General features: G+C 36.0%; 6 protein-coding genes and 2 long non-coding RNA genes across 12 annotated transcripts; 5 read left to right on the forward strand and 3 right to left on the reverse strand.

Moving 5' to 3' along the window:
* Positions 1-5,448: 5,448 nt before the first annotated feature.
* On the reverse strand, positions 5,449-6,532 carry LOC125468433. Its single transcript, XR_007250809.1, has 2 exons — positions 6,379-6,532; positions 5,449-5,791 (listed from the first exon to the last, which is right to left on the reverse strand). It is a non-coding gene; the product is annotated as an uncharacterized LOC125468433 (long non-coding RNA).
* LOC125468432 lies at positions 5,785-6,321 on the forward strand. The gene is made up of 2 exons (XR_007250808.1): positions 5,785-5,877; positions 5,977-6,321. It is a non-coding gene; the product is annotated as an uncharacterized LOC125468432 (long non-coding RNA).
* Positions 6,533-8,060: 1,528 nt separating the features above from the next.
* Positions 8,061-12,338, reverse strand: LOC103931020. Its single transcript, XM_009340427.3, has 9 exons — positions 11,939-12,338; positions 11,028-11,084; positions 10,733-10,785; positions 10,430-10,481; positions 9,644-9,709; positions 9,503-9,562; positions 9,127-9,169; positions 8,835-8,879; positions 8,061-8,596 (listed from the first exon to the last, which is right to left on the reverse strand). Exons 1-9 carry the CDS (start codon positions 12,048-12,050, stop codon positions 8,533-8,535), a joined length of 552 nt encoding a protein of 183 aa, XP_009338702.2. The 5' UTR covers positions 12,051-12,338; the 3' UTR covers positions 8,061-8,532.
* A 1,969-nt stretch (positions 12,339-14,307) lies between these two features.
* On the forward strand, positions 14,308-15,910 carry LOC103931021 (ATP synthase gamma chain 1, chloroplastic). Its single transcript, XM_009340428.2, has one exon. The coding sequence runs from the start codon at positions 14,658-14,660 to the stop codon at positions 15,768-15,770; it is 1,113 nt and encodes a 370-aa protein (XP_009338703.2). The 5' UTR covers positions 14,308-14,657; the 3' UTR covers positions 15,771-15,910.
* Positions 15,911-19,985: 4,075 nt separating this feature from the next.
* LOC103931022 lies at positions 19,986-21,537 on the forward strand. Of its 2 annotated transcripts, none has more exons than XM_009340430.3 (3): positions 19,986-20,316; positions 20,440-20,506; positions 20,737-21,537. In XM_009340430.3, the coding sequence occupies exon 3, from the start codon at positions 20,754-20,756 to the stop codon at positions 21,378-21,380; it is 627 nt and encodes a 208-aa protein (XP_009338705.2). In that variant the 5' UTR covers positions 19,986-20,316; positions 20,440-20,506; positions 20,737-20,753; the 3' UTR covers positions 21,381-21,537. The 2 variants fall into 2 exon arrangements, with proteins under 2 accessions (XP_009338705.2, XP_009338704.2); XM_009340429.3 differs by having other exon boundaries at positions 19,997-20,316; positions 20,733-21,537.
* Positions 21,538-31,085: 9,548 nt separating this feature from the next.
* LOC103931023 (probable beta-1,3-galactosyltransferase 2) lies at positions 31,086-35,738 on the forward strand. Of its 4 annotated transcripts, none has more exons than XM_048564026.1 (11): positions 31,086-31,501; positions 32,260-32,356; positions 32,440-32,501; positions 32,578-32,789; positions 32,880-32,943; positions 33,332-33,404; positions 33,549-33,669; positions 33,893-33,980; positions 34,062-34,187; positions 34,285-34,394; positions 35,238-35,738. In XM_048564026.1, exons 1-11 carry the CDS (start codon positions 31,368-31,370, stop codon positions 35,384-35,386), a joined length of 1,236 nt encoding a protein of 411 aa, XP_048419983.1. In that variant the 5' UTR covers positions 31,086-31,367; the 3' UTR covers positions 35,387-35,738. The 4 variants fall into 4 exon arrangements, with proteins under 4 accessions (XP_048419983.1, XP_048419982.1, XP_009338707.2 ...); XM_048564025.1 differs by having other exon boundaries at positions 31,087-31,501; positions 32,437-32,501; XM_009340432.3 differs by having other exon boundaries at positions 31,089-31,501; positions 32,263-32,356.
* Positions 35,739-44,521: 8,783 nt separating this feature from the next.
* LOC103931025 (autophagy-related protein 8C-like) lies at positions 44,522-47,744 on the forward strand. The gene is made up of 5 exons (XM_009340433.3): positions 44,522-44,788; positions 45,483-45,538; positions 45,998-46,050; positions 47,286-47,404; positions 47,498-47,744. The coding sequence occupies exons 1-5, from the start codon at positions 44,752-44,754 to the stop codon at positions 47,584-47,586; spliced, it is 354 nt and encodes a 117-aa protein (XP_009338708.2). The 5' UTR covers positions 44,522-44,751; the 3' UTR covers positions 47,587-47,744.
* A 1,115-nt stretch (positions 47,745-48,859) lies between these two features.
* LOC103931043 (transcription factor MYB120-like) lies at positions 48,860-52,572 on the reverse strand. The gene is made up of 3 exons (XM_018643449.2): positions 52,091-52,572; positions 50,784-51,795; positions 48,860-50,482 (listed from the first exon to the last, which is right to left on the reverse strand). The coding sequence occupies exons 1-3, from the start codon at positions 52,463-52,465 to the stop codon at positions 50,223-50,225; spliced, it is 1,647 nt and encodes a 548-aa protein (XP_018498965.2). The 5' UTR covers positions 52,466-52,572; the 3' UTR covers positions 48,860-50,222.
* Positions 52,573-71,355: the final 18,783 nt, after the last annotated feature.

The raw sequence follows: 71,355 nt of genomic DNA on the forward strand, positions 1-71,355 counted from the left end.
CAACATTTCTAGTTTAAGTGTGATTATATAAATCCTGAATTATATTTTATTCTAGTTATCATTTCCTATTGTATCTTATATTCCTTGGGGATGAAGGAATATCTTCTCTTCTTTACTACTTTAAATAAAGGCACAATGTAGGAGGGATAACAACACACACATTCTCCTACAATTCTACAAACACGTCTCTCTCTCTCTTTCTTCTCCTTGCCGCCGGGCCTCTCTCTCCTTGTCAGATAAAATAGATCACAACACGTTATTAGCACGCTTTTATCGCTACGCTTAGGAATATGACGTTAGAGAATTTTTCTGCATCAAACTAGTTCATCCATATCATCATGCAATTAGGTTCTTTCAAAACAATGGTTTTTATCTCCATATTTTTGCAGTCTTGATAGCATGAACATTCACCATGATGCATGACCCAACTTTACATTTTACGAATTTTAGATTCTATATAAATTGTGTATGCATTATAATCATAATTGTTGAATTATGTGAATTTGATATTGGTTATGAATTGCACCAAATATCTGTACATGCATGAAAGTTGAATTGCATATCCATCAAATTGAATTACATATGAATTGAATTGAATTGAAAAAAAAAAAAAAAAGAGCAAATTTTTTTTGAAATCGGGAAACAAACCTGGTGCCGCTAAGGTTTTTTTTTAACCTGCGACCTCGCCCAGGCCTGTAGCCTATGGGCTCCTCAGCTAACCCTAAGCCCCAAAGTTTTGGGCTACCTCATCTTGGCCGGCAAGAAAAAAAAATCCAATTTTTTGGGCTTGCCTGAAACGGCCCTAGTAAAAGAAATTTTTGTTTTTGGTTTTGTTTTCTGGGCTTGCCTAAAGCAATCCGTGTTGAAACAAAAAATTTAGCTTCTTGGTATGTTGTAGCAGACCAACCTCCCTGCCCAATCCTCCCCGTGGGCCTGCAGTCCTTCCCAAGACCCACAGCCCATTTTTTTCACCCACACTTTAATTTGGCCCGAAGTCCAAATAATTATAATTCAATTATAATTGTAAACCTAAAGTTCTATTTTGCTTATTCTTGTTGCATATTTGTTTGCATATATATTTGTGTTTGCCTACAAGAATATATGAACCTGAAGTTCATAATTATTTTGAAACCTGAAGTTTCTTATAAACATGTCTTGTTTTGAAAGCCTAAAGTTTTTCATTTAAACACATCACCCATGAAAACCCGAAGTTTTTTCATGCAAAATTAAACCAAATCATGTCTATTAAAACCTCTATGCTCTACTCCTAAATGAATGAATTGATTTTTCTCCATTACACTAAGCACATCTTGTCCATCTATTTTGTGATAGGAACATGTCAAATTTGAACAAACTCAACTTTACCGCTTTGGAGATCTCTGGAAGGAACTACCTCAAGTGGGTCCAAGATATGAAGTTCCACCTCACTGCAAAGAACTTGCGTCCTGCTATTGAAGAAGCAACGGACAAGCTTGGTGGTGAAGCTGGAAAAGCCACTGCTATGATCTTCATCTGAAGACATATTCATGACACTCTACAAACTGAATATCTTGCTGAGGAGGATCCACGTGCACTATGGGTCGCTTCAGCTGATCGTTTTGATCACCAAAATAACATATTCTTGCCTGAAGCAAGACACGACTGGTAGCACTTGCGCTTCCAAGGCAAATGGGGCTGAATTCCACCTAGTGGCCGAACCCCCCTTGTTTTTTGGTTGATTTTTGAACAATTTTCCTTTATGTTTTGGATTATTTGTTGGTGATTTGTTTTTTGGATATTATGTTTTAATTAATTACCATCCTTGAATAAATGAAATTATTTTGAATTGATATTTGTTTTCAAAAATTTTATGCATGTGACCAATTTAAACTAATTTTTCATTCTAGGTATGACTAGTGGGAAAGTTAGTTGTTTGGCCAATAGTGCAACCACGCACAGCGTTTTGAGTGAACGCATCTATTTCACTAACTTCATACCTAAGAATGCACCTCTGACAACCCTCTCAGGTCCATCCAACTTGATAGAAGGATACGGTAAGGCACGTATAATGTTGTCCAATGGTAAAATCTTGACCATTTCTAAGGCACTCTATTCTCCATGTTTCGGAAGAACGTTGTTGAGTTTCAAGGATATTAGAGATAACAATTACCACGCTGAAATCCACGTAGAAAACGGAGTTGAATTTTTATGCATAACTTCCTACGAATATGGCCATAAGCGTATTCTAGAGAAGATAGAGCGTACCCCGAGTGGTCTATCTACTGCGACCATACGCCCCATAGAATGCCACTATGTGGACGGCCCTACTACTGGGACCGCACACGAAATTACACTTTGGCATGATCGTTTGGGACATCCTGGACGAATAGCAATGCACTGTATCCTTAAATCTTCACATGGGCATCCACTAACCCGAAGTTTAGGTTCGATCCAAGGAATCATATGTCAAACATGTTCGATGGGAATGCTTATTACTAAAACTTCTTATGACAAGATTCATTCGAATCCTCCCATTTTTCTACAACGGATTCAGGGGGACATTTGTGGACCGATTCACCCTCCCTGCGGACCATTCAGATATTTTATGGTTTTGGTTGATGCTTCCACACGTGTGTCCACAAGGAACGCTGCATTCTGCAAACTGTTGGCTCAGGTCATCAAGCTCAGGGCTCACTATCCTGATTATCCGATCAAATCTATTCGATTAAATACTACTAGAAAATTCACATCTAAAACTTTTGATAACTATTGCATGTTGGTTGGGGTTGCAGTTGTACATCCTGTACCCTATGTTCACACCCAGAATAGCCTGGCAGAGGCTTTCATTAAGCGTTTACAAATGATTGCTCGATCGTTGATCATACATACCAAGCTTCTGATCGCTGCTTGAGGCCATGCAATATTACACGTAGCAAAGTCGGTCCACCTGAGGCCTGTTGCGACATAACCATTTAGTGCCCTTCAGTTAGTTACCGGATACGAACCCAACATATCGCATCTGCACATGTTTGGTTATGCGGTATATGTGCCGATCTCACCGCCCTTACATACAAAAATTGGGCCTCAGCGAAAGATGGGAATCTATGTCAAATATGATTCTCCTTTGATTATTCATTATTTAAAACCTTTGACAGGCAATCTGTTTACCGCTCGTTTTGTGGATTGTCACTTCTATTAGACAGTCTTCCCGTTGTTAGGGGGAGATAAGAATTCATCGTTCCTGAAGAACAACACGAATTATCGTGGACGACTCCCACTTTGTCTCATTTAGATCCCCGCACTGCTCAGTCTGAAACTGAAGTGCATCGCATATTAGATTTTCATAGCATGCCAGATGCTTTCACATATTCCAGCTGCGAATACGCCTGCAAAGATGGATGTACCAAAAGTACAGCAGACTGCTCTCGTGGAAGCCCAGGACGCCAATCTTGGTGATCCACGTACATTAGTGGCTAGCCAATCATCTGCCCCTACACAAAAGCGTAGCAAACCCTTTAGTTCAAATGATTCACACCCCCGGAAGAGGAAAACCATGGCACAAGGTCTTGAAGAGCCCACCGTGAATTCAACTATCGCTTACTCATTCTACCCAACTCATGAGGAAATTCTAAATTATAGAAGCGTCATTGAAGAAGCAAATCCTCATCCCGATAATTGTGAGATTTCGGTCCATCATGCTAACTTAAATGATGTGTGGTGTAGAAACGAGATGATTATCGACGATGCATTAGCATTTGCAGTAGTTACTGAGATCATGTTGAGCGATGACATTGAACCACGTTCCGTTGATGAATGTCAACGTAGAACTGATTGGTCAAACTGGAAACAAACAATCCAAGTCAAACTCGATTCGCTTACGAAACGTAAGGTGTTTGGACCTGTAGCTCCTACTCATCCATATGTGAGGCCCGTTGGCTACAAGTGGGTTTTCGTTCGGAAATGTATTGAGAATAACGAAATTGTGCATTACAAATCTCGTCTTGTTGCACAAGGCTTCTCACAATGCCCCGGGATTGACTATAACAAAACTTATTCACCCGTTATGGATGTGATTACTTTTTGCTACCTTATCAGTTTAGTAGTTTCCGAAAAACTGGATATGCAGCTGATAGATGTAGTAACCGTGTATCTCTATATGGGTCTTGATACAGAAATTTACATGAAAGTTCCCGAAGGACTTACATTGACTAGTTCAAATATTTCCAAACCCCAGAACACGCTCTCAATTCGACTGAGGCGTTCATTCTACGGTTTGAAACAATCCGGAAGAATGTGGTGTAACCGTCTGAGTGCGTATTTGACTAGTCAGGGGTATGTGAACAATGAATTATGACTTTGTGTGTTCATTAAGAAGTCACATTTTGGATTTGCGACTGTTGCAGTATATATCAATGACATGAATCTTACCGAAACTCCTAAAGAGCTCGCGAGAACTGTCACGCACTTGAAGTCAAAATTTGAGATGAAAGATCTAGGTAAGACTCAATACTGTCTTCATCTTAAGATAGAGCATTGTTCGGATGGAATCCTAGTACATCAATCGAACTACACCCAGAAGATGTCGCGCCGCTTTATTAAGGATAAAGTGAAGCCTTCGAGTACTCCTATGATCGTTCGTTCACTAGATGCAAAACGAGATCCCTTCCGTCCGAAGGAGGATGATGAAGAGATTTTGGAGCCTGAAGTTCCTTATCTAAGTGCGATAAATGCTTTATTGTACTTAGCTCAATGCACCAGACCCGACATCTCATTCGTTGTTAATCTTTTGGCAAGATATAGTAATGCACCTACACGCAGACACTGGACTGGCGTGAAAGACATCTTTCGTTACCTTAAGGGTACTACAGATTTGGGTTTGTTCTATCTCTACGAATCCTCGAACGGTGCCGCACCCTATGCTCCTCGAGTTGATTCTCGCCCTATTGATTATGCCAGCGCAGGATACTTATCTGATTCGCACAAGGCGCACTCTCAAACAGGTTATGTCTTTACCATTTGAGGCACCGCAATCTCTTGTAGGGGTGGGCGCAGTTCGGTTTGGTGTGGTTTTGAGTGAAACCAAAACCAAAACCGCAAGTTTTTGTGGTTTGGTTCAGTGCAATTTTGAGGCTAAAACCGAAATGAAACCAAACCATTTGGTTCAGTTCAGTTTGGTTTCAAATGGTTTTGGTTTGGTTTCATTGTTTGAAAAAACTATTATGGTTACCTAGTTGTAGTTGATGACAACAAAATTCACATCCACAAGGACCACAACAAAATAATTCAACTTGAGGCAACTAAGAGCACATCAAATCTGATGCCAGTACCGCAAACCCAAACATAAAAAAGATCCTAATAACTCTGGTTTTGGTAGAACCTGCCAATCAAACTATGTGAAATTTTTTTTAATAACAAAAGGTGGTAGATGTGTTTTAGTAAAGTTGCAAACACACAGAAAGTGTAACATAAAGAAAGTCCCAGTAACTGCAATTCTGGGTTATCATAACCAATGGAAAGCCGCTTTGCTGTTATCACTAATTTCAAATTCTTCACAAATCCAAAATTTAAAATACAAGTGTAGTTTGAAGAGAACTTTTTGGCTTACTAAGCCAAACCCTTCCCACAAAATGTCAGACTGTAATTGTAGATGAGATTGTCCAGGACTTGCCCAATAGGCGGTCTGTTTAATGACTTCCTTGCCTTGTTGCATCACAAATTCACGATTGGCATAAGCTTAGGGTCTGATACCATCACAAATTCACGTTACCTAGTTGATGACAATAGAATTCATACCACAACAAATTCACGTTACCTAGTTGATCACAAATTCACGTCGTCAAACCATATACCCCAACAACTTTGGATTCAGATGTTGGATACTTTGAATTAGTCATAAAGGTTTGTTTTCTTTTTAAAATTTCTTATGAATCACTTATCCTGCTTGGCCTATGTTGTATGGTTTGATAACTTTTTAATTTTTTTTTATCGTATGGATAGATGTATCCACAAGGAAGGATGTCTCACCACTTCCAATGATGTGCGAAGGTGATTATCTAGCTGTGAAAGGACCTAAGGTAATCTTTTCCTATCAATTAAGAGTCCATATCAACTAAAAAGGAACAAAGAAGACAAAGTTATAGAGAAAAAAAAAAGCATTAAAACCCATTCGTTGAGCAGCATTTTCAGTCTTCCATGTCACCCCGGGATAATCAAGACGCAAATATCATGTATGCTTTCAATTGACATTCTAATGTTCATGAACGAAGAAAAATCAAAGACTAACCAATGAAAAACCAAATCCCCTTTTGATTCCAAACCCAACCCTAAACCTAACCCTAAAATTAATCTCAAATCTATAAGTAAATTTAACTAAAACAAGTTATAAATCATAGTTCTTACCATATTAGCACTCTGAAATTTAGAAGCTAGGGGCTGGAAAGCCTGGAATGAAGAGGAAAGGAGGCCGGAAGGGAAACTGAGAGAGAGAATGCGTCTGGAAGAGTGCAGGAGACCGAGAGACTAGAGAGAGATGAATAAATTTGAGAAAGAGAACACAAAGTCCACGGACTAGAAGAAAGAAAATAAAAGATTATGTTATGTGTCCATGTTATGATGTGGTTGAGTCCATACTAAATGTATGGACTCAATGAAAATAACCAATTAGAATTTAACATTTAATAAAGGTATGCGATTTCAATTTCGGTTCGGTTTCAGAGGGCTAGAACCGAAATCAAACCGTTTTTCCCCTATTCGATTCGGTTTCAAACAGAAATCGTTTTGAAACCGCAAAACCAAACCGTTTGGTGCAGTTCGACTTGGTTCGTGTTTCGGTTGCAATTTTCGATTTCAAGTGCCCACCCATAATCTCTTAGAGCTCAACTAAACAAACATTAATTGTCACTTCGTCTAACCATGCTGAAATTCTCGCCTTACATGAAGCAACTCGGGAATGCTTTTGGTTGAGAGCAGTAATGGGTCATATTCGAAGCTCCTACGATCTTTATCCCGCCATTAATGTCCCGATGACAATCTTTGAAGACAACGCAACTTGCATCGAACAACTTAAGAAGGGTTACATCAAAGGAGATAACATCAAGCACATTGCGTCGAAGTTTTTCTTTTCACATCAACAACAAGAGCATCAGAAGATTGAAGTCATGCAAATCCATTCACAAGACAATCTGGCCGACCTCTTCACCAAATCACTGCCGAAGACGACGTTTCAGAAACTTGTTCATGGAATTGGTATGCGTAAACTTTCTTACTTGTAACTTTGCTCTTTGGAAGTATGTCAAATTCAGGGGGAGTATCCTATAGATACTTGCTTGATCTTAATGTACTCTTTTTCCCTACGATTAGGGGCCATTTTCCCACTGGGGTTTTGCTACCAAACTAGGTTTTAACAAGGCACCCACATTGGGCTGGTCATATCCCTAATGACGTCATCTAGACGTTTCTTTTGACTTTGCATCTCTCACGCATTTTTTCTTAGACTATGAATTATGTCCCTACTCGGGTTTTTGCCAAAGCCTTAGGGTTTTTTAGTAAGACTTACTACTTATGCAAGTTCCTACCTTATTGAGAATAAGCGTTGCTCCTTAGAATTAGTATCGATGAGTCAACTTCCTCAACTTCTGCATGATGCTAAATCTACCTTGAGTACTTACACACTCAAGAGGGAGTGTTGTAAATGTTCCTAGCTTAAGTGTGATTGTGTAAATCCTAGATTAGATTTGATTCTAGTTATCCTTTCCTATTGTATCTTGTATTCCTTGGGGATGAAGGAATATCTTCTCTCCTTTACTACTATAAATAAAGGCACAATGTAGGAGGGATAACAACACACACATTCCCCTACAATTCTACAAACATATCTCTCTCTCTCTCTCTCTCTCTCTCTCTCTCTTCTTCTTCTTCTTGCCGCTGGCCCTCTCTTTCCTTGTCAGATAAAATAGACCACAACAAAAATTAGATTTTCAAATTTCATATATTTTTCGTTTCCAATCACAAAAAATGGGAATGCATGAAAGTAAGGAAGGTATGAGAAGAGAAAACCCAAAAAAAGGAAAAGAAGGAGAAAATTAATAATAAATGTCTTAAGCTGATTATTTCTCTTGAAATTGTTGAGAGCGTTCTGCATTACATACAACCCATGACTGCAGGCATTTGGAATGATATGACACATAGCCTTAAATTTATCTCCTCTTAAGACCTTCATCACACAACAAAATTCGTACGCAAGTCATGGCGACTTCGACATATGTGAATGTAACAAAAATTTGGCTCTGTATTCCCCTGTCAGAAAACTAAAAATGAAGGATGTATTGTGCTTGTTTTTCTTTTCTTTGGATCTGACAGGGCAAACAAAAATCAAATGCACTGCATTGTGCCGAAGCGCCCTACAAGGCTACAACCATAAGAGATTCACTAACATTCTAACAACTCAGCTACACTCTTTGGCACCGGAAGAACAAATCAGTGCATTATGCTTGGACTCAAGGGTTAGCGTAGTTGGACCCTTAAATTATGCATTATGGCATTACCAATTCGACTTCATGTTGGTGGCTGCCATGTCCCTGGCCTGAATGTTTGGCCAGATCCTGTTGGTTCGGTCGACCTGGAAGAAAAGTTCAACATGTAGAATCATCAATCCAGCAGGCAATTTGGGGGAAAACTAGGGAAAATGAAATTTATCCTAATATACGTCACTATTTAAAATATCTTCTGAGTCTCTTTGTTTATAAATTTCAGAGGAAGGAAATTCACAGATTCCCATCATTATCACATTGTTCATGATTTCAATATGTAAGTAGTGATGCTCGAGCAAACATGCAGATGAGGAATATGGAACATACTCCGGAGCTTCTTTTGCTTTCTTTGCCTCTTTCTCTTTGGAGTTCCTGTGCCATGTTAACAACACAACAATGTAAACATAAAGACATGACATGGCCATAAAGAAATATGAAATATGTGTGACAAAAGAAACTGGAGCAGGGTATAAGTCATGGAGTTATGTTTCTTTGTTTTATTTTCCTTCGGTAATCGTATCAAGATGAAATTTCAAGGAAACATAAATGCTATAATCTCATTAGTAGTGCTTGTTATTTAACTTCATCATTCATAATCCTTGTGTGTTAGCAGACCTACCTCACTCCTTCCGTGGCAACAGATTCTTCCGGATTTAGGCCACCTTTGTGAAGAAACAAGGAAGACAAACATCAGAAAGCAAATTAATTTGGCACATTCTACCTCCAAAAAACAAAATTAAGGCAACAAATTTTGATGCTCCGCAGGACCAACAAGGAATGAAGATTCTGCAATCTTTAAATAAAACTCCTTATTCTACAAAACCTTTCTGTAAAAAAATTCATATAATCTGGCATAATCTGCCTTGACAGAATATGACAAGTGGTTTTGCAGGATAAAAACTGAATGATTTTGCATTCTAAAAGAAAGCCTTACGATAAAAATCCTCATCCTAAACATGTATGTGAGGGTGGGTAGGGTACAAATGACAAGTTACCTTCAGAAGACCCAGGAAATTGCTGAATGAAACTTTTCAAGTCTGGACCTCCAACTTTATCTATAAACATAGCTCATAATTGTGAATAATTGTATGAGCATAGGGGTACAGATATCATAGAGGTTCCAGTAAGAAGCTGACCGGTGTTGATGACTTTGCGCGTACTGCCTTCTCTTGCTTTCCTTTCCTCTTCTTCTTTCTTTAGAACTTTGAGAAATAAAAAACAAATAAATAATATATGTTTCTTAAAGTCTCTGTATCAAATAGAAAACTGAAAGTAAAGCCAATTCAATTTCCCACTGAAGCTTTAAAGATGTCATGATAAGAAGAAAAACTTGTTTGTCCTCAAAGAAAATACATCAACAATGGGATTCATTGAATAAAATATAGAACGCACTTAAAGCTGATTTAAATCGACGTATCAAAATTTTATGCCAGATCCCAATATGGATCTGCATAAATATTTCAAAGATACAGAGAACAGTCCATTAAGAGTAATCTTTTGACTAAGATGATACCAGCTATCTGGGTTAAATTTGACACATAAGAAATGAAAGTAAGATAACTTTTTTCTCGCCACTATTGGCAGCATTCAAGTATTTACCACTACAAGGTCTATTTTAAGGCTGGTGAGGGCTAATCTTATACTAGTAGCCACTATCTTTGGCTGTGTAGATGTCTCTCTTTCATTCTCTATATCTCTTCTCTTATCTCAGAAATTTATGACAAAGACATACTACGTTAATATGCAACTATTGCATGCCTTGATTCACTTGTCCTACATTTTGATTGAAATTCCTACAGAAGTCACAAGTTCAGTAATGAAATTGTAATAAAAACTTCTTAGCAAACCTACAACTCAATGGTTCAAAGAGAGCCAGAAAGTAGTAGAAGCAACCAGAAACTAATGATAGAGATGGCACATACGAGCAACATTCTGCCGGACACGTTCACGTCTAGCTTCCAATTCTGCCAGTTCCTGAGGAATAGAAAAGATTGTCAAGCAGCAGAAATGAAACGACAATAACAAACTATCTCTTAGACAAGAATTAGATATCAGTATGAGAAAAAGGTGTGCATTATAGCATGAGCGTCTAGAAAGACGAGTCAATGGTGACTCAAAATAAATGGTAACATAAAAATATTCCATCTTTTTTACCAACCAAATCTAAACAAACTTCTCCTCTTTATTACACCAAGGAATTAAAGACAAACAGATGTCAAGATTACCTCCGGTGTTGGAGCCCTTTTCCTCTGCCCGTTGAGCCAACATATCCACTCAACTAAAATGATCAAAGAGTGAACATAAAGAAGGTAGAGGAAAGGCCATAAATAAATGCATTCCAATTTCCAAATGACAGTATATACCAAAAGTGTATATATGGATAGGTAGTTATACCATATTTCAACATCCCAAAATGGAGTACCCGTTTCATTAATCTGATAACTCAAGGGAAAATACTTCGAAACAAGTGACCAAGATTTTGAAACTGAACAAAAGCTGTACTAGGTCCAAACAAATTACCTGGAATTGAGGTCGGATCGTCCTCACCCTTGAATGCCACCCATCTTTTCTCTTTCACTGGTGCATCAGAGAGAGTGGGACAAAAAGGGCATTAATCATGCTAGTACTTGAGTGAGTTGACCACAGAATAATACTCCCGCACAAATTACAAATATAGCTTCATATTCTTTAAGCTATACCACATTGTAATCGATTATCTCGCTCTTGACAAACAACTCAATGCAAACTTTGGTATTTCATTTTCATATAATAAATACTCAGCTCAACTAATCAGAACACATGCTTTTGGAAACTATAAATGGTTAACATGAGATATTAGCTATAATGGCTTCCATTTTATAAATTATACAGAATTACAAATATTATACACTACGTTATATACTTGCAGTATCAATCTAAGAAGGAAAAGGCCTCTGCCAGCAACCAAAGTAATAGAAAGAGATTAACACACAACTGTTTCAATGAAAAACGACAACACTCCAGGTGCAAATGGTAACGCTGATCTTTTCTTCACTCTAACTTTGGCATACGGCGGGAAAGAGGTAATGGCTGCTATTAAATCTTTCATTGGTCCTGGCAACTCAATAGGGGAAGTAATTCCACTTCTCTAACTTTAGTTCCTAAATTGAACAATCTTTTTTTCTAATGTGTTTACCTGAATCCAAAACAAAATATAGGAACAACGCTTACGAAGTTAGGAAATGCAATCATAAATCTTCAAAGAGTTCAATTCACACCTCAAGAAATCAATGCAATTCCTTTAAATCCCATGTAGCAAATTTTGAAGCACAATAATGACAACCCAATTGGCAAATTCAAGGGATTCAATCACAAAACGCAAACTGAACAAAACCCACGAGTCAAAATTGCAGCAGAAACGAAAGCAACAAACAATAGAGAGAGAGACTTACTGATGCCATCGACCTCCTCCTTTCTGGCGAAGTAACGGTTGCCAGCTTTGTCCATTCCCACCACAGTCCGATTGGTGAAGAACCCAGCAACCTTCTGAAAAAGCTTCGACATTTCTCTCCCCCAATTCAATTAAATTTCAAAAGGGATTCAATGAAACATTACCACCATCGTCTTCGATGCCCAAGAATTGCAATCCAAAGTTTGCTTTGTTTCTACGGAGGTTCTGGATTTGAGTTTGGTATGTGTTCTGCTAAAGCATCTTCCTGGAGAGGAGTCACTAATTAAAAAGCCACAACTCGTCGACGGTCAAAATAACACCGCTTAAAGCCTCCTTGTCGCGATGGTTGATTGCTGGTGTTTGGGGTGGAGCTGGTACGGTTCAACCCGATTTTGAAATGCATGACCGGGTTAGGCGTCAGGACACAAATTGGGCTTTGGGCCAAACCCTCAAACAACTTTTTTAGCCTCGATATTTCGTGAACGTTGGATTGTTCGTAGAAGTGTAGGTTAGCCTTACCTTCGGCCAACCATTATACTATGGTTCAAATTCGTATTTAAAGATAATTAAGTTTAAAATATTTAATTTATAAATGAAAATAAATATCACTAGACTCTAATATTAAATGACAAAGTCTTTGCTTCTGATTAAACTTCTTGGTTTTGACCCTTATTCCTTTCTATGTGAATTAAAATGGTTGTATGTTGCTTGTAATAAAAAGTACAATTCATTTAAAAAAATAAATGTTTCGTTAATGTCAAATATTTTTTGTTATGTTATGGTAATTTAACTTTACAAACACTTTAACTATTTTTGTTTATTATCGTAATCTACTTTTACAAATATTTTAGTTTTTAATTAAAAATAATTCAAATATTGTTTGTTCAAAAAAAAAAAAAATATATATATATATATATATACACACTTTTAATACAACATTATATTTACACCAAATGGTGAGAAAGTGTGAGAACATTGTTGGAAGGCTATTCCATAGGTAAACGCAACTTTGAGTCTAAATATGTAGAAACTCTAGATTTTTTTTTTCCTTCATTTTCTCTCCAATTTATAGGTTAAAAGAAAAAAAAATTTATAACCAAAATCCAACTGTAAAAATAAAAAGTTAAAACAAAATTGAACTAAATAGTAATTTCAATTTTAACAAAAAAAACTGAACCGAATGAATCCGAACCCTACTCCAATCCTTATTTTTTACTTATGCATTCCATGTTTTAATGAATATCATCGTACACAATCTCAAGAGTTTTCATGAAGTTGGTACTTTGGAGTTTGGAGGACTTCCACCGTTATTATGCAATTTCTCTGAATTTAAACCTAACTTCTTGGTCAGAGAAAAAATGGTTAAGGGAAGTTTTATTTGAACACATAACTTCTTTTTACACTCAACTTACTCTCTACATTCTATTATTTTTAATTAAATACTTAATATCTCTTTAAACCCAAATTTACTACCTAAATTAACCTCACAAACTCAATTCAAAATGTAAATTTATCTTTACAGTCCTTTAGGAAATAAAATCTCACATTAAATAATTTGGTGAGGTTCTATTGTTTACGAATCTTCCATATACTAATAATAACTTCTTTATTAGTTTCCCCTTCAGATTGTATGGCTTGAATTTGACAAAATGTTGTGATTGTTGAGAAGAATATAAGAGTTTTTTTCTGTCGAATTTGAAAGGATATTAGGTTAAAAGGGTGAAAATCCTTAAGCCTCAATCCTCATAACTCAATGTCATTGCTACTCCTCTGTATACTTCTCCATTATATCTAGTAAAAAAGAAAAAATTGGAAGAAGAAAATAATATTTGCCAAAACTGCATGAAAGGATGAGAGAAAAGTGGAATTATTGTATTTGCCAAAAATGCATGAAAGAGATGAGGCAAGTAGTATATGCCTAAACCGTCGAGGAAACCAAATTGGTAGGGGAAACCAAACTGCATGAAGGGATGAGAGAGACATTGAATTATAAGATTTGTCTAAACCTTCGAGGAAACCAAATCGGTAGTGGAGGTTTCACCACCATACACATTGCGAAACTCAAAACCCCATCTTCTCAACTTCTAACGTTGATAGCTGTGAATTGAAACCCAAAAATTTATTTTTTCTCCATTCTAATAAAAGCTTGTTTTTCTCTATGAGTGCTCTTAGAGTTTTAGCTGGAATGAAGGTATGATAAACATTGTATGATGGTAGGGTTTAATTTTTTAGAGTGGGTTTACTGATAAATGTTTGTTTTATTGTTAATTATATTTGTACTTGATGGTAATTATGCAATAAGATTAAAAAATAATTCACGTTCAAAATTTAAATTAAGTGTAAAATGATATTATATGGGTTGAAATAAAATTTCTCATGTAAACTTTCCATTAATTCTTCCTCAACGATGAATGACCTCGTTCGGTAATCGAATAGTTAGATACCGCTCTGTAGTATTGGGTTTAAACCTCGCCGGAGAATCCAAAACATATGCTCAGCTCCACAGTCCATCTCAAGCCAACTCTAGTCAAATTGACTCCTGAGTCCTGACTCCACAAATCTCAGGAGTAAAAATTTCCACCAACAAAAATGTTGTTGCGAAGATACAATTCCCCATAGGAATTTTCAATTTTGATACTTTCGTAAAGCTTCAATCCAATTAGGTGTATTGCAGAGATTTTGAATTCGCTTAATTTCTGCAAAACCAAAACCAGAACCCAATGGCGATGTCCAATTCAATCATGTGGGTATCTGCAAAACCCCTATTTTCCAACACATTTCTCCAAAACCCTAAACCCCTTTTGCCCCAAATCTCACCCCAACCTCTCCATTCTCGATCTTCAGCAACCCGCTGCGGTCTGCGTAAGCTCCGAGGCCGAATCGATTCCATAAAAAATACCCAGAAAATCACCGAAGCCATGAAGCTCGTGGCGGCTGCCAGGGTTCGAAGGGCCCAGGAAGCAGTTATCAATGGCCGACCCTTTGCTGAGACGCTTGTGGAGGTCCTGTACGACATCAATGAGCAGCTTCAGTGTGAAGACATTGACGTCCCTCTCACAAATGTTAGACCCGTCAGGAAAGTTGCCATTGTCGTCATCACAGCCGACCGAGGCCTCTGCGGCGGCTTCAACAACTCCGTGGTCAAAAAGACCGAGGCCCGAATCGCGGAATTGAAGAAACTTGGGTTGGATTTCACTCTGATCAGTGTTGGCAAAAAGGGTAACTCGTATTTCATGCGTAGGCCTGAGATTTGTGTTGATAGGTTTATTGAAGGTGGGTTGTTTGCAACAGCAAAAGAGGCTCAGGTCATTGCTGATGACGTTTTTTCGCTGTTTGTTAGCGAAGAGGTTGATAAAGTTGAGCTTGTGTACACTAAATTCGCGTCGTTGGTGAAATCCGAACCGGTTATTCATACATTGCTTCCATTGTCGCCGAGGGGAGAGGTTGTTGATGTGAATGGGAGTAGCGTCGATGCAATGGAGGATGAGTTCTTTAGGTTGACAACTAAAAAAGGCAAACTGAGTGTGGAGAGGGAGAGTGTGAAGATAAAGAGGGAAGGGCTTTCGCCGGTTATGGAATTTGAACAAGACCCTGTTCAGATCCTTGATGCCATGATGCCTCTCTACTTGAACAGCCAGATTCTGAAGGCACTACAGGAATCAACAGCAAGTGAGCTCGCAGCGAGAATGAATGCTATGAGTAATGCCACTGACAATGCAGTCGACTTGACGAAGACTCTTTCGAATGTTTACAATCGGCAACGACAGGGAAAGATTACAGGTGAGATATTGGAGATTGTTGCTGGAGCTGAGGCACTCAAGGAGTTTGAGTAATCGCGGGATATTCCTCGTTCTTTGTTCAGTTTTTGTGCCACATTGTTCAAGATAAAACAAAAGCAGATCCCGTTATTTGTGAATTGGAATTGTTGGCAGGATTGGAGCTTCATATGTGAATCATATATTTCCATCTTCTACTTCTCTGACTAAACTTGCTCAGTTGATTGTGTCCACAGATTAGAAATGTGGAGTTACAGATGATATCACGTAGTGAAAAATACAAGAATCAAGAAGATCTTGTGCTCCTAATCTGAATACACTCCCATGGATTAGGATACGTAATAGCCATTAGTGAGACATAAACGTATAAACTCAGGACAAAATCCAGAAATTACAACAAGAGTGGCATAGAACAACGTTGCCCGAATAGAATGTTCACTTACTCGGAATGAATATTGAAATTAGTCTCGTTCTTTATTTCACATGAGTCCATCAACGCTTACAGAACCAAAAAGCATGTGAATCCCACAATACTATCAATAATTTGATACATGAAAAAATCGAGAACTAGCTTGATTCGTTTAGGAGGGGCAACCGATCCCTCGGTCATGTTTTGTCTTCTATATTTATGAGTTATGACTTCTCTAATTCATGGCTTTCCCTATTCCAAATAAGTAAACACGAGATAAGTTTACGGTTTCAATTTGTTTGTAAGAAACCCCACTGCATAACTTTGCCGCCACAGCCATCTAATGCATATGCATTGCACCACATTAGCAGTAAGAGTCAACAACTTTATTCCGATGTTTTCTTATTAATAGTAAGTTTTAAGGATGCTTTTCCCTGAGAGATTCTTGTGCTTGTTTTTTAAGTGATCACACTTTTGAGCGAGCAAATGGTGGCAATTGCTCGTGTTTTTTGTCCTCTGATAATGCGACTTGGTACGCCCAAATACGATGAATGTCGGCTCCTCGACATGCTGTTTACAACAGCAAGGACATTCAAAATTTAGTCCTTTCAATCCACAGTTGCAATTTTATTTTCTTGTCTTGATTCTACTCACATTTCTTCATCGCACATGCATGCATCACTTTTATCTTGTTTTTGTCCTTCCTAAAATGTCCTCGACCGCTCAAAATGAAAAAGTTTTTTTAGCTAAAATGATCTTTGAGATTGGCATAACTACTCACTTTGATTCTTAAGATTTGAAATTGATAAAAATGGTCCTTAAGTTTGTCAATGACAATAGAAAAACATGAAAAAGGAGAAGCATACTCTACGGGTTAGTTTGGTATTGCTGTGTTTTTAAAAAAAATTGTTTCTACTTTGCTGTAAGAATAAGAAACTATAAATTAAAGCAATTAGTGTTTGGGAAATATTTTTATAAAAGTGCTTTTGATAAAATTTAAAAAAAAAAAAAAAACAGTGTCCAAATATTTGATAAACTTTTATATAAAACTGCTATAACTATGTTAAATGACTGAAAATGATATGATAGTCTAAATAATATAATAAAATAATTATTTATACATCTCTTTCTAGAACTGTCCTCTCCCTCATATTCTCCAGGCTTTATTTCTTCTTCGTTTTTTCCGTCGTCTTCGTGTTCTTCAATTTCATCTTCTCCATTTTCATTTGCCAAAAAAAAAATAGCATTGTTCTCAATATCGACATCATCCCCACCTTTACCTCCCAGAAAAGCTTGCATTTCCAATACCCATTAATTTTTTGGGACGTTTTGATATAGACACTTCGTTTAAATTAAACATCTATTCTTTTTGCAAATTTGATTAAACATTTTCCCTACAATTTTGGTACTTTAAATTTATTTCATTAGAAGTTTATTCACGTTATCATTCCCTTTTTTCCTTTTCTACCTATTTTTATGCATCTCTCATTATGATGATTTAAGATTTTTATTTTTATTAAAATATTTATTTTAGTAAAGTAAATAGAATGTAACAAAACTCGTTATTAGGTATGTTTGGTTATAGCGGTATGTTTGATTATAATGGTACATTTAGTTACTTGATACATTTGAATTTTTGGTCCATTTAGCTTTGTGGTACATTTGAATTTTTGGTACGTTTATTTTCAAAACATAAGTTTTATTACATTTTGTCCTCACAACGAGGAATTACTTTAATTAATTTTTTTTTTTATGGAAAGAGTCGTGAACAATGTAAAAGTTTAAATTACTTTAATTAATTATTATTATTATTATTATTTATAGAAAGAGTCATTGATCAACGGACAATAGACTTTTTGTTAATTCAAAATTATATGATTTATCGTTATTATTTAGCATTATCTACAATAATAAGGATTTATCTTCGATCAACTAAAAGTTGTTCCAGAGACTTATCTACCAAAAAACAAGACTATCTAGGGCATTGTGTATGAATCAAACATATTTTTAAACATTCCAAAAGAATAAATATTCATTTTAATATAGTTTATAATTGGGTACGTTTTAATTCGGGGTTGGTACGTTTTTGTTTAACGTTAATACATTTTCATTTAATGTTGGTATGTTTCCATTTGGCGTGGGTGTACATTTAGATTTGAAAAGTTTAAATTTTTAGACTTAAATATAGTTGAAATTATTTAAAATATATAGAAGATATTTAAATGTAAATTAATTTCAATTAATCTGAAGTAGTTCAAGTCTGAGTATTGTAATCAAATACTTCAAAAGGTTAATCAAAAACTCAAAAAGCATAAATATTTAGTCTACAAAAGTCTAAAATAAGGCATCTAATTCTAATTTTTTCTAATTTTTTCACCCAGAATATTAATATTGGGTTTTGGGCAGGTTGCATCGGTAGAATCGGGCTGGGTTTTGGGTATGGTTGCATTGGAAGAAAGGGGCTTGGGTGGGATGGGGAGTTCATTGTGAGGGAGGAAATTAGTTGAAGAGGGTAGGTCGGGGTTCAAAAAGGGGTTGGACTCTCGAATCTTTCTCTCCTACCATCTAATAAGCAAAGGGAATGAAGTTTCAGGTTCGTATTCTTTCTGCCATTCTCTATCAAAGTTGTGAGAATAGTTCCAGATGAAATTTTTTGTCGGTATGATGGAGCGACAAAAAGAGGGTAGGATCGGCATTTAAAAACTTTCATTAAACACACTGTTCACCCATGTTTCAAGAAAAAAATGATGGTTTTTCAAAGCAGCAAATATCTTCTTCCAGATTTCAGCTTTTTCTGACTGTAACTTCAGAAATAAGCTCTCTTTTGCTTTGTTACCAAACACAATTTTCAGGTCAATTGTTTTTCACCCCTGCTTTTAAAAAAATTTAAGCAGTACCAAACTAGTACTACATGCTTCTAAAAAAAGTGCTTTTGTTTTTGTCAAAGCATATTAATCAATGTTTATTCAAGAAAATTTTCAAATGACAATAATACATTCACATATTTTACAAAATTACAATAATTGCCCTTAATTATTTGCTTTGACAATTATTATATCATATTAAATATCATATCATTTTTAGTCATTTAACATATTCATAACAACTTATATAAAAGTTTATCATACATTCAAGCACTATTTTTTTGTATTTAGACCCTAAACCCTAAACCTTGTTAAAAGCACTTTTACAAAAAAAAGTTTACCACACACTCAACAAGTCTTTCAACTCTTTCTATTCATTATAATACCTAACTACTATTTCTAACGGTTTTTCTTTTGGTGTAACAATTTTCACATTTTCGATTTCTCCTTTTCTAAAAATCGTTTTCCTTATTTTGGTATTTATGCAAATATTTGGTTACAACAAATTTCGCAGCTGCTTAAGTCACAGCTGTTGACTCTGATTCTTTGCTTATAACTATAAAATTATAGAATCTAACAATTGGGGAGTAAAACATTTTCTAAATTAAACATGTGCATATCTGCTACGGCTGGCCTGAAAAAGAATGAGGAATAAAATCTGAGGAAACAGAAGCACAGCAACACAAGGCAAAGAAACTTATTAATTAATTCTGCATTAGAATATTCCTGTATTATTTGTTTTAATAATATATAAAAATGAAATGATAAGTAACTTGAAAAATCCAAGTGGGGTTCGAATGGAAAGCATCCCACTCCTAATCTGAAGCAATCCATCAATTCAGCATCCTCATTCCTTGCCATACATTAGCTGTTTCTTTCTTTTTCTCTAAATAATAAATAAATAAATAGACGATACTTACTCCCCAAATAATATTTACCAAGGAATATTTTTTTTATTTGGAATCACCATAGAAAGGTAGTTATTTTGTGACCGAAATGTTTGGGTTTCAATCGTAAAAACGGCATCTTTATAGAGTAAAGGTAAGACCGCATACAATAAACGTTTTTTCCCGACTTTTGCCAAACGAAGAACGTTGGTGGCTTGAGTTTACCTTTGGGTTTTATTTACCTTTCTTCTTGAATTCAAAGTCAAAACTTGTTGGGAACCAAAAGAAGTTTCATGGAAAACCATCAGCTGGGAGATCTACAAAAGGGCGGTCTGTCTTATGCATGCCACTTTTCACTGGCCTTTTCCACTTGTGGCTGCTGCTTCCCTGCTCCATAATATCTACCCCTTCCTAGTGGAACTCTTTCAAATTCAGTCACTCAGGTAAAATTCTTGTCAAAACTTTCTTGTGCTTTCAATTTTCTTGTAAAAGAAAAGAAAAGAAAAGAAAATCATCATCTGCAGAACCTTTCTCTTTAACTTGGTGTTTGCTTTCCCATGTTGCAGAGATATCCCTTTGATTGGAATCTTGGGAAAGTAGTGGTGCCTGGTGGTGCTTGTCAATCACAGAAAGGTAGATTCTTATTTCCCTCAAACGAGACATCTTTTTCAAGGGTTTTGCTCTTGAGTTTTTGCACCCAAATCCTCTTAAGTAATCTCAAGAATCTTTTCATAGTTCAAATCTCTTTCCCCGTAGTTTAGATTGGATTAGAATATCGCTTGAATAAATTTTTTTTAAAAAAAATCTCTTGTCTCTCGAACTTGTATTTATTGTTTGCTGTTTCAATTTCCTTGGATAGGTAGGCAGGGGATAATCAGCAATGGAGAATAGGTATGGCCTAATAAGGCAGGCCAGTGGAGTTTGGAGGGCCTTGAGAGATGGAGACTTTGAGGAAGATGATGTTTGGGAGGTTCTAAAAGATAGAAACAATACTTGTGGTAAAAATATGGCTAACGGATCCAAAAATTCCCATGTTTCTGTTCTCAGGCACCTCCCAACTGCCTCAAGAATGATTCCGAAACCCAGCAGCCACAATTACGGCAGTGGTAGCAGCAACACAACCAATCATGAAGCCAAATTTTTGCAGCAATCAGCGCCTGTCAACATTCCTGATTGGTCCAAGGCTTACGGTCAGAAACCAAACAAGGCCTCCAAGAATGTTTCTTGGCGGAAATATGAGCGCGATGGTGCTGGTGATGAAGGCGGGGATGAAGGCGGCAGAGATAGCGGTGATGATTATGAGGTGGTGGTAGAGGAGGAGGAGGAGGAGGAGGAGGAGTATAATTCAAAGGTACCCCCTCATGAGTTTATTGCAAGGAGACTTGCAAGGAGTCAGATATCTTCTTTTTCTGTTTTTGAAGGGGCAGGGAGGACCCTCAAGGGGAGGGATCTTAGTAAAGTGAGGAATGCTATTTTGATAAAAACTGGGTTCCTTGAGTCATTGTGATATTGTAGGCCTTCTTCTCTCATCCAATGCACTCAGGAAGAAGGTATTGCTATAAGTTTCATGTAGTTTGTATATGGGTCTTGTGATGGTTTTTTTGTCAGAGATTGTGTCATGTTGTTTGTGGAATTGCCAGGAAATTCATCACCACTTTCCTCAAGGTTTTTAATTGCGCATATTTCTCATTTACCATAAGTTTTGACTAACTTAATATGACATTTACACATCTGATGTAATGTTTAAGTGGCATTCTGATGTAATGTCTAATATGACAATGGAAATTGTGGTACAAATAGCGCAAGGGTAACTGTAGGTAGATCAAAGCAAATATTATAGTGCTAAACTAAAATATACAGCTGTACAAGCTGAATAGACTATGATTTGGACTCTAGGTGGCATTGCTGACTTTGACTTGGATGATGAGGTGTCGTTTCACACCTCTTCAAGCTGAACGGACGGGAACAAAGAAAGCTTGGATTAATGATATTGAATTTTGGCCTTAGATAGAGAATTAGTATGAATATCAACAATTTGATGTTGGCCACTAAAATAATGCACATTGAGAAGATGAGCAAGGACTAATCCTTTGATATAATGGTAATCAATTTTCATGTGTCTTGTGCGAGCATGAAACACTGGGTTGGAGGCCAAGGAGATGGTAGAAACATTGTCACACTAAAGAGTAGGAACTTGAGACAAAGGAATCCAATATCTCGATTTTTTTTTCTTCAAATCCATGTAATTTATGCAACTGTATGGGCAAGAAATAGATATAACAGTTTCTTGCACAACCCATTAACTTGACACGAAAATAAATAGTTTCGAGTCAATACATTAACTAATTGCATCATTATCAGGTCACCCATTTCAACCCATCAAGAACAATGTTAGTTTGGTAATTTTCTAACTACTAAAATATCCTTATTATAATAGCTATTGTGAGATTAAATCCTTACCGTTGAATTTTTTAATAGCCTCTCACTCTATATCATATCTCTCGTCGGCCCAAGTCCAAAGACTCCAAGTACCAACTCCCTCTATACTCTCTGTCTCATTTGTAAGGTTCTGATTTTTCAAAAAGGCTCCACAACCCTGAAAGAAACCTCCCTTCATTTGCAATTTGAATATCGATGTACATTTGATATTTTGTATTAATGCAGTAATGTTTTTCATTAGATTCTTATTTTGGAGTATGTAATACTTGGCATAACACGATCCGTTAAGATCTCAGGTATGTCGCATAAACGTCATGAACACAAAACACACGACACGATCATCAGGTCTAGCAAGAGATATGTACTATTTCTCTGTTGAAGAATGAACAGTATGTTATTTCTTTGCACTCCAACTAATGACATTACTCCCCAAGTATGCACAGTAACTACTTGTAGATCGACTGTCAATTTCTTCATTGTCCTCGAGACATTCATTTTGGAATAGATGAATAGTGATTACATGAGTTCATATACAATTTTCAAATAGTGATTAATAATCAAACAAGGCTAACTAATCAGAGTAATATTCCAATTAGTTGGACATCTGTCGTAATAGAGATACAGTTGTACAAGCTGACTAACTGTGGTGGCACTGATGACTTTAACTTGGACGATGAGCTGTCTTTTTAAATACGGGTTATAACCAATCCACTTGTCGTTTTCTTAGAGTAAAATTGGACTATTCAAAGAGTTTATTCCATTTACCACAAAATTATGAAAATTAGAAATAATTTAGTATTACGGTATATTGATATTTATTTTTACTGTAATTAAAAAATATTAAGTTCGAATCTCATAAATGACGAGTTCATAATTAATTAATTTATCCTATTTCTTAATGTATATCATTATATGAAAAGTAGTATTATTATTTATTAGGTCATGCATTATCTTGTAAACCTTGTAGTTTCGCATTGCCTTCTGCCTGTATGAATGTGGTCAACAATTGGCTCAAATTCATTTTCCTGGGTTGGCCCCCTAATTGTGGGTGACGAGGTTGGGTGGGCAAGGACGTGTTTGAAAAAGATTTCTCGTACTCCATGATTGCATGACGTCATCTAACACTCTAATTAGTGATAACTAAAAGAACTACTGTACTGACTCAGCACAGTAAATCCATTCTGGAAGAGAAATATCAGGAAAAAAAAAATATCTGTAAAGTGGAGGGAAGAAGATAAACACGGAACTAGCCCTTCTCACCTACAAATCAAGGCCAACGAAATCATGGCAAAGGGTTTCTCAATTTTTAAAACAATATTGTTGAAGTATCTCGCATCTATCGTACTTCAAAAAAAAAAAAAAGTTTAAACATCTAAATTCCACTTGAACTAATATTAAAAAATTTTGTGATAAAACTCAATACTTGATGGATTGTGCAGGTAGTCTTTATCAAGTTTGAGACAATATGAGTGTTGTTGAAAGTGGACATTTGATCCGTCTTTCTGATAATTTGACAAATATTAATCGATATTAGCACATCCATGTTTTCATATAGCGATTTTATTATAAATTAACTACTAATTAATTTCCCTGCATTAAGAACTTAAGAGGCATAGGCAAAAAAAATTGGACCTTTCATGAACCACATGACATCGTTGGCTTTTTAGAACTAAAAATCATTGACAAAGAAATAAAATATTTGAACAACTCCTCTCCCTTTCTTCCACCGTTCTCCGACTTGTAATACTACTCGCTCACTAACTACTACGAAAGGTATGAGTGTCCATCATGGATGACTGTGTTCTTCTTATCAATTTAATTTTTCAAGTTCTTGTTCTATATATATTGATAATTTTAAGCTGGAGGGTTATAAGTTATATGGCGTACAATGAGAGGAAAACAAGGCTAACGTTTTTACTCTTAATATATTGAAGTTTAAACTCATTTAACAGTGATATAACTACATGATGAGAGAAAAACAAGGTTGACTCATCTAACAATGATAAATAGAGTGGTGAGCATCACCATCACTTGAGGGTGGTGAGCAAAAGTATTCGCATATCATAAAAAAAATCATGAAAAAAGTTGAAATTTCACCATAAACCAATTGGCAATTAATCCAGCTTACTTATAAGCAGTGGCGAAGCTAGAATTCTTTGTGAGAGATGACCTTTCGTACATGTATTGAGAAAAAAATTCAAATTATTCACAAAACTGACTCATTAAATTTAATAGAGAGAATCAAAAGCAGTGTATAACACAACTAAGTGGGAGGCAGATAGCAGGATAACTAGTAAAAATTCTGAAATTATAGCAAAAAAGGGCAAAGAAATCTGGTTTGAACCATTCCTAAATTATAACATCTTAAACAAATTTGAGATAAAAATAAGGAGAAATTAGGTTTTCATCCTTATTTTTTCTACTCCATTGATTAAAACCTTATTATTTTTCAAATTTTTATCAAGGTCATTCGATTTTAATAAGTGCCATTAATTATTAAAAAAACAAAATATTTACATGTCAAGCTAATTAGTTTTAATTTTAAATATATTCATTTAGTGTTAGAAACATTACATTTGATATATTATATTTATGGCTAAACTTTTTATCATATATTTCTATTTCTAGTTTGTACCCATTTTTAATTTGCAATCATTTTTTTAATTGTACCAATTTTCTTTTAAATTTTAATTTGTACCCATATATTAATTTCTTTTTGTCCCTTATTTTTTAAAATTTTATTTGTACTCCTAATTTTTTAACCTTTTATTTGTACCCATAATTTATTTATAACGTACCCATTTTTTTTACAAATGTACCACTTTGTTATTTGTAAAATGTATCCCTATTTTTCTTGAAAGTACCATTTTTTAATGTAAAACTTATTTATTTTTTAATTTGAAATGTACCATTGTTTTTTTTAATATAAAATGTACCCATGTTTTCATGTAAATGTACCAATTTTTTATATATAAAATGTAGCCAAATTTTGTTATATAAATGTACTCATTTTATAAAAATAAAATAAAATCCCATTTTTTTATAATCTAGAATGCACCCATAAGCAATTATTATTATTATTTTATCAAAACCCCATAAGCAATTGTGAATAATTAAATTGGTAGTGTAAATGAAAGCAAAAAAAAAGGGTTGAGTCTTTATTGGTATTATTGCATCTCTTTTATTATTATGTCATTTATGTAGCAGGAGAGAAATTTCAATTAAAAATCTAAAATGCATAAGGTTTTGGTCTATAACAGTTAGAAATTAGGAACTGCAACTAAAATATCCCTAAAAATAAACAAATAAACAAAGCTTTACAAGTCACTTGGAGAAGAACATATTTATAATATTTACTAGGACATCACATAAAAACAAACTTAGCAGCCATATAAGGTATTTAAGTGCTCTATCACATGCATGACTCTAATGCTTAGTGCGATCTTCCCCTTTGAATCCCTTTAATCTATTACCTTTGCCTACACTTTACACCATTGCTAATTTGCAATGTCGACATACGATCTAACATGGAAGAACCAACCTCCTTTTCTCACTTAAAATATTTGCTTACAGAGTTTTTCTAAACACAATCGTTCATGCACATATGTCTTAAATTTTAGATAGACGAGACATGGGTTCACTCTAACAACATCGATAATGTTCCCATTTAGCCACCTATTCAATCCATCAGGTGTGAGGTTTTAATACAAAAGGTCTCGATGTTAATTAAAGTGGAGTAATTCTCCTTAAAGAGCTTGTTCTCAAGCTTTTTAACCGATATGGAACAGAGGAATTCTAACAAAGAGGTGAAATCATAATTTCGCTACTATAAAAACTTGATTGGCATACTTATCAAATTAAAATATAGACATTTGTGCTTTCTCTTTCTTTAACTTATTATGAGATGCATCTTGCTTGCATACGTCAAACAACTTGACCACTTCCGTTTAAAAAGAAAAGAAAATATAAAAAAAACATTATGGTCGGATTACATTTCATAGAAGTTGATGGAAATTATATATTATAATATGAAATATTGTAATATATAATTTTAATAATTGAATGGAAAATATTGTTAATTAATTTCTTAGAAATGTTATGTTGTTTAGGTGTATTCCCTTGATAAGTGATGTATACTTATAGATGAAAAATTACATTCTTTAATAAGTAGAAATTGGATTCTATATAAACCCATGAAACCATTGGTATTATATATAGAAAATTAGAGTTAATTTTTACTCTTGAGAAATAGGGTTTCCCCACTTTGTTTATCTCATGCTTCGTGTGTCAAATTTCAAGTCGTGTCTTGAGAGTACGGAATATATAAAGTTCGCTAGAGTCCGAAGATTGAAGTGCTTTGACTTTAGATTATAGATTGTTGAATCCTGGGAAATGGACGCCTAACAAACTACAAATACAAGAGTATGGGTGAAATTTTATCTTTAGGACATTGCATTTATGCAAGTCTCAATCTCCAAGTTTGTCAGTTATTCTAACTTTCTCTCTAGTTGTTTATATTAATCTCATATATAATTGATGTTATGAATTTCTTTATGATTAATATCATTGAAATTATATTATTATTTTTCTTATTTTCTAATATTGCTCTAACAAAAGTTTAATGGAAGTCTATCTCATTGTCCCTATTGTGGCTGCCACTATGCACACACGTTTTACAAATTTATTATAAGACCTTCATCAATCGATAAATAAATCAACAGGATAACGATCTCACTTTTATATATGTAAAAATCGACATCAAGGGTTTAAGACACGAAGGAAGGTAGAACTTGCCTTAGCCTTTCCAACTTCGTGGAAGGATTCTAATTCGTCGAGTGCCAAACTTCTCAGCTCTTTCCTCACTTCAGTTGTTTCCATCTCACTTCCTCCGTCTCTGTTTAAAAATGATTTGTATCATTCCCAGAATCTTCGCAATTTCTTTATTTCCCCCTCAATTTTCTTCTCCAAATACCACATGCAGCTCACACGCGTGTGACGCACCTTCCTCTTTTTATTTCATCAGCAAAAATTGGTCCGAATTGGCCTGGGCGGATTCATTGACTTAGTGGGTTAGTCGGGTGCCTGGGCCTGGATCAGGGACTGGGCTTGGCCTATCGGTTAATGGAAGTTGCTCATCAGGCTTGGTACTCGGTAGCGGTGGGGGAGCATCTACGAGCTCACACATGGCCAGGCACAACGTTGGCACAGTGGCTGGCAGGGCGGCAACCACCGCGCACGGGTTCAAAGACTGATAGGGGAGCCCTCACAGGTATGTGAGACTTTAGATATTCAATTTACTTGAAACACCGTTTGATAACCGTTTTGTTTTCACTTTTTTTTAAACTGAAAACTTGTTTGTAAGTGAAAATTGAAAATAATATCTTGTTTGATAACTAAGCTTAATTTTTAATCTCAGGAAAAAAAAATGAAAACTGAAAAACTACATTTTTGAGTTTGACCTTGAGTTTTTACTTTTTACTTTTCAATTTTCAAAATAGTGAAAACTAAAAACTGAAAATAAAATGGTTAATAAATGATCTACATGGCATACTCTCTCTAATTTGTCGCTGAGGTTTTTGTGGGCTCCTTTTGTCTACATATCGCCTAGCCTAAGGCTGAGGGTTCATGTCGCGAAGACCTTCTTGGGTACTTTGAGTATTTTTACTGTTAAATCTTTGTTAAAGAATATAAAATCAAAATCTAACGATTACAATACCCGAAGTACCTAATAATCCGTAACATCCAAGAATTTTTTGTCGTACACCAAAACATGGGTGAGTTGTATTTGTAATTCTGTATATACTCAAAAAGAGGGATCATATGAAATGAATGGTTATTACATGTGACTTGTCGATCTAAACACAAAATGGATTAATCACACAAACTAATTAGGAAGTAGATATGTAAGCACATACTAATGAGCAATTTCTTGCCTGGTACACATGACTTGTTCTACGATAGTAGCGACAACAATTACATATTTACTTGCTAATGAGCGTATGACATACACTGATCGATATAGTCTTGAAGATGAGATGGACCAATGTCTAACACCAAGTACGCTCAAATCTTTCATACTCAACTCCCAATTTTTTGGCCTTTCTCGTTGACCCATCGTTTGAATGTAACCTCATTACATACTACATAGACCCCATATATTTTGTCTCATTGACTCACAAATTCTGAAAGAGTTTCAACTCTAATAATAATGGCTGAAATAAAGTTCTGATTACCAAACTCGAAAGTTCTACCTTACAACTCCATATATACGTTCCTTTTTAAGAATTACTACTACGTACATTAGTCAATTGGCTGCATCATTTTCAATTTGGTTGATTTTTTATAGAGACAATTTTCAAAGCGACTTCAACATTGAATCCTTTGTGTAGGATAGAACATTGTAATTAGCAAATGAGAACAAGGGAAAGAGCAAAAGAGGAATGTAGAAATAGAATGTAGCTTTCTATAAAAGTGGGGGACTTGCGATTTTCCTCAGCCTCTAACTTGTCTTTGTCTTAGAGATATCCAGGATTAGGACTTGTGATTTATGAACATAACCAAAGGTTCTAGGTTCTGATTAATGATTATGACCCTATATAAAAAAGGTTATAACCCTACATAAGGGGCCCTTACACTTGAAACTATTGACAATTCATTTGTTGGGGTCTGTCGTTGATCTGTAAAATCAATTATTTGAGTCATCATGTTCTTTACTTTTCGTCATATAATTAGATTTGGTTTTTTTAGTTAAGATGATTTTTGAAGTTGACATAACTCCTTATTTCAGTAATTGAGATTCCAAATTGATAGATGCGGTCTAAAAATTTGTCTACTATCAATCACTTTGGTATTTTTATAAAAATCTCCGTTAAATATGATAAAATGACAAAATATTCTCAATTTAATTATAAACAATGAACCAAAATAATTTGAAAAAAAAATTCAGAGTATTTTTATCATTTTATCCTTATTTAATGGAGATTTTTTTACGGAAAGACCAAACCGATTAATGGTGGACAAACTCAGGAATCACTTTTATCGATTTCAAATCTCAATGACCAAAGTGAGGAGTTATGCCAATCTTAAAGACTGTTCTAGCTAAAAAGCCGGATATTATCTCAACGATGTTATTGTTAGCTACTTAGTACGACGGTCTAGTGGTATTCCTCTTCATTTGTAAGTGAGAGTTTTTAGGTTTAATTCTCTTCGAATGTGAATTTGAACCACATTATTGCTAGGCCATTGTGAGGTTTAGTCAATTCCTCAACCCATTTTTCATATATTAAAAAAAAACAATGTTATTGTTCAATAATCTTTTATCACGCATTCGAAATTGTTCAAAATATACACCGTTCGCCTAACATACAACATTGTCACGTTGTTTGTTGATGACACTGAGAAAATTTCTCTTCCAAAAGACAAATCAATTTAATCAGAGGAAAAAAGTCCACCTTTTGATTCTCTAAAATGAATTAATTAATTCTACACCTTATGCTAACATGTGAGATGACAATCTGGTTCAACAAACATTTTCATTTCTTCACTTGCAATGCAAAGTATTCTATTAATTTTCTAATTACGAACTTGATTAATTAACAAGTACAGCTAATAAAATCATTTCTAAACTTAATATGTAAATTTTGATTTGGTCCACCAAAAAATAAAATAAAATTATAAAACCGAAGAGAAGAAAAGATAAAACTTGGATGTGGTCTCGTGAAGTTGTTTTGTATCATATCTGTGCAAAATCCAAAGCCCTCTATGAGTTAAATTACAATCTCCAACACGCTTTTAACCCTTTCAAATTTTGTTCCATTGCTATGTACTTGTGCACTACTTTTCTTTTATATGCTTTGTTAAGGTTTAGGCAATGTTCTTGTGGATGTCAGAAAGTGTAAGTAAACCTTGTGGGTGTCAGTTCTATGGTTTAGACAATCTCATACCCGCTAATTTTTTTTTGCAATTTAACATGATGAGAATAACTTATTAGTGTGGTTGTATGTATTGTGACTTACAACGAGCAACTTCGTTGCAAGTTATTTTCTGTCGTTTATTGACAAACAAAATTTTTACCTATCACGGAATACATATGCTTTTGTTTTTATCTCTTCCAATTCTATCACATGATTTGTCAAGTAAGTCTTCCTCGACTAATCACGAAAACTCAAAGGAGAGTGCCTCTGGCAACTCTACTACCACATTTCCTACCAAAATGCTAACAAAATTGAAGGGAAAATTTCATAGGGTCTCGACATAGCTGTAAGGGATAAATTCCTTCCTCCCTTTCGCTAAAAAATAAATACAACGATCTCTAATCGATTTCATATAAGTTTTCTTCGTCATTGACAAACTTATATTGTATACATGTAAAATTACACTTTTTTCCTCTTCCTAAATATAGCCTCATAGCCCAGCTATTTTAGGCCAAAAAATTACTCAAAGACTCACATGGGAGAGGTATACGATATTTAGAGGCAGGTATACAGTATTTAGAGATAGAGAAATTTTTTAACGTGTTCGAAACACGATTTAGTAGTTCAAATGTCATAATACAAGTGATTAAATTATTTTTTTCTTCGAATATCCATTTACTTATATTATAGTATTTAGTATACCCATTTTTGTTGACGGTACATTGAAAAATTCCTCAGAGCATAAAATCCTTCGCAAATAATAGGGTAGTTGAAAAGTTGTACCAAAGTATGGAAACTAGAACGTACAACGCGGGACAGAAAATTGAATATAAAAAGTGTGTTAAGGTCGGTTACGTAATTCCAGGTGAGTATCTCAAAGTTTCAACCCCAGCTGTTGGTCCTTGTTCTGACCTCCACCTTCTCTATAACTTCATACATACAAACACAACACCCAGAAACCCACCGACAAAACCAGAACCTCCGTGGTGTCGAGCACTCAGAGGAGCCACTTGGGATTTTTTAAGGAACGTGGCTTTCTGGATCTGAATTTTGGGTCAAACGAGTGCGTTGACTCCATTGACTTGGGATTGGTAAATGAGTGTTGCTCTGGTTTAGCTTGACTGGTCGCATTAGAGAGAAGAATGTCTTGGAAGAGCAGAGGAGGAGGAGGAGGAGGAGGAGGAGAGGCAGCAGCTTCGAAGAGTGCAGTGTCTCGGAAATGGACACTTTTGTTTTGTATTGGTTGCTTTTGTGCTGGAATGCTCTTCTCTGATAGGTAAATTATTTGAATTTCTACATATTTAAAGCTGCGATTTTTCTTTAAAATCCCAGAAAAAAATGATTAATTAATTTAATTTGGTGAAGTGGGTAGCTTTTGTTTTCCCTTAAATCTCTTCTGTGTTTTTGTAGTTAATGCATCATTGGTGTATTTCTTAATTTTTCTGTTAGTATCTTAAAGTAGTGATTAATGATGATGGCAGACTAGTTTATATTTCAATTAGTGGTATTACTGTTCATTGATTTTTGGTTGAATTTTCACTTTTTTCCCCCCGCAGAATTGGTAAGTTTGTGTTGTCCCTTACAATTATGAGATTAGGATGGATTTGAATTTCATGTAATAGATCCAAAGATTCAATTCAGACATCATTCTAGTAATCAGGTTTTGTCATAGTTGTTTAATTCAAGAGATGAGTCTGTTGTTTCTTCTTCATTAAGTACTAGGTCACCGTCTTCCGCCTAGTCTCTTTCTTTCCCTCCCTTTGCTTCTCAATGCCGGAAAATGTGCTGATGGGGCGACTCCTGCGTGATTTCCAAACTAGGATATTGGTTTTTGATAGCATCGTTTATGTCCTTAATCTTCACATTCTGATTACTGTATGCGACTTTTTTTCTGCAAAAATGGACATACATTCCCATCAAAACATGTTTTTACATGAACTTTATCAGAAGCGAAAGTAGCATGTTCTATGGTAGAGTTTTTTTTTTTATTCCAGGCGTGTGGTATACTAATTAAAAATAAATGGATTCTGCCAGCAGAAGGTGGTCAGTGCCTGAAATTAAAGAAGTATCGAGGACAACAAGGGTTGACAATGAAACACCCAAGTTAGTTTCTGGTTGTGATCCAACAATTGTAAGTACCTTTTATCTAAGCAGCCGTCTATTTACCTTTTCTTTATTCGTTTATTCATGTTTACTGTTGTTTTTGTTTAGAAGGATGTAGAACATGAACCAAAGGCTGTTTATGGGGAAGTTTCAAAGACTCATCACGCTATACCGTAAGTCATGATGCAGCTCAACTCATTTTGTTGAAGTTGACTCAATATTATGTCTTACGACTCGTCGAAATTGCAGCACGCTGGATAAAAAAATTTCAAATTTGGAGACGGAATTAGCTGCTGCAAGGGCTGCACAGGAATCTATACTTAGTGGTTCACCGATTGCAGAAAATTTAAGAATTCCCGAGACAAGAAATAAAAGAAAGTATTTGATGGTCGTAGGAATAAACACTGCTTTTAGCAGTCGAAAGCGCAGAGATTCAGTTCGTGCTACTTGGATGCCTCAAGGTTTTTTATTGACAACCTACTTTCTTTATGTTTTCTAATTATATGTGAATGCCTCTGACATTTCCCTTATACTTTGTCTTTACTGTATAGCGGATAAAAGAAAGCAGCTTGAGGAAGAAAAGGGCATTGTAGTTCGCTTCGTAATAGGTCACAGGTGGGTGTTTGAGTTCAATTCTATTGGTGAATAACAATTTACTTGTTTAGGTTTTCCCTTCTATAGACTTCATGTAGGTAGGCGTCTGCCTGTCACTAGAAGATCGTGGAATTTGATTCTTTCCTATTGGGATTTTTGTTATGGAATAAACAATCAACTTTATTAGAAACATTTTGGAAATTATACGTCGTCGTAGAATTGAGTTCATTTTTTTATCTCAAAGTTAATGTTGATCACATGATTTACCCTAAATTGTCTACATTTTTATTGTATCATACATGGTCATCTCAATGTTGAAATGCCTTCCTCTTCTTAAGAAGGAAAATAAAACAAGTTAAAACCTTTAAGGAATAAAGCCTGATCTGTTTTTTCTTCTATCCATTGCTAGTGCTACATCAGGTGGTATCCTTGATAGAGCTATTGAAGCAGAGGAGAAGAGGCATGGTGACATTATGCGGCTGGTAAAGCCTTAATCCTTTCAGCTAGTTCGTTAAATCCTTTTATCTGACGGAGGAGCACATATAAACAGTGCGAGACATCTTCGTAATGTGTTGGTCTGAGGAAAAAGCTAATCGATTTTGTTTTCATAAATTTGATGAAAGCAGGATCATGTTGAAGGCTATCTTGAATTGTCAGCAAAGACGAAGATATTCTTTGCCACTGCTGTTGCTTCGTGGGACGCAGATTTCTATGTCAAAGTTGATGATGATGTACATGTAAATATAGGTATATAATCATCAGGCTTCTCTGTTCAAAATATGTCTTTTGAATGTTCACAAACTGGCAATTGGCTTTTCCGGAACACATCCTAAATCACTCCTGTTTAAGGAGTCACTAGTGTTGTCATTTTTACGGGCACATTCTGATCTCCAGCTAGTGTGTAATAACTTTTTCTGTTATCGTTCTCTATTTCTTCTTAATGTTGAGTTCATTCATCATATAACTTCAGGAACACTTGGAGCAACTTTAGCTAGACACCGATCAAAACCCAGGGTGTATATTGGATGCATGAAATCTGGTCCAGTCATTGCTCAAAAGTGAGTTGTACACTCTTGAGTTATTTAAACCAGCTAGACATTTGTGGCATGCTTTCCCTTACCTCACTTGTTTATTGACAGGGGAGTAAGATATCATGAGCCCGAGTACTGGAAATTCGGAGCGGAAGGGAACAAATATTTCCGTCATGCCACAGGACAGCTCTATGCTATCTCAAAAGACTTGGCTAATTACATATCAAACAACCAGTATGTTTCCAGATTTTATGTAGTGGAAATCGTTCTGCTCAAATTATGTCTACCCTTTAGGGCCTTTCTTATTTCTTACATTTTGCTAATCATCTAGGCATGTGCTACACAAATATGCGAATGAGGATGTTTCTTTGGGGTCGTGGTTCATTGGATTGGATGTGGAGCAGATTGATGACCGGAGATTATGTTGTGGAACACCACCTGGTAATCTCATATCCATCTGTTTTGCCCCATTTTTCTAAACTCGCTTGGTCTTGATTAGGCTCTTATAGCTTTGGGAAAAATATAAAGTTCGGGTGCCAAATATCTGATTGACATAGGTTGTTACATGTTCTATGGCTCCAACGTTGTGTTTCTGTTTCATATGGTCATGTTTAATTTTAACACTTAAAGCAAACAAGTTGAAATCATTTATTTAGGTTACACATTGTTAACTATGTAGCACACTGGGAGGGGACATAGTTTGGTGGTCGTGACATAAACCATTGGCTTACATGTTATACAAGGTGCAGCCGTGTAGGCCCCACAGGGAGTTATCAGTCATTTTATTGTTCATTAAAATGTCAGATCAACTATACCTTCCAGAGCATTTAGAATTGTTTTATGGGTTGATTACAGCCCCCTTAATTGCCACACATTGTTTGGCTGATACCAGTTGCAATACACACCTAATCATCGTGGCCATCAGCTCATATAAGACATCATGAGGTCTTAGTTCAGATCCTCCGATTGATCGAGCATTTCTTACCATGACAGTTCACTTGCAGTAATGGCATACATTCTCATTTGGCTTGTGTCTAAGACTTCAAGGTCAGGGCTGATCATGTGCTAAATAACATGCGTGAGAAACACCCGTGTTAATTTCTATGGTGCTATTTCAATGTTATTGGTGTGGGTCAGTATGTTTTCTACGGGATAAGTTTTCATGTCTAGAATTGCAAAGAAAACAATATTAGAAGAAAGGTTAATGGTAGTTCAAACTAGGGATAAATATTATCATGACATAGCGTATAGTTACAAGTTTAATGGTGTTAATTGTTACCACAGATTGTGAGTGGAAGGCTCAGGCAGGCAACGTCTGTGTTGCTTCATTTGACTGGAGCTGCAGCGGGATTTGCAAGTCTTCCGAGAGGATCAAGGAGGTCCACAAGCGCTGTGGAGAAGGTGAGAATGCTTTGTGGAATGCAGCTTTCTAATGGACAAAACGTTCTTCCAAACTCAGGAGGAACATGTAAATGGCGTGAGCTTGTATCATAAAAATTCACACAGAGAACGAAAATGGGATGCATAGCAAGATGGGTTGGCTGCTGACAACGTTCCAGGGAAGTTGCTTTCTTATCTGGGGTTCTACTCCATTTTAGACAAGGAGTGAGAGACCCAATAGCAAAACTTGAAAGAAGCGAGAGATTGTAGTTAAAATCATTCTTTGAGTGCTTCCGGGGGCCACTTGTATTGTAAGTCTTCCATGGTTAATGAAGCTCCAGAATAAGTTCCAGTTGGATTTTTTTGTACCTTTATTCATGTTGTTGAAGAAGTGGTTTTTATCTCTTTCCTTGGTGATGAAGCTTCAATGTGACATCTCTGACCACTGACTAGTTGACTCAGTTGACTCGTTCATATGCATATACAGTTCTCTTCCCCAGACTGCAATGAATTTGATGAGTAGCTGAGCTAATGAATTAAGTGACTAAACAAAAGCATTTAGGTGGTAAACTAAATGTCTCAACCAAATTGATGGGAGAAATTTACCAAAAGAAGAAATGATGGGAGAAGTCAAATAAGTTGTTATTGAGAAACTTTTATGAAATGGATTCACTTTTAGTGTGGTGATTTTGACCCATTGTTTTAAGTGCCGTTAGGTCCCTACCTACCGTCTGACTAGCATCTAGCATCTTTTCTAAATTTATTCTGATCACAAAAACAAGGCTGTGTAATCTTATATAAGTCACTTGGGGTGCTATAGTAATTGTAAACACGTTGTAGGTAAGTTCTTCTCTACCATCACTTAGAAGAGAAAATTATGTTTTCCATTACCAAAAAAAAAAAAAAAAAAAGTTACAGTTAAGGAAAAGTAGAGAAGATTTTAAAGATCAAAACATGTCATGGTGAGCGCTTGTGTAGGGAGGATTTGTAGTTGTTGAAGTGCCGAACAACGTTTTGTGTCTCTCTCATGTGAAATATGGATAGTGCTATTCACACTCATTTTTATTTCTCACATACTATTATGAAATTTTAGCTGTTGGATCGAATGAATTAAAAAATATTAATGGCAAAAAATTACAAGCGTGCGTGAGAGGTAAAAATGAGTATGTGAATAGCACTATCCATGAAATATATATAGTAATTAATAATCCATTATAAGAAAAGATGATGATCAAAAGATAATACTCGAGCACTCACTAGTAAATACTTGTGTTTTAATTTTGCCCAATGATATTATCACATGTCTTATTGTTTTAAAAATAATTGACGCACTATTAATTTTTCTTGAGCTTTAAAACTAAATAACATGTGATATTTTTAAATTGAGTTAAATTAAAAAGTGAAGACATAAAATATTCACATGTAAGTAGCTAAGTATTATTTATCATCAAAATTGTTTTGCTGTCCACTTATAAACAAGTTTAACATTTCTGAAAAAGGAAGCACAGCCAAATCTAATACTTTTAATCCGTCATGCTGCAGCTGCACTGAAAAAGGACACCCCCACTATATTTCGTCTCCCCACTATCTAACAAAGACACCATTCACATTGAAAAATTGGAGCATTTGTTTGATTCAATTAAAGATTTAGTTTATATACAAAAAGAATTAGTGAATATTAATCGTGGGATTTGTCACAACATGGAGTAATAGTCTCTTTGAGTAAATTGGTCAGAATTTTTGCCTTTTATTTGCCTCTTCAAAATCCTTTATGTTGGGAAAAATTTTTTAACAGCATTACTTTGTAAGATTATTGTTTCACATTCAGACAAATTCATAGATTAGTCCTCACAAAATTTTAATTTAATGACTTAAAGCTTCAGTTTGTCTCTTAAGCATTTGTTTATTTACGATGGAATTTTTTTTATAGCAATAAAAATCCATATTGATGATTTTTCCAAAACAAAGGGGGAAAAAAAAGTAGTGGTGTATTAGTCATATCTACTTCTTCCCTCAAAGGTTTTGTATTTATTTACCACGTTACCATTTTAGTCTTAGTCTTACCAACATTTTCATCCCTCTCTCTCTCTCTCTCTCTCATATATAATATATATAATAAGACCCGTTGGGGATCATGTTGCTGCTCATGCAATACCTGCAAAGATGAGACGAAACTCAGGTGACAATGCTCCTAATTACTTCAGTGTCCTGAAGCTCATATACTCCTCCCTCAGGATTTCTGTGATTCCTCTGAGCGTTGCAACCATTGGTGTAAGTTTAAATATAGCGGAAACAAAAGAACTCAACATATCCAATTAACCACTAACCTTGTGAAGTCATAGTAGCAGATCTCAATCCCTCATGCACGTGCTAAACAAGTGTGTAGCTCTCAATAGACTTACATTTGGCTCACTATGACCAACCACCACCCCAGCTATGGCAACCTAAAGTTCTCCAATTTCACGGGCCTCAAGTAACAACTCCATTCATTTTCATTTTCTTGGATAATTACTGTTTCCGTTTTCGATACAAGTGATACTGGCATTTGGAGGACTCAAACTGCGGTCCTCTAGTCCAATAGTGGATGCTTTTAATCTACTGAGCTGGAAGATCGTTGCGCTAATGTTTTTGTTTTGAGTTATTGATTAATGTTTTGAAGTGTCTTTGTTTCTGCAGATACATGGTTTGCATCAGCAACATTTCTGGTGTGTATGCTTTTCTTGTAGCTTTGTCCTCATGGATCACGTGCTTTGTGACTAAAGCTTGGCTTTTATTCGTCTCTGACCAGGTTCATTTTCTTTTCTCTTGTTGTATCTTCAACCTAAGCTGTTTGTCGGGAAAGTCTAATTCGATTTGGTGACCATTTGGTCATTCTTATAAATCAGATAATTTGATGATTAATCATGGGATATTCTTTGTTACCATAATTGTTGATTTCTTTGATATATATGTAAATGACTAATTGGACTTCAAGTTATGTCAATTTTTGTAGAGACGACTTTTAAATGATGATAAAGAGAATAAATGAATTGATTATGATGTTTTTACGATAAATGATGTCTCATCGTTATGTAAGGAGGAATGACTCTTTACATGCAAGAAGCCAAATACTTCTGTTAGGGTATGTTTGGTGAGGGAATTCTATGCCCCATAGGATTAAGGCTAAGTTGGTAAGGAATAGAACCTAAAAAACTAGATAGAGGGCATTAGAAATGCCCTTCGCAAGCATTACAAATGTGAGATGGATGTATAAATGACCCTTCCTAAGTAAAAATTTGCAAATCCCTCTCGCATACCTTTATAATACTCATAAAGGGCATTTCTATCATTTTTATCTAACATTTCATAGTTTTTTTTATTAACTTGGCCTCAGTCTCTTAAACTTAGAAATTATTCACTTAAACAACTTTAACAAACTAGGAATTGAAGTTTGTTAGTTTTTGGTCGTATGCTTATTTTTTCTTTATTAGATTAATATTTTTTTTTTAAATTATAATGTTGTACTCTTCTTGTTTAAACTTTTAAGTAGGTCGGATCTCATATTTACAGATTAAAATCAAAGTTTAAGCCTATGTTTCTAATAACATAAATAATCTTCTGTTTTAATTAAAATGTTAAGCATATAAGCGCACTGGTGCTCAATGCTCATCTCACCTACCACACCCAAAACAAAAGCACTTAAGCACACTTATGTCCAAGAACTTGATGGAAAGGAAACTAGTACCTAAACTAGCAACCGTCTTTGGTTTGGTTTTATCACAAGCCAGTCTCCAAGACCCAAAATATGCATTTCATGTTAAATGAGAAAATGATTAAAGCATCTCTCTCCATAGTTTGTTTCTCCATAGCTTTTCAGTTTATAAATAGTCAGCTTGCTTTTTAAAATATTTTTCTACTTGTGCACGAAATTTTATTTCGTTAGGAGACTTGACTTCCCAAACATTAGTAACTGTTCATTAGAGTATGATGTGTGTACTTAAGCATGAAGGTGGACTTGGTCTTCATGATTTGACTGCTTTGAACTTGACAGCTTTGCTTAGTTTTAGCTAGGATGCTTTACAATCTTCTTCTTTGTGGGATTCTTTTGCTTATCAACGTTTTCTTCTTGTGCCTTACAAAAAAAAGATATCTGCCTTCTGTGTGGCATGGTTTGAAGCGTGCTTTGCTTATTCTGAATAACAATAGTCGTTGGATTATTGGCAGTGGGAGGTCAGTTTCCTTTTGGTTCAACAAATGGTTGGATGACCCGATTATTGGCCCTTCATTATCTTCATCATTTCACCTACAGTTCTAGCTCGGGTTTCAAATGCTATTGAAGCTCATATGTGATTTTTGCCAAATTATTTTATAGATTTATTCCCTTCTATGGTGTAACAGATTCTTTGTTTACCTTTGTCTTTAAATGTAGAGGATGACACATTAATCTGGGAGCCTTCGTCTTTTGGGAAATTTTCCATTTCTTCTTGTTATCATCTTATTTGGGAAAAAAAAGAAAAAAAACATAGTGATATTGCTTGGGCTAAGTTTATTTGGTGACATTTTATTTCGTCTCGACTGTCTATTTTGGCTTGGTGGCTTTTTCTTAATAAACTTCCTACTGCAGTGCATACGATGTGGTATTCATTGGAATCCATTTGTTGTTTATGTCATAATTCAAAAGAATCTCCTATTCATCTTTTCTTCGGGGATCAGATATCTAGGCAGGTTTGGAGGTAAGTAGCATGTCAATTTGGTATCTCTTTGTCTTTTTCAGATTTTTTGGTTGTTGTTTGAAATGTCTATGTACGTAAGTCCATTTCCCTACAGTTGCACAATCTTTGGTTTTTGGGGTGTTTCTATTTGTTTGGACTACACTTGGAAGATAACTTTATACGCCTCTCACACATATCATGAGGAAATGTTGTTGTGGACAATTGTGCTAACATGGACTTGTTTTCTCCACCTTTGGTATGGTATGATTTATCTCCGTTGCTAGTTTGTGCTACTTTGTTTTCAGACCATGTTGGCTTTCGTGGCTTCTACTTCTCAAATTAATGTGCATCTCGACATACATGTTTGTCTCAGTTCCTTGTTTTTCTTTTTTTTTTTCCTTGTATTATGAGAAGTTAGGTTTATGTCCCCTTAGTTAGGTGCAACTTTTTTTTATTATCAATAAAAAAAAAAATTTGTACCATTAAGATTTTCTAAAAAAATGATTATCTTTTCGATTTTACTAGTGATTTAACTTCAAAATTTATTTTCACTGTCAATTTAACTTAGCATCTTCAATAACACTAATTATTTTGGGAATTGTTATTAGCACTCCAAAAATCTCATTCTACACTTCAAATTTTCTATATTAGAAAAGAAAAATACACTTGCGAGGAGTGTAGAATGAGATTTTTGGAGTGCAAATAACACTTCTCATTATTTTAACCAATTCTCAATATTTGTTATTGTTTCAACACGAGAGGGTATGTCAAAAATGAGAGAGTGCAACCAGTGAGTGAATTTTAATATTATTTAATGTTTAACTTATGGGTAAATTCTACTAGCTCATTATATACTGAGTTAAAGCAAGTTCTGGCGACCATGAACCAGCAACCTAACAAACACCAGAGGTGAAGACCAACCAAGCACCAACAACAAAAAGAGAAGCAGAAGTCAACGTCATCCATTGAACTCCACATAGAACCAATCTGCCACCACCAATGGTATAAAATCGGGGAGGAAGTCAGTGGAACCACTGACAATAGTGCCGAGACTGATATACAGGTGGAAGGTGGTGGTGCGAACACCCAAGCTGAGGCTTTACACACTTTTCGATCAAGCTGTTGGGGGCGGAACAAAGTGAGAGCATATCGGATCCAAAGTGAAATCGATAGAGAGTGATCACAGGTGGGAGGGAATGAAGGTGAAAAGAGTGGATGCATGGAGGGGAAAATATAGTGGAGAGGACAACATGGAGACACCGAAACGAAGTTTTCCGATCGGGGCAAGGAGTGGTTCCAATTGATACGCAAGGGCTGATAAATAGAAGGGAGAAAACAGAAAAAGAAAAACGATAGGGAATGCCACGGGTCGTGGTCGAAGCTAAGGCTTGAGGCTAAACTGGAGACTAGGAAACGAAACACTCACTCACAGAAAGAAAAACTCTCACTCAGAGAGAAATCTCTCAGGCGGAGAGAAGGTGTTTTTTCTGTAAATATATCTTTTGTTTCCCTTAAACCATTTCTCTTAACTATATCTAACTATGTATTGTTCACAAGTAAATTTAGCTAGCTATCCTTTTGACTAGTCTCTTATAAATGCTTCTTATCAAGAATCACTCTGCACTCCAGGAGCCACATCCAGAGTCCAGTTCTAGAAATTACAATTTCTCTAATCATACTAATAAATCCAAAAACATCGTCAAGTATCACTTGCTTTTATTGCTTTTAATGATTTCTTTTATTTCTGATAAACCCAAATTTATCACCTCTTAAAATAAAATATCATTCCACCGAAAGATTATAGGGATAAAACTTCTTAGATTTGAATATAATACTTGCATAAAATTAATAAAGTCACCCTTTTGACAGTCAAATAGTAATAGACTAGTAATAATATGATTCTAATTCACCTTTGAGGAGAATCGAAACAAAGACTTCTCACTTACATGTGAAGCAGAATATCGCTAGACCATAATAGTAATTGTATTAAATACACAAATTATATATAACTATTAGATAGTGATTGTATTTAATACATATAAGTATTGTAGCCAATTCTTAAGTTCTTGGGTGTTAGAAACACAAAAAATGTTGCATGGGGATACATTAGTTGAAGAGGTATCTTCAACTTGCCCCATGAATTTGTAAGCTATTGCCATTTTTCCACCTAATTTTTTATTTTAGTCAATTCCCCTCTGAACTTTTATTATTTGCCAAAATTTCTCCTACAATTGGTTTTTCTAGTTTTCCAACCAACATTTCATCCATTTTTGTCACGTATTTTTTTAGGGTAAACAAGTTAGTTTGTTTCTCACTAAGAATTAAACAGTAGGGTAAACAGGTAAAATAGGTTGCGGATATAGGGTTTAGTGATTACAAAATGACTCTTTTACCTTCCGAAGTCGTGGATAACACGACTAAAATGGATGAATTGTTGGATGGAAAACTCGAAAAACTAATGGTAGGTGAAATTTTGTCAAATTTGAAAAGTTCAGGAAAATAGTAATTGCCACAATGGAGTAGGAGCGTAAAAAATACCATAGTCCGCCCTAGTTCAAGTAGAATTGAACCAGTTTTCTGTTGGGTCGCATGACGTTGAAGAAGAATCAGTAACAGTGAAAAGGTGAAGAAATTTGGTTTTCCTCATAGAGGTATTTGTCGATTCCCTTCCCGAAGTTATAAGGAGCTACCAATTTTTTCCTAAGCCTTAATGTTGGCCAATTAGCCCCTTAACTTTTATAAATGGTCAATTTCTCCCTAAAATTTAATTTTAGCCAGTTAACCACTGAACTTTTATAATTAGCCAATTTCCCCTGTGTTAGATTTTGGAAATTTTCATCTATCTTGGTCACGTGCATGACACATGACAATCGTTTGAGGGCAAAAATATAATTTTATCCCCAATATGGACAACATTTTTTTTCTTCTTTTGCACTAATTCACTCCGTACACTTTCTGTTTGAACTCTATCCCTAATGTGGACAACTATGAATCTTTTCTGTGGTCTTACTTTTGTAGCAACATGTTGGGGTTGTGGTGCCAATTTATTAGCCTGACTTGATTCACATGACTATCTCGGTTCACCTATTTCAATTCATGACCCAAATTCAAATAAAAAGAGTAATTACTCATCTCAACAAAATCAATACTAGAGATTGGCAATGACAAACGTTCGGGTGCTAATCATCTAAAATTAAAGTTCAAGAGAAAGATTGGTCAATTATAAAAGTTCAGGAATAAAAGTAAAATTCTAAAAGAAAATTGACCAATTATAAAAGTTTAGATTGGTAATTGATTAAAATTAAAATTCGAATTCGAAGAATACCTCTTCCTGATGACTAGGAAAAAGTAGTTGTCTAGTCACATTCTGATTCCATTGAGTATTATGGATTTGGATCCTCGCCAGATTCCCTCCTTGGGATCCTAGGGATCAACGCATGCGACTATTGATAAAAAATCGTACAACCATAATTTTTTTTTTTTTTATATTTTTCACGTAAAACGAAACTGCTTTACTTTTAAAAATATAAAAATCATTTAATTGGAGCCACACAATTTTTAATTAATGGTTCATGTACGTTGATCCCTAGGGTCCCAATAGGGATCCGGCCAGGATTCAAATCCAAGTATTATCATCTCAGGCCATCTCCAATCGAAGGGTTCAGAGGGCTAGATGGCCGAAAATAGACTGAAAATCGGCTCCAACCGAGGGCTAGGCTAGAAGGCTCTGAAATCTGAGAGGGCCCCACGGAATTGGAGAGGGCTAGAGGGCTGGCCATTTTTTTTTTTTGCTTATGTTGGATTTCCTGTCGGTTATAATCGACAGGAATACATTGTATTACTAATATAAATGTATTACTGTCGATTATAACCGACATTAATACATTTATACTAAATAATACAAATGTATTCTTGTCGGCTATAACCGACAAGAATTCTTTGAATATTTTTTTTAACAGTTTTATTATTATTTTTTATTTACAAAAATTTTCCTATAACTTCTATTTTTCATATATTTTTTTTTAAATTCTATTTTTTTCTATAACTTTTATTTTACAAATTTGTTTCATATTTTTTTTTAAATTTCATTTTTTCCTATAACTTCTATTTCACAAAATTTGTTTCATTTTTTTTAATTTTATTTTTTTCTATAACCTCGTAAGCCATTATACAACATTAAATTAAATTAAATAACATAAAACAACATTAAACAATATTAATACATTAACCAACATAAAAATTATATGACATAAAAAAACATTTAACAACATGAAACTTAAACAACATTTAAGTTGTAGTTTTTAAATAATAAATTATGTTTGGCCCTCAGTTGAAGGTGGTTTTTTGTGAGAGGGATAAAACGAACCCTCTAGCCTTTTGGCCCTAGGTTGGAGACGAAGACAAATATGACCCTGTACTGTTTATTAAATATTAATATCTTGAAAAATCTTGAAGGACCAAATGGCTAAAACGAGATCAGCCCTCAGAGATGGCCTCAGATTCCCAATTGTCAACGTTTCTCTCCTCTCTCTCGCTCTTTCCCAAATTTTGTTCCTTTCTTATTCTTCATAAGATATTCTGGTAACAAGTTTATAATAAAGAAAGGGGCCTTTTCTTTTGTAATTTTTTTATTACCCTCATTTTCGATCAGAAACCCTAATTTGTTTCATTTTCTGCGGTTGATTGGAACTCAGAAGTGCTACAGAAACAGTCAAAGCTAATCCTCCATGGCCAAAAGCTCCTTCAAGCTCGAACAACCACTCGGTTCTCTCTCTCTCTAACACACAAACACACAAACACACAAGTATTTTATGTTTTTTGTGCTGATGGGATTGTGATTGATCTTGAGTGACCCTGAATTTTGTTGATCGATGTGTATCTTGCAATTTCCCTAATAGTGGAACCAAAGATTTAAAAGTTGTATTCAATTAGGTTTAAGATAAATGCTTTGATTTGGGTTTTGTGTGAAATTCACTTCTTTTCCCCAATTCTTGTTCTTCCTCTGTATGATTGTGAGTTATATGATCTGGGTTGTTGCTGTTTTAAGATTTGATTGGGATGATAGTTTTCTCTCCCAACATATGTTCTTTACTTGTGGTTATGTGATTGAATTGATCTAGACATTTCTGTTTTGATTGTAAATTGTAATTATACTTTGTGTGACGTTCTTTTTTTCTGGATTTACTAAATTAGTAGTAGTGGAGTCATGCAAGAGAATTAAGCAAAGAATATTGAGCAGGTGAAAATGAATAGGAGTTGGAGCCTGCGAATGAAAATGGACGCGTATCGAAGTAACTAACCACTCATGGTGTTGCTTGCCTAACTATTTAACTTTGGATGTGTAGGAATGGTCATGGAAAGGCAGCATCAAACTATGTTTCTTACATCTTCCAGTATATCTAGGCCGGCTGGTTATTTGTTTGTTCCTTATAAACTATTTTAAATTATTTTGTTCCAGAAAGGAGGCAGGCAGAAGCTGCTCGGATCAGGGAGAAGTATCCTGACAGAATTCCGGTATGAATATTGACTATTGAGTATCATTTCTAGTTCATGAAGAGGCCGTGTTATGAAGGCTGAATTGTTCAGTTAGAAGCTAAGGCCTTGTAGAGCCTAAGCACAATGTGATTTATCAAATTTAACTTCTTTCTCGGAAATTATTAAATTTAACTTCTTTCTTGAAAATTATCAAATTTAACTTCTTAAAATGTTAATTAATACAAATATTAAATCCAAAAAAAATGTGTTTACCCTTGAACGTTGCAAAAATAGCACATGCTTTATGTTTGAGTTGTGCCTTCTGAAGGGGCTTCATCAATGGTCATAAGTTCTTCATGTAGAACTCATTTAGCTTTGGACTTGAACTGCAGTGCCTTGTAATAACACTTTTAAGATCCTTTTTCATGTGCTTCATGTCATATGTGGTTCTTTTTTAATTATGTGTTTTCTTATTCTTCTTTAATTGTGTTTATATAGGTTATTGTGGAGAAGGCTGAAAGAAGTGACATACCAGACATTGACAACAAAAAGTCAGTCTCCGTTTGTATTTCATATGCTCTTTGTATCTTGTCTGTTCTTAATCATGTTTCTTCCTGTTTTGTTGATTGCTCCTTGAGGCTTTCTTGATCGAGTTATGCAATTTTCCAAAAGGTTTTCAATTTCGACAATGTGATGAGTGAGAGAGAGACACATGCACACACTTCTTTGGTAAGGTCAAGGCTTCATTCTGACTTGCTTACGTGTGGTGTGCTTACTAGCATTCTCCAATGTTTAGAAGGTTGTCTTTTTGAAGTTCATATACAGAGCTGATCTTTTGCGCAACTGCAATTTTCATAGATTTTACACTAAAAAATTAATCCGAGTCGTCCGTAGAAACAGAAGTGGTGCTTGAATTAGATGACTGACATGTGTATCAAGGAAAATATTTTTATTTTCTTTAATTTCATTCCCCTCTCGCTTCTGCCCCACCACACTCTATCCTCCTCTCCACCTCTTACCTCTCTTTCCATCTTCCTTGTTGGACACCCCAAACAAAAGAACAAGCGAGAAAATCATCCTTGCCCTCCACCCCACCACCATCCTAACTCCAAAAAAGCACTACAACCACCACCAAATCACGGCCTAAATTTTCACCAACACCATTGAAATATTCTTAAATGAAACCTTTTCTGGTGTGGTAGGGATACTAAAACTTTTGGCAGGTAACCTTGCCTTATTCAAACCAATCAAATCTTCATGTTTCGGATTTTTATGATTTGGTCTTTGGTTTGTGATGCTTTCATTGGAGATCCGCATCCCAATCTTGTCTTGGTTGGGGTCTCTGACGAGGAGGGAGAAGGGGAGGGAAGTAGTGGAGAGAGAGCGTGTGTGGTTGGGCAGGAGAGAGAGAGAGAGTGGAGAAGGACTGTGTCAGTCATCTAATTCAAGGACTACATTTGTGACGGCTCGGATTAATTTTGTCGTGTAAAACCTATATGCGACTGTCGTACAAAAGATCAGCTCTGCATTATCTTGTGTTTGTGTGCCTTGCTTTCTGGCACCCTGCAATTTTTCAGAACGTTATTGTTTCGAAAAATGTCTTTCTTTTAACACTTGCAACTGTGTAGAGATACTTTTGTAAGTTCATTATGTCATAAGAATACACGTTTGTGCACTTGTAAGTGTTGAGTATATGTTTTTACAGTTGGATTATCTTCAGTTACTGATGTGATCAAAGTCACCAATATCTGTAAAACATTCTTGTAATGGTCAATGATGGAAACAGGTATCTGGTTCCTGCTGATTTGACGGTTGGGCAGTTTGTTTATGTAGTCCGAAAGAGGATTAAGCTCAGTGCCGAGAAGGCCATATTTATATTTGTGAATAACATTTTGCCACCCACTGGTGAGAATCCTACTCCAAAAATGTGTCATGTATACTATACATACCATGTCGGTCCCTATTCCTGAACGCGTATTTGGGTTTGTGGTATTACAGCTGCTATGATGTCTGCTATCTACGAGGAAAACAAAGATGAAGATGGTTTCCTCTACATGACCTACAGCAGTGAAAACACATTCGGTTAGTTCTGATGAAATCAAGCAGAGATTGTGTATCTTAGAAATCAGAGTCACTCAACGATGACAGTATCTTAGAGTAGACAACAAATACAATGAGCATGTAATCAACATAAGCAGACTACTTTTCGCTCGATGAAAACTGAATAGATCATTTTAAACTTAAATCACTTGACTTAAAAGTACAACTTCACTAAAACTTTGAGACAACTATAGTATCTCACATCAGAAACATGCATGATAGATAGTGTAAACTAAAGAATCTGATACTCCCTAATTTGGGAGGGGTTTGTGCTGTATCTCTTCGAACATCTATAGGTGACAAAAAGGAAAGTTGCAAAGCCATCAAACAATTCTGTATACCTAAAAATTGTCTCAACTCTGAAATAAGCAAACTTGTATATATAGGTGTTAAAATATATGTTTCTCTGCCTTTGATGGAGGTTTTTATGCTAAAACATGTACAAGTGGAATTAAAACAAGCGGCAGGATTTGGTGACAATTTCAATATGGATCACATAACAATTCTCAATCATCTGTCTTCTTCTTAGTAGATTGTTCGAGTTAGCCATGGCTGAAAGCTTAGTATGCATACTGCAATAAGGTACTAAGATGTTGACACTAAGGCTATCTCAAACTGAAGGGTCTAGAAGGCCGAAAATAACCTTAAAACTGTCTCCAACTAAGGGTCAGGCCAAATGGCTCGTGGGCTCCATTGGACCAAAATGGGCCAAAAGGCCAACCGGTCGGTTCAAATGAGCTAGCCAACCGACCCTGGGCTGGGCTAAAAATTTTGATTTTCAATAGCTAGCTAACGTCAGTTAGCCGTTATTTTTTAATTTATGAATTTAATTAATTAATTTATTTATAATTTTTTTTACATTTTGTTTTTTGGGCCAATTTTTTTTTAAAAAAATATTTAATTAAGGCCTAGAAAGGTGATTGGTTCTATGTGGGGATGTTGCTTTTTATAAGCAGGTTTTATTGCTCAAACCTCTTCCACAGCGAATGTGGGACAAATATAATGGGTGCTCCAAATATAAGCTTCCTATTAGAGATGGTAAATGTGCATTTATACATGGTAAATGACTAAATGTGCATTTAATTTAAGTTGTAGTTTTTAAATTTAAATAATATGTTTGGCCCTATGGCCATTTGGCCTTCGGTTGGAGATGGTAAGAAATATGGTCCTATACTGTTCATTAAAATATTAATTTCTTGGAGGACTAGAGGGCTAAAACGAGCCTTTTGACCAGCCTTCAGTTGGAGATGACCTAAATACCTTCATCAATGGCTGAATGCTTCGTATGCATACTGAACCTACTGCTTCAACTTGTTGCCGAGCCAAGTATTTCTCCATCCACTCCTGTAACAGAACAAACCAAAAGATTGTGCATAGGCGCATTGTTTGTTTAGTTATTTCCGGAGACTAGCTATATTCTCTACTAGATGGAAACAAAAGTACCATCACACAACCAACTTACATGACCCGGGTGCTCTGCATCCAAAATTCAACCCGCAAAATTCGCTCACCTGTCACTTGATCCTTTTGTTCATCAAAGCGTGTTAAAAAAATGTTCAGTTACCAAAACTAAGGTCATCAATTGCATGATCATAAAAGAAACAAAACAGTAAATTTGACAGCAATAATTCCAACAAAAAAACCCAATGTAAACAAGTTACGATGTCAAAGAGGAGTTAGAAAACACCTGGTCACTTGGTAATAGGTAAATAAAAGTCAAACATGCATGTTGAAAGCTGCAAAAGTATTAACGCTGTTGATAATAAAACATGAAATGAAATGGAAGTTCTTTAGTAATGGACTAAGGCATAACGTAACAAGATGTACCTTTACGTGAACTGAAATTTTAGCATTTAAAGGTTTTTATGCAGAATGTAACTCAATTAAGAATTGGCTAAAAGAATATTTACTTCAAATGGCAGTTCATTCAGATATAAGTGATTGAAAGTAACAAGACGTACCACTTGTTAGTTGTTACCCCTCGTCACAGGGCACCCACCTGTCGCAAACCGAGACAGGAATAAAATCTGTAACATTATGTGTTGGATGTCACAGTGCTTAGTAAAGAAAAAGGACATCAAAAGAAGCCAAAACAATTAGCTTCTTCAAAAAGCCCTTAAAAACGGAAATCAAATTATGACAGTTGAGTCGCTTTCTTCGTCCTGGTGCTGCTTACAAAAGGAACAAAATCAGAGATGCGACTGATAAAAACCCAACGCTATCCTATTGAATCATAATCCTAGAGAATCAATCACTGCAAGCAGGTGAATTTTTAAAATTCAAGCTAATTGAAAAGAACCGAATAGAACCAGAAACCCTAGGCGATCAGAAACGAAGAATGACGTAGGATCCATTATTGATCAGGAAAAAAGAAAACGTAGAATACCATTATCTATCAGTAAAGCTCAGCTCTCTACATAAACATAAATTAATATTACAATATATACCAGGCTGGTAAGTCTGAAGACAATGATAACCATGATGAAAACAAACACCATCAAGGAAAATTACTTAAAAAAAAAAAAAATACACTCTCTTAATTAAGCCATCAGAGCTTTTATTTCACTCTCTATAATATGTAATTATATATACTATTCTGTTATGTATGTAGATGGAACTATCCTCAGCAAATCCCAGGCAAGTTATCCCAAGAGCTAGAGGCTCTCCCATGCTCTCCTGTGGCAGTAATGGGGAACAATGAGGCCATATGCTGCAAGTCAAAATCCAAACTGGTGTCCGTCACGCCAGACGAGTGACCATTGGAGAGTTCTCCGCTGTCGCTATACCAATCGGAGACTGGCTCGGTTGAAGGGATGAAGCTGAACAGCTTTGACAAGTCTTCAGGCATTGAATTCAGGTGATCATCATGGATTGGTTTTGCTTCTGCATGTATATAGAGAGAAAAAAATGTAAATTCTTTATGATAAGCAGATTAATCAACAAAAAAAAGTTGAGAAAGAAAAACTGATTCCTAGGGAAGAGAGAGAGAGGAAGAGAACTAGGTTGGGCACAAAGGAACTAAAAGGATGAGCATGAGACGAGCTGTAATTATCTCAGACTTCCTCGCTTAGAGGCGCAGATTTGTCTGACAAATTGAATTGCATGCACACAATGAAACAGTGGTATTTAAAAGCAACAGAAATTAAATAATAAATACTGAACTAAAGTTATAAATATAATTCACCGAATAATGAGCTAGCCATGGAGGTTGTAGACTGCAGCCACCGGCCATAATCATCCGACACTTGCTTGTCATCAAACGAACCCAACATCCCATTTCCTCTCATCCGTGAATTATTGTTTCCACCACCGCCGCCGCCGCCGCCACCGCGAGCTAATGCCTCAGCCTCTTGTAACATGTCTTCCAGCAGCCCATTACCGCTGTTATTCTCATCGGCCACTGACTCCGCCGCCACTGCTGAGCTTACGTTGGCATCAATGGTAATCTCGGAGTGCATTTGGGAAACTTGGTTTGAAGGGAGCTCCGACTGGACTGAGTAAACTGAGCCGGAAGGCGACAACAAACCGTCGGAGTACTCGAACTGTGCTGGTGGCATTGGCGGGAAAGGGTTGTTAAACGTCCTCGGGAACTGAAAGGAAGATATATCGGGCATCGTGCTAGTGCCAGCAGCTGTCAACTGAAAGGAGGCGATGTCAGGCATCGAGCTAGTTCGTAGAATCGAAGTGTACCGTTGCGGGGTTGGGGAGATCGGCGGGGAATATCCAACGGAGTCGCGGTAGCGTTTGTAGCGGAGCGGGGCGCCGAGGATCGGGGCGGGGCGGTGGAAGGTGAAGGAGGGGGTAGAGGAGGAGAACGATGAGGTGGAGGCGGTGGCGGTGGGGTCAAAGAGGGGGAGGGAAGTAAGAGAAGTGGGTTTGGGTTGGTGAGGGGACGAGAGAGGAGAGAGACATGGAGTAGTTGGGGAGTGCGGAGGGATGTGGTGGTGGTGGTGGGTTTGGGTGGGGCTTTGGATTTGGAAGCAAAATGTTGGGGATGGGGAATTATCGGTGTTGGGCGGGTTTAGTACTCCGTTGGGTATGGTCAGAGAAGTGGGTGGGGAATGGGAATGGGAATGGGAATAGGAATACTGGGATTGCTTGATGTCATGGGGGTATAATGGTAATCCTTGGCGTTGCCTCCTCTTCACCCTCGTGTTCCAGTAGTTCTTTATCTCGTTGTCTGTTCGTCCAGGTAACTAAAAACCAAAACGTAAAACTCAAAAAAGAAAAATTAATTGAGTGTTTGTTTCGTAACAGAAAGTAATTGCAGAAAAAAAAGCTGTTTTTTTTCAAAAGCAGGAGAAGGAAGAAAATAAGCAGTCAAATTCCAGCATTTTGTTTCTTTAAAAAAAAAAAAAAAACAAAAACAAAAACATGGATTTTATTTGCAGCACCAAAAATCAAAAACCCAGAAATGAAATCAGGCGAAAAGATGAAATGATGAAAAATAAAAGTTGCTTTTTCCAAAAGCGTTTTGTAAATAGTAGGTACCTGCGAAGCCATGCGAGCCCATTTATTACCGTACTTGGAGTGGAGCTCAAGAATGAGCCTTTCCTCGTCCGGAGAGAAGGAGCCTTTCTTCAAATTGGGGCGGAGATGGTTGGCCCACCGCAGGCGGCAGCTCTTGCCGCACCGGTTGAGGCCCGAGTTCCTCTGCACCGAGTTCCAATTTCCCTCGCCGTGCTTCCTCACGTAATCCATCAAAATCTGGTCCTCCGCTGCGGTCCACGGCCCTTTCTTCAGACCCTTGCTGCCCTCCACCACGTGCCCACCACCTCCGTCACCTCCTCTGGACTCCGGCAGTCCCTGGCTCTGTAGCATTGAACCGCCATTGATATTGATGCTGTCGTCGCTGTTGGGTGTCATTATCAAATCACGATCAACAAACGCACCGCAGAGATTCTGGTTCGCCCAGCAAAGTCAATATCACACCCAGACAGAAAAGACAACAAAAGCTTTATGTAATTATGCACTTTTTTGTGGGACCCTTTATCCGATCATATATCACAGTAATATTTTATTTGGGGTATAGTATTTGTATTTGTGTCTTTTTTTTTTAATGTTTTGGGATGGTAGCGGTATGAGGGCATCACAGAGACCCCTCTCCTCCTTTCTAATGGTATTTACTGCAACCTTTTAATCCTTTTGGGATTCTGGGGCTGTAGTATGCTCTAGTATGAAAGGAGAAAGAGGGGCAGAGAGACCGAGGAGGCGGCGGCGGGTGGTGCAGGTGGTGGGAGAAGGAACCAAAAAATTACAAGAGAAAGAAAATAAGAGATGAGTCTGTGTTGTATGTGGTGGTTGGGGAGGAGGTGGTAAACCTGAAAATATATGTATGGGTGATTTGGAAAGCAAGAGCTGGGTGGGCAGAGAGTATTGAGGGTGTGCTAGTCAGACTCCAAGCTGTACCATATTTTTTATGAGGCTGCCGATCTTTTTGCCCAATTGGTTTCCAAGTTTTTTTTTTTAATTTTGGCAACAGAAATCATAGCTGGAGTGATTATTGTGGTAAAAAGAGTAAATACAGATTGGTTTGGTTATTTTTGGGGGAAGTGGGTAAAGTGGCAGTTGCCATGTCAATCGGACTGGAGAAGGGGTGGAAGTTACTAGAGACGGCGACGTATGCTGCCGCTAGACTTTAGTGATGTTTTTTTAGCCTCGTTGGGAAACTATTTTTCTTGGGTACACATCGGTTTTCATACCGGTCATTTTTTGGCAAAAGAATGGAAATCGTTGCCCTCAAATTCCGTCGAGGCAGATGATGAAATTCCGTCTGCCCCTAGCAGCTGATTCGAAATTAATGGCGAAGTACAGTAAAACAAGTCCACATAAACCCTCGCACGGAAGGAGCCCGATGTTGCACAAAGGGAAGCGGAGACTGGGAGTTTTCTGTTCAGGGACTATCACGAAATAGGAGAAGACTGACTTTGAAACCCTTCTGTTTCACTTACCGGAAATTTGATAAGGTTTTAGTGGGATGGGGCCAGGGTCTATTCTCAGACTGGATTCTGGGTGAGACTTGCGACGGTTTGGTCGTGGGTGTGGGTATCAAGGGTAGTGGTGCCGGAGGGGAACGACGTGGTGGGGTCGGGGAATGCCAAGATGGGATGATTTAGTTATGGAGAAATGAGGCGGGAGTTGGTGGTGTTGGTGCCTACCAAAAGTGCATAGGGGAAGGCATCCGTGGGAGAGTTCCGATGATGATACGAAGAAGAATTTGATCTCGTTTTCGTTTGGAAAGTGCTTCTAAATGAGTGAAAGTGTTTTTTTTTTATAAATATTTTTTTAAATCAATTCTTAGTAAAAATATAATTTAATCTAAAAAAAGCTCATCAAGTACTTTTTGTAAAAACAGTTTAAGATTTTTGAGTTTTCTTTTTAAAATAAAATCAAAACATTAAATAGTTTGACGACAAAAATCAAAATACTAAAATTCACTAAAAGTAAAACAAATGACGCACGACAAGGAGCAAGTGGTTGTGAGTAAGGCCACAGGCGAGTGTCTTGTTTACGTGCTAACGCATGTCATCCATATTATGTTTTGTTCAATATCCTTATGAGAATGTTAGGGACACCATGATTTTAAACCATGTTTAGATCACTCTGATGTGGCGGTTGACAATTTAATTCTTTCTTTAAATCATAAAAAAAGAAATCAAACTATCAACCGCATCAATATGTGGTCAACAAAATATGATTTAAGTAATAGTCTCTCTAGCAACACTAGTTTTGTTTCTACGCTTTTATAACCTCATTTTAATTTTATTTTAAAAAAATAAAAAATATGATTTGTTATCAATATTCTTGAATTGTGTGTAAATCCTAGATATATTTAATTACTAGCTATTCTTTCCCTATAGAATTGCATTTACTTGAATGACAAGTTAATCCTCTCCTCATTCTCTATCATAAAATAAAGGCATTATGTATGAGAAATAACATACACATAAGAAATTTCTACAATTTCTCCATTCTCTCTTTCTTGATGGACCTCTCTATTCCGTTTCACGTAAATAGGCCACAACAGAAATTTTGTTACTAAGTAACTATAACTCTTCTCTCAAAATTTAATTATAAATTTAGTTGAGTGAAAAATTGTTTAAGGGATTTCGTCACTACTAATAAAGTTACGAACTTCCAAACAAAATTGAAACTGCTAATGAAATCCTTGGTTTTAAAATTTCTTAGTTAAACTAAAAAATTTGAAACTTTTTGCTCACATTTCCATCATTGTAGTTAGGGGTGGATTTAAAAAACCAAAAACCAAAAAAAACCAAAGTGAATACTGAACCAAAGTCGAAAAATACCAAATTGAAACAAAATTGGTTGGTTTGGTTTTGATTTTGGTGGTCTCAAAACCAAATCAGTCTGAACCAAATCAACACTAGTACAAAAAAAGTTTGTGCGATGTAGGTACATGCGTCATTCAAAGTCAAAAAACACTGCCTGAAAGTTAGCCCAACAACAATTTCGTCATGCACAAAGCATCGCGCAAAGGCTTTTTGTGCGACGAAGGTACTGTCATTGTGCAAAAGGCCTTTGTGCGACGACAGTACATGTGTCGCACAAAGGCCTTTTGCATGATGATAGTACCTGTGTTGTGCAAAGGCCTTTTGCGCGACACAAGTTACTTATTCGTCACGCAATCCCTTTTCTCCTTTTTCAAAAAAAAAAAAAAAATTTTTTTATAAAAATTTTAATTAAATTATAAAATAATTAATAAACCAAGAAAAAGTATTTAATTATAAAATATGAAAATGTACGTACAAGATGTCCAAACATAAAAGAAAAAACTACAACAAGTAGTTGTCTAGGTTTGATGCATTAGGCTACTGGGTATCTGCTGGGTGAAGTGGCTGAGAGGTCGAAGGTGGAGCAAGATCAAGTGCTGGCATCGTGATTTGGACACCGGACATTTGTAAGGCCCGTAAGATCATACTCATCTTCTCGTCCTGGGCATCGGTGATTAGAAGGCTGGGAGGTCCCAAGTGTGATCAGAAGGCTCCGAATCGCGACGGCGCTGGTGAGGCCACCGTGCACTGAACAGCTAAACTGACACTGATGACGTTGATGATGCAGGCACTTGGGACGCCCTAGAAGTAGCCTCAGTAAGGGGTGTAGGCTCCCCAATCAATGGAGCACTCATGGCTGAAGCAGTAGGTGCTGAAAATGCAGGAGGTGCATTAGTCACACTCCAATGATGAGTGATCAACTGCAACATCTATACACTTTTTGAACCATAAAAATATAACATTAGAAAAATTGGCCGAAAACTTTTGGAAGCAAAGAAGGAGACATAGTCCATTAACTAAAAAGAAGACGCTATCAAAAAGAATTCTTCACCTCAGTCACCATTTCACCAAGCTGCCTTACAGTAACTTCATTGTGAGGGTTGCCCACATTGAAGAGGTGACCATTGGCCCTAGCAGGATTTCCTGAGGAAAACATATCACATTACTGAGCAACTTTTGCATGCTAAATAAAAATTTGAGCAAAAGAGATTTTTATTCACTTACGATCATCAACATAACAGCTTCAACAGCATCATTTATGTAGACAAAAGTTCTATGAGATTGGCTGCCATCTACGAGCTTGAGAGGCTCACGGCGAAGAAGATTCTGTAACAGATGAAAACAGAGCACGATCACAACACAAATACTGAAATACCAAATAAATAGGGAATGCTACAATTATTATCTGACATACATAACTAGTTTATTAGAGTTTACATAGGTTGGGTGAAAAGATTGCATAGTTTGTTTATGGTAAATATTCTGTGATCAACTAGTTCTCGATCTAGTGATATATCTCTTCTCAATGTTGAAAAAGGTACAACATAATGAAAAAGGGTGTTTCATAATGATCTGAATTCCACATTTATTGAATCCCCCACCCCCATTTAATTAAAACGAAAACAAGAAGAATAAAATAGTAATTGGTCATCCAACACATAAAAATGTTGTCCCATCACATGCAGTAATAGTAAAGAGGACTAACAATAAACGTCGTCCCAGCATCTGTTCAGAAGGCATTTAGAAACAAACAAACCTTGAGCAAATTAAGCACAATAACTGGGTTGCCATATCTCATTGCCAGGTCTTCGAAATATAGTTTGGTAGCTTGATATATGGGGTCATATCTCTGTACTAAAGTCAGAATAAAAACATGCAAAAAATGATTAATTCCAATCACCCTTGTAACAATGTATGTGACATGTAGCATATGATTCAGAACGAATGAAATTAATATACATCACATAGTGTTCTTACATATAATATCAGGCTTAAGACCAAGTCCTGAAGCTTCTTGTGGCCAGAAAAGGGGAATCGAGCCACGCATCTGGACAACAAAACTCATTTTTCCCTTGCATGAGGCATCTTCTTCATCGAGGATTGTCTGCTCTATCTCAACATCATTTGCAACCCTTCCCCTATCATTCACTCCCCTTTTCAAGTAACTGCAACACAATCGCAACCATGATTAATACAACAGGAATTTTCTGTATCTCAAAACATTACCAAAGCTAATAACAGTGAAATTTCACCCTCAAAACAAAAAACTTAAACCTTTTCTTAAATTAAAGAAAAATGTATAGCTGAAAATATTTGACAGCTATGTGAATAATTAGAAGAAATGAAGATGGTGTGGTGTGATATTCAAACTACAACATACCGTGTTCCTAAAAATGCCGAGCGCCTCTAGAGACCAGAGAAACACTGAAGTCCCTACCAAAGATTGATAGCCTGATCTGCCATAAGGAAGTAAAATAAACTTAATCGAGATACCATTAGAGACCGTAGATCTCTAATCAAATCAAATATATCTCTGTCACATTTTAACAGTCCAGACAACAGAGAAACATGAAAACAAAGAAGAAAATTACCTCAACTCGGTCTTAGAATGAGCAACATCTGTCACATCCCGATCCCGACATACTTCGAGGACTGACACGTGACGTCACCAAGTATCTGTTTATCTAATATACCCCGCCTCCGGGATACATACAAGCATAGCTCAAAACTCAGATTTCATATTAATTTTCGTATGCTTTATGACTGTATCTAACCTCCTCGTTAGATTGCCTACTACTTAAATAGGGATCAAGCCATTCATAGTTCACCATTTACTACACTCCGACGTTTATCACAGTACGCTCAAATCGAAAAGTATAGCATTCCTTAATCAATTATTAGAACTTAATAAGCATGAAATTACTAGGTTCAGGGTTACCCAACAAACCCACATGACAGTCAAGGTTTCCATTCCATCCATCATATAAACCACTAAGTTTTCAACATGATACTTTCATCCATAACATGTAACATATCAAATAACCAACGAAGCACAATATTATTCTCAAGCCAAATTGATCAACTAAAATAATCATAATAATAATAATAATCATATCCGACGTCATTCCACAATCTCATCAATTAATCAATTCATGAATCAAAGATGCATGATTTTAACATTTAACTATGTTAATCAATCAATGAGATAACATATCATTTCACGAATTTAATTACGGAATTCCATATAATTCCCTACTTGGGTTATGAGTAATAACATGGTAAATCTAATTTATATTCACAAGGTCTATTGTGGGTAATTCCCATTCACTCAAATCTAGGGTTCTAGACTAACCTTATGGAAATGAGCAAGAGTAAGGATTCTGGACCACTCAACGGAACCAAAATATCAAGTGGTTTCTCGTAATCTACCATAATGTGTCACATGTATAATCAATGCCTACATTATAGGAATTGTGCACTAGGCAAATCAGAACTCGGATAAGCTGTAAAGCTCTGGTGAGTGACAATAATACAAGTATGTAATATTCAATAAAAAGACAAGCCATCGATCACAGTTTATAAATCTCAAATATAAGTTTATATTTATGAAATCATAGTCAAGTCACTAAAAACTCCAAAGGAGTTACCTAGACATCCAACGACTTTTCTAATCAAAACCACAAAGATTCTCAAAAACCGTCGTTCATAAATACGTTAACAACTATGGCTAGAGGGACATAGTTCGGCTGAAGCCTATATAAGTAGGGGTGGATTCCATACGGTTACCGTATCAAAACCCTCGTATCAATTACTGTATCAAACTTTCGGTTTTGCAAAATCTATTACCATTACCATACCAAACTTTTGGTATACTGAAGTTCGGTATTGCCAAATAGTTTGGTTGGCATGGTATGGCAATGGTAATTGCCACTTTGTTTTGGGACAAAATCTATTTTTGCTTTATTAACCCAATTCAAGGGAAAAACTTTTTTATTGTACCTTTATCTCATACATTGTAGCCTAAATTCATTTATTATTCATCATTCACAATTCACACACACAATAATTCAAATGATGCATCAAGATTTATGATGAAAATTAAGCTTACAATCCAAATAGAAGTTACGAATAAAAAAAAATAGAAGTTAACAATCCAAATAGAAGTTAAAGTTTCATACCAAATGAAAATTGAAACTAAACTTCAAAAAGCAAAATTCATTGATCAATTATTCAAGTTTGAGATGTTGAAGCTTTTGGAGAAGGTATTGAACTTGTAGAAGATTGAGCTTGTGTCAAGCCTACATTACAAACAAGCATATTAGTAGCAAGAAGAATTAAAGTTGAAAACCATTTAACAACAAATTTACTAAAAAAATTAAAGCATATCTTGTTTCCACTTCTTCCATTTCCTTGTAAAATTGAAGCATATCTTCCGTTGGTTTCTTGTAGAAGTTTACTTCATCCGCCCTAAGCTAATCACTAGTACACACTAGTGCCTCTACCATTTTAGGAGTCAAGGATGCCCTAAAAGGGTCCACAACCCTTTTCCCTAGGCTAAATGCATTTTCACTAGCAATGGTAGATGTGGGGATTGCAAAGATATCCTTGGCTATTTGTGTAAGAATTGGGAACTCTTTTGTGTTTGATTTCCACCAATTCAAGAGATCAAAGCCACCAACAACAATGCTAATTGTAGACATCGAAATTTCAGGAATTTTTTCGTGTTCACACTAATATAAGGAACGACAAAGTACTTATCAACTTCATTGGATATCTCCAAAAGGCGTTGCTCCCTCCTTTCTTATATAACCTTGTTCATCATTTCAATTTTGTTCTCATCACCCCTACAAGCTTGAATTATGTACTCCTCACTTAGTTCCACATCTCCCAATGGTAGCAAGAGAACCGCTCCTATACTCATTATACAAATCAAGCAAGCATTTTTTAATCTCCTTAAGCATCCAAGCTATCTTTCTGTCATCCCATCCAAGTGTTTTGAAGCTAATGGTAATCATTTGAAGTTTATAACAAGGGTCTAGAACTTGGCCAAGAAACATAAGTGGGTTCACATTTCAAAACTTCCCTAGTACTCGTTAAATTTATGCATCATTGTAGTAGCCACCATTTGTAATGTAGGATTGGTAAGATCTTTTTTTTTTCTTCTCAATCTCTATTTGTAAAGAAACCACTTGATTCCATAGCAAAGTTGATGTAACATTTTTTGTTGCACTAAGCCTCAAAGTAGAATCATGAAACTTTTTAAGAAAGTGCGTAAAGGCTAATGATTTCTCCTAATCCTCCTCTTCATCATGAAATTGCACATTCTCTTCTGTCATCCTAAGAAACACTTTCCTAAACTTGTATGCAATGTCAAGCGTTTTATATGTTGCATTCCACCTTGTAGACACATCAAAAGGCACATTTGACATCTTGTCCATCTTGAATAATATAGCAAAATCCCTAAACTTATCCAATCTAGCCGGTGAAGAATGAATATAATTGACGCAATTTTGAATCCCTTCAACAGACTTAGCAAGCTCCTTTAACCCACTCTTGACAACTAAATATAAGATGTGACAATAACACCTCATATGTATGTACTTCCCACCAACCAAGAGAGAATTCATTTCCCCTAGCCTCTTTTTCATGTAGTCAACTGCAACATCATTGGCGGAAGCATTTCAATCGTAATCCCCATTGGTTCAAACACACCTCTAGAACCTTCCCAATGTCTTATCCCTTATGACCCGTGATCTTTATGAAGTTTATGATCTGTTTGTGCAACTTTCATTCACTATCTATGAAGTGAGCGGTAACTACCATGTAGTTAATGTTTTGTACCGATGTCTAAGTATTGGTTGTGATATGTACCCTTTGATTATGCATTGCTTCAAATAACTTAGACTTCTCTAATACATATAAATCCCACACACCGGCCACAATCTTCTTCCTATTTGGAATCTTAAACTGAGGTTGAGCCTCTTTCATCATATCAATGTACCCATTACTTTCAACCACCTTAAATGGTTGTTCATCCTTAATGACAAACATCACAACCTTTAACTCAAGTATTTTTTGGTTAAAGGTGTGGGGGACCAATCCACCGCCCATAGACTCATTTGTTAAGGCCGGTTGATTATTATCTGCTTTCATATAAAGAGGTGAGTCTTTACAAGCTTTTCTAAGGTGATGTCCTATGCTTGATGTCCTATTTTTCCCAGGATCAGCCGGAACCTCTTTTTTGCAATATGAGCAAATTGCAAGGAAAGTATTTCCCTTTACTCAAGGTCTTTAACTCTCTTAGCATGTAACCAACACTCCGATTGCAACCCATTTACATCTTCATATTCATCAGGCACATCTCTCTTACCACTTCCCACACTTTCATCCCTTTCTCCTTGATTTTGTTGTTGAGCTTATGTTTCAAGTGTTTGGGGTTGGGGTTGGGGTTGAGTGGTGGAATGTGTACTAGTAGTAGAGCCACATAGAGATTGGCTTCTCCTAGACTTCATCTTGACATAATACTGAAAATAAAACACAACATTATATCGTATACACATCATATACAAATATAGTAGAAGCTAATTCGTATACACATCATACCAAAAATAGCATCCATTCAAATTGTATCAATTAAAAAGCAAATACAAAACAACTCATGATCAAAGTAATTAATTAAAGTTGTTCGAAGTAAGCAGAATCATGCATCACCTTAAAAAAGGTCATGATCAAAGTAAGCAATTGGATTATGGAAAAAGGAAATTCCCTTTCCCTGTATTTATTTCACTTTTATATATGAAATGATACTAGGCATGTTGCATGCATCCTACACAACTCCAAATCTCACACCTTTTTGTCACACACGGACACACCCAGCTAAAGCTAATCCCTCATCCCTTCACATTTCACACCCAAAACCTCGAAACTAAACCCAACAAAGCAAATTATATAAACCCAGCAACCCAAAAGCAAAAAAGCATAGAAGAAAAAAAAAATGCATCATTGACAAGTGATAACTCGATCAAAACGTCATGCAATTCCTAATCAATTGAGTCTAATTCCATTTAACAAATCAATTACAAATCCCCAATTTATCAATTTAGGGTTTCTAAATTTTTTTATTTATTTATCTAACTCTAGAGAACTAACCTTGATAAATGGAGTCGCCGGACAGATGAAGATGAGATGGATGATACTGTTCGACGGGAAGTGTTCGATGGGAGAATCTGAGATGGGTGGGTGAGTTTTTGTCTCCAGCAGAGAGAACAGAAGTAGAACAGTTGAAATGAAAGAAAGTGAGTAGTTTGTGACTCTATGCCTGTACAGTTTTATTTTCAAATTATTAGAACATTATAAATATATGTTATATAATTATATATTATATTATATTTTCGGTATGGTACGATAATATTGTGGTACTGGTATCCATTACCAATATCGTACCATGAAATTTTGGTACGATACAATACCGTACCATTACCGATTAGCACAAAATTAGTATGCACGGTTGACAATTCGGTTGGCACGACAATTTGGCAAAAAAATCCACCCCTATACTAACCAAACAAGAAGTGGCCCCCCATAGCGGATTAACCAAGCAGAGCCACCCTTGAGAAACCATTTTGGTAGGGACCCCTTATCACGGATTAAGCAAGCAGTGACGCTTACGAATCTGTTAGGCAATGATCACCCATCGCGGATTAACCAAGCATGATCACCCCTAAGTATGTATGGCCATAAGGATCGCCCATCGCAGATTAATCAAGCTCGATCCATAAATATTATGGTCCCTTATCGCGGATTAACCAAGCTCGATCCATAAATATTATGGTCCCCTATCGCGGATTAACCAAGCAGGACCACTAGTGACCTTTCGTCGCGAATTAACCAAGTAAGGTCATAGGCAGTGATCACCCATCGCAGATTAACCAAGCATGATCACTCCTAAGTATATACAACCATAAGGATCGCCCATCGCGGATTAACCAAGCAGTACCATGGTGCAAACTCGATGTCCCCTTACTCGTGACACTAGGGTAACGGTCCCCTATTAACCCTTAAGTTTATCAACTTTTCAATATGCACTTCAAATAACTTTTTCACTAATATTTCCAATCCATGAATTTAAATCACATTTAATAAAAATAGATCGATGGCCAATTATAAAAATCACATTTTAATAGAAAACACATTTATAAAATCGAGTCATATCCACAAAGGATACTAATATAAGAAAACATGGTAATAACCATATCACATATATTAAAGTCAATCATCGAGACAAGTCCGCAAAGCCTCACTGAGTCTTTAGTAATACTAATTTTAGTAATTCAAATGGTTCAAGACATGTTACCAAAAGTCAACTCTCAATCAACGATGGGGTCCACACCTTAGCAATTTAATCCGAAGATCCACACATTATATTTCAGACCCGTAACTTCCTAAGGTCCACATTATGCTCATAAAACAACATACTAAAATCATATCACGATCCGACGGTCGGATCTCCGCCAATCTCAAATTCAAATAGTGGTCTACAATTAGTTTAACAAACTTAAAAATCTAATTCGGGAAGATCCATACGTCATATTCCTAATCCGTCAATTCCTACTATCCTAAAATATTATGTACTATTATGTATTTAAGTTTGGTACCGATCCAACGGTCGGATAGTTGATTCATATAACCCCATCGTGGCCAACTAGGTGGTCAACTACGAAACTATACTAAAACATTGGAATTCCACTAAACGGATGTCAAATATGGAATCGGGACATCAAAATTAGTCTAGGATGGTCAGGTGGAGTCTCAACCCATGCACTGTCGCAAGCGGCTGACAGCCGCCTTGACTCACCGGAAAATTCAACTATTTCTAAAAATTACCAAATTTCACATAAATGTAGATCTCGATGAGTGGAGAAAGTTTCATACCTGTGACTAAGCCCAATTTGGCCGGGAGAAGCTTCAATTTCCCTTGAACCAGCCAGAAACCCTAAAAAATGTGTGCTTCGATCCATCACTTTCGATGCTTCACCGCCCCTAAACCTGCTTGGCCTTTGTTCCTGAGGTTGAGGGAAGCCTTTTGGTGGTGATGGTTGATGAAGTTACCTTCAGATGTGATGGATCACAGCCTCGAAGCCCGTCGCACCCACCGGTGCATTCCTCCATAATCCCGGACCCAATCTCCTTGAATTTGGTGTGGAAATGGTAGGGTCAAGATCATGATTGGGAGTGGTAGATCGGCCCAATTCGTTGTAAAAACAATCAATTTTATCGGAGAAACTCATGGGTCACAACTAGGTCGCAGGTCAAAGGGGAACCAATTTAGTTCCCCTCCTTCTCCTCCTTTCTCATTTCCCCCTCTTTCTCTCTTTCTCATTGGCCACTACTTCCTCTCCCCTCTCCTAATTGGCTCCTCCATTTCCCTTATCTCTCATTTTCTCTCCTTTCCTTTTCATCTTAGCCGTCCCTCTCTCTCATTTCTCTTCTTTTCCTTTCACCCCAACCACACACATGGCTCCAGAAAATCTGGAGAATTCTAAATGAGGATCAAAATTACAAAAATGTCCCTAACTTTAAACTTTAATAACTCTTTCGTTATAAATCCGTTTCACTAACAGTTTGCGTCTACGCGTTCGTGTGATCAAGCTCTATTCGAAAATATAAATCGTGACCTCGAAAGGTCTACTGATTTTAGATAATTAATTTCCGAACTTCAAACTTCGTAACTAGTTTAATTAAAATCTAAATTCAAATAAATTAATATAAATTCTCAAAAAATAATATAAAATTTCAATAACGCAAATACGTAGATTATAATAGTGAAATCCAGGAAACTATACACATAAAAAAAAATATAAAATGCCAAACAAACCAAATATTGGACTTGCCGCTTCCAGTTGCCATGGAAATCAAGTAGTCACTTCCCCTCTCTATGTTTATCCGGATATCTTTCTTTCTGTATAGAGGACCCATAGTTGTTATCTGAAACATAAAAATAAAAAAAATAAAAAAAAAGGGACAATTAAAACATGAAAATATAGAGCAGTGGGGACGAAGAGAAAATGTTTTCCCTGAAAAATCTGACCATACCAATTTGATCTCAATTGTAAGTGGGTAGTGTGCAAAGAGAGACAAAAAAAAAAATGAAACACAGAGGATTTGAAATAAATTCCAATAAACTCCCAAACAATTATATGGCATAGATGATAAATCAGTAAAAAGTGGAGAAAGGAAACCTGCTTCACCCACAAAATCACCAAAGAGAAAGACCCAATCCTTGTTCATAAATATGCAAGACAAGAAAACATAACTATATGCTAATCTTAGAACCAAATTGTGTGATCCATTGAAAAAAAAAAAACAGAAATAATGAAAAGAGTGGTGATCCAACAACTGCTTGGAATCAAAGAAGAGCAAACCTGCAATTCTTTTAAAATTTATGAGCGAGCAATGTCTTTTGTATCATCTTCTCTTCCTGCAAAACTGTTTCAGTTTTTTCTTTTCAGTTTCTTACCTTGTGTCCTATATATCTCTTATCCAGCAAAACTGCTTCTTTTTGCACAATCAGGGTGTTTCTTTTCCTCCTTAACCCCATTTTGCACGTTCACGTTTATCTTTCCTGGTGCCTTCTTCGTGTATTGGTTTTAAATTCTGTTATCTTATTTCTTTATTATTTTTTTCCAATACAGTTTTTTGTTAAGTTATGATTTTTTACCAGTTTGTCCTGCTATTTTGTTTCTATTATTTTCAAAAAGTTGTAGATTTTTTTGTTTGAGGGGCTTTATAGTTCAATTATTTTTGGTGAAGCCTTGAGACACCAAACTTTACTTCTGGCTTTCTAATATTAATATTAAAGATATATCATTGAACTTGATGGGATACGCATTCGACGAAACTAGTTTTAACGATCCAACCGTCAAACTTGTTTGTAAGTACTTCAAGATCGCATAGGCTAAAAATCGCTAAAAACAAACATTTAGAGATCAAGTAATGGGGCATAACTTTTTGACGGTTATAAACGAAAAATCACGATTTAATGGTAGTTTTAACTCATATTTTGATGATTTTTTGTAGCTACACTTCTTGATCCTATATGAATACAATTAATAATTCGATCTTCAATTTAAAATATTTACACTAGTGGATACCACAAAATCTTATGTTATACTTAATGAAAGTATAAATAAACTCTAAGTGTTAGTGAATCTATCATTTTGATGGGATGCATATTATACGAAACTAGTTTCAACAATGGAACCATCAAACTTGTTTGTATATACTTCGAGATCGCATACGCCAAAAAAAAAACATTCAGAGATCAAGTAACCGGACAAAGCTTTTCGATGGTTATAAACAAAAAATCTTGATTTAACGGTAATTTTAACTCCGATTTTGATGATTTTTTTACAGCTACACTCCTTGATGCTATATGAATACAATGAACCAATTTGATCCTCAATTTAAAATATTTACACAAGTGGATACCACAAAATCTTATGTTATACTTGATGAAAGTATAAATAAACTCTAAGTGCTAGTGAATCTATCGTTTTGATGGGATACACATTTTACGAAATTAGTTTCAATGATCCATTCATCAAACTTGTTTGCATATGCTTTGAGATCACATACACCAAAAATCGGAAAAAAAAACAAACATTTAGAGACAAGTAACGGGACAAAACTTTTCAACGGTTATAAACGAAAAATCACGATTTAACGGTAATTTTAACTCCGATTTTGATGATTTTTTTGTAGCTACACTCCTTGATCATATATGAATACAATGAATGAATTCGATCTTCATTTAAAATATTTACACTAATGGATACCACAAAATCTTATGTTATACTTAATAAAAATTATAAATAAACTGTAAGTGTTGGTGAATCTATCGTTTTGATGGGATACACATTCTATGAAACTAATTTCAATGATCCAACAGTCAAACTTGTTTGCATATGCTTCGAGATCACATATGCCAAAAATTATGAAAAAAACAAACATTCAAACATCAAGTAACAAGACAAAATTTTTCAACGATAATAAACGAAAAATCACGATTTAACAGTTATTTTAAATCCAATTTTGATGATTTTTTTTTTATAGTTACACTCCTTAATCCTATATGAATACACTAGTGGCGCAAAATATATATACTCGTTGACTTTGCACAATGAAGATTGGCGTTGCGCAAAACTGTTTTGCGCGACGAAAGGGTGTATTCGTTGCGCAAAATAGTTTTGTGCAACATCAGCCTCCGTCACACAAAGCTGTTTTGCACAACAAATGCACATTTTCGTCGTGCAATGTTGGGAAAAAAAGTGGTTGAAGTCTTTGTTTGGCGCCAAAAAGTTGTGTGACGCATATACCACGACGTGCAAATAGTCTTTGCACGATGGTGAAACAAGATGTTGCTCAAAAGACGTTTGCGCGACATGGCCTATGCGTTGTGCAAGCTTTTAGAGCCAAACCAAGGCCTTTACCGCTTTTTTTCCCAACATTGCATGATGAAGGTGTTCCTTTGTCGCGCAAAGCTGTTCTGCGCGACAACAGTCTTCGTCGCGCAAAGTTCCATTGCACAAAATGTTTTTGCATGACCATTTGTTGTCATCGTTGTGTAAACATACTTTGTGCGACGCAATTTCCTCCATCGCGCAAGTATGTTTTTGTACTAGTGGCATATATTATTAATTATTTAATACATATCATCTTCAAGCCAATGTGAACTCAAAGTTTGAACTCCATTGGAGGTCAAACTTGTAGTTTGTCCTATGTTTTCTTTCAAGCAGTGAGCCACAGATGGCATAATCACAAAGTGGAAGATGCCACCAAAATTGAAAGAAAAGGAGAGAAAATAAAACAACAAACACACAAAGTGGAAGATGCCATAACTAGAATTGAAAGCAAACAACATTCTTGCAATGAAGTGGTGCTGATTATTTATATGCAAGTTTTTTACATGAACCTACGGACATAAGATTTAATGTATCGGTGTGCTCAATGTCTATATTGTTAAAAAAAAAAAACACTGAAACCGAACCAAAATCGGACTGAAAAAAATCAAAACGAAATTAAACCTAACTGAACAAAAATTGAAAAAATGAACCGAACTAAAATTTCAGTTTAGTTTCGATTTTGGCAAAAAATCAAACCCACCTCTAATTTTAGTCTGGGGTCAATGATATTGAAATGTCGGTTGATATTTACGTAATTTGATTGTCAATATTTCTATAAAATTTGATATATTAGATCTTGGTGCATGTCAATGTGTTCAAAGGCCATCATTTTATGTGGAGTCACGTGTCCCATGACAACTACTTCTTTTGAAAAATTGTCATAAATACATAGCAATGAAAAATAGAGTAATGCTATTCATACTATATTTTTATACCATATTTCTATACCACCTTAGGTGGCATCTAATGTGAACAGCCACATCATTTGAAAAATTTGCAAAACCCAAGGAAATAAAGGAGAAAGACTCCTTGTATACCACAATCATCATTTAATTAACTAGTTTTTCTTAATTATTAGTTTATTAAATAATGAACTAAATTTAAATATCTAATTAATTCAAATGATGTGGCTGTCTACATCAAATGCCACCTAAGGTGGTACAAAAACATGGTATGAATAGCATTACTCCGAAAAATATATCACAAAGGCGACTATGAACTCCTTACATCATTGTTTTCAATAATAAAGTCTCAATTATTTATAAAAAGGGACTCAATATGAGTGAATTTGCAATTGACACAACAATTATGATTTTGCACTAATGAGATGCAATTATCAATGGAGGAAAATTCTCTACCCTCCTAATCTCTTTACCCTTACATCCTCTCCTATTTGAATGGTTACGATTAAGTCACGTCAACATCTTATATTGATTTTTTTTATAGAGATAATAAGACAAAAAACAATGTGTGAGAGGAGGGGATGGAAGAGGATGGGAATAGGAGGATAGAGAATTCACCTCCATTATCAACACTAGCAATTGTGAACACATTGTGCATGTGCTTATCAAAATTTTGACAATAAAATTTACAAATAAAATTTCAACATTGAAGAGGCTAATCATTTCTTTAGCGACTGTTTGTGGAAACTATTCTGTCACTAAAATTTTATTTTATTTGGAAGAAAAAAGGGGAAGGGAAAATGAGGGCAGTTGATATGGTTGCTTGTCTGTGAGGCTTTGGAAAAAGAAAAAAAAACAGTAAAATTATTTTGATACACCCTGACCCGGAATGTCCACTATGACTCCAAATCGAGTTGTGCTGGCCGAAATCTAGAAGGTGACGAAGCCATAAAGTATAGTGATGTGGAAAATGTGAATAAATTTAAATGTAAAAGTGCCTAAAGACAAGAGTGTGCTGTGAGCGGGAATGAACCCCTTTTACATGCGACGTCAGAGCATAAGTAAAGTACAGTAGTGTGGGTAAGGATTATACCCTCAAAAGTAGCAACCTATACTAAGATTCACCACGAATCTTCGTCGATACGAACTTTCAGCAACTAAAATCTGAAGGGGCGAAAAATAAGGGTGAGTGAGCTTGAAAATAAAATTTTAATAAAAACCTTTTGAAAACGTTATAACCCCTCGCTGTAAAACCCGTATAGTTTCTAGAAAATAATAATATATATGTATGTAGAAATCATGCTCAAGAGTATTGAAAACCAAGTATATGCCGTGTCAAGTATCTTAGCAATGAAATAAGTAATCCAGGTGAAATAATTCAATGTAAACTGATATGTCAGCCGGAGTCACCTAACGTGACCTGTACGGCCGAGCCTATAGCTCATCTACCAAATCCTGCACACGAGTCGAAACCATCTAATGCAGTATGTATAACGGGCTGGGTGTAAATAGATACGCTAAAGTGCTACGATCACGTGAAGGCTGTGCGAAGTATCACAAGTCACCTACGAGTCGGAACCACCTAATGTGGTATGTACGACAGGTTGGCACTTGCTTTGGATCCAAGGTAAGCGTGTGGTGCGGGAGGTGAACGATCACGTGAAGGCTAGACCCTGGCCTCGGGTGAAGCACTAACACCGGGGTGCAGGCTAATGAGCATTAAATGCATCCAAACATAACCATAAACACTGCAATTCCTATCATCAATATGCACTCACCTGAAGCTTACCTAGGGTCTGCAGCGTCATGTAATAATATGCATATCTATACTAATGCATATACTAAAATGTAATGCAATTGACATGACATTTAAAAACGTAAATCCATTTAAAACCATTTCTGGGAAAATGGAAAACATATATACGTATATATAGAAAACCAAAAACCCACTCACCTGGAGTCCGCGGTACAACTCCTTAGCACAAACATCGAGGCATCACGAACGATCTGCGCTTATAACAATTATCAAGCCACATCTCAAAATCCTTATCGATATAACACATAAGTTACATAAAACACATCGCCAAGGACGTTCTAGAATGATTTGAGACTCATTGACCAAAAGTCAATCGTCGGTCAAAGATCTACAGTAGGGTCTACAAACCTACGTAACTCGATTTGGAAGATCCGCACCTCAGATTTCCAATCTGTAACTTCCAAATATCCTCATTATGCTTTTAAAACATCATACTAAAGTTTTATTACGTTCCACGGTTGGATCTCTGCCAATTACAATTTCAAGTGGCGGTTAACGTTTTATTTTACGAATTTACAAATCCAATTCTGGAAGATCCGTACGTTGGATCCCTAATCCGTAAGTTCCTGATAGGAGCATATTTATGCGCCTTAGTTAGCTAGTTCTTATGCATTTTTGTTATGTTTTATTCGTTAAAGTAGTCTTTTAAGCTACTTTCATGTGTTTTCAGGTTTAAAGGACATATTACATGAAATGATGCAATTGGGAGCTTTTGGAGCAAAACTGAGCTGGAATGTGGTGTATGCAAATGGAGCACGAGGAATGAACGAGGTTGAAGGTCAAAGGAGCTTAAGAAATGAAGAAATGAAAGTGAAGAGCAAGGAAGTCGGAATTGGTAACCAAAGTTTCTAAAGTTGGAAGTTTCTATTCTTGGAGGTTTCCATTGTCGTGAGTTTCTATTCTTGGCTTTGGGCTTTTAGATGACCTAAACCCTAACTCTTTGTGGACCCTAAGCCTATGCCGCAGCTAAACCCTAACCTTAGCCCATTTTAGAGCCATTGCCGTGGGCTTTAGCCCAAGTCCTTTCCCTTGCCATGCAAGGGGGGGCATTTTAGGCCCAAATCCATGCATTAAGCCCTTCACCCTAATTGGCCCAAATCCATGCATTAAGCCCTTCACCCTAATTCTTCCTCCTAATTAGTGCATCCCACCATTCCATTCCATAATTTCCATTAGTGCATCCCACCATTCCATTCCATAATTTCCATTAGTGCATCCCACCATTCCATTCACACTTAAATGCCCATTATCCCATTTTTTTTAGCTTTTAATTCCACACCATCCC

The sequence above is a fragment of a genome, unplaced genomic scaffold (genome assembly GCF_019419815.1).
Source record: "Pyrus x bretschneideri cultivar Hongxiangsu unplaced genomic scaffold, Pyrus_bretschneideri_v1 Contig38, whole genome shotgun sequence".
NCBI classification, from domain to species: domain Eukaryota; kingdom Viridiplantae; phylum Streptophyta; class Magnoliopsida; order Rosales; family Rosaceae; genus Pyrus; species Pyrus x bretschneideri.

Excerpts from the sequence above, each read along its gene's own strand:
- LOC103931020 (XM_009340427.3), bottom strand. The coding sequence starts at position 12,050 with ATGTCGAAGCTTTTTCAGAAGGTTGCTGGGTTCTTCACCAATCGGACT. Across the intron at positions 9,710-10,429 it reads TGTCCGGCAGAATGTTGCTC|TTCTAAAGAAAGAAGAAGAG; the intron begins GTATGTGCCATC and ends TATTTCTCAAAG. Across the intron at positions 9,170-9,502 it reads ATTTCCTGGGTCTTCTGAAG|GTGGCCTAAATCCGGAAGAA; the intron begins GTAACTTGTCAT and ends TTCTTCACAAAG.
- LOC103931021 (XM_009340428.2), top strand. The coding sequence starts at position 14,658 with ATGGCGATGTCCAATTCAATCATGTGGGTATCTGCAAAACCCCTATTT.
- LOC103931022 (XM_009340430.3), top strand. The coding sequence starts at position 20,754 with ATGGAGAATAGGTATGGCCTAATAAGGCAGGCCAGTGGAGTTTGGAGG.
- LOC103931023 (XM_048564025.1), top strand. The coding sequence starts at position 31,368 with ATGTCTTGGAAGAGCAGAGGAGGAGGAGGAGGAGGAGGAGGAGAGGCA. Across the intron at positions 33,405-33,548 it reads ATGGTGACATTATGCGGCTG|GATCATGTTGAAGGCTATCT; the intron begins GTAAAGCCTTAA and ends TGATGAAAGCAG. Across the intron at positions 34,395-35,237 it reads ATGTTGTGGAACACCACCTG|ATTGTGAGTGGAAGGCTCAG; the intron begins GTAATCTCATAT and ends TTGTTACCACAG.
- LOC103931025 (XM_009340433.3), top strand. The coding sequence starts at position 44,752 with ATGGCCAAAAGCTCCTTCAAGCTCGAACAACCACTCG. Across the intron at positions 44,789-45,482 it reads CAAGCTCGAACAACCACTCG|AAAGGAGGCAGGCAGAAGCT; the intron begins GTTCTCTCTCTC and ends ATTTTGTTCCAG. Across the intron at positions 45,539-45,997 it reads AGTATCCTGACAGAATTCCG|GTTATTGTGGAGAAGGCTGA; the intron begins GTATGAATATTG and ends GTGTTTATATAG.
- LOC103931043 (XM_018643449.2), bottom strand. The coding sequence starts at position 52,465 with ATGACACCCAACAGCGACGACAGCATCAATATCAATGGCGGTTCAATG. Across the intron at positions 51,796-52,090 it reads GGGCTCGCATGGCTTCGCAG|TTACCTGGACGAACAGACAA; the intron begins GTACCTACTATT and ends TTTGGTTTTTAG. Across the intron at positions 50,483-50,783 it reads CATGGCTAGCTCATTATTCG|AAGCAAAACCAATCCATGAT; the intron begins GTGAATTATATT and ends ATATACATGCAG.